Source organism: Struthio camelus, chromosome 4 (genome assembly GCF_040807025.1).
Source record: "Struthio camelus isolate bStrCam1 chromosome 4, bStrCam1.hap1, whole genome shotgun sequence".
Taxonomy (NCBI): Eukaryota; Metazoa; Chordata; class Aves; order Struthioniformes; family Struthionidae; genus Struthio; species Struthio camelus.
The window spans coordinates 50,723,551-50,784,498 of NC_090945.1; the positions used below are offsets into that span (position 1 = coordinate 50,723,551).

The 60,948-nt window shown below is 37.9% G+C and overlaps 2 protein-coding genes and 1 long non-coding RNA gene across 4 annotated transcripts in view; 1 reads left to right on the forward strand and 2 right to left on the reverse strand.

The window, feature by feature from the left end:
- LOC104145220 (uncharacterized) overlaps positions 1-5,608 on the reverse strand; it is a 25,633-nt gene extending 20,025 nt beyond the window's left edge. Inside the window, exons 1-2 of the long non-coding RNA XR_011141031.1 lie at positions 4,256-5,608; positions 3,610-3,732 (exon numbers count right to left, since the gene is read on the reverse strand). This is a non-coding gene — a long non-coding RNA (uncharacterized lncRNA). The remainder of the gene's footprint in view (positions 1-3,609; positions 3,733-4,255) is intronic.
- Positions 5,609-26,369: 20,761 nt separating this feature from the next.
- RWDD4 (RWD domain containing 4) lies at positions 26,370-33,810 on the reverse strand. The gene is made up of 8 exons (XM_068942584.1): positions 33,668-33,810; positions 33,317-33,397; positions 30,647-30,756; positions 30,389-30,533; positions 29,905-30,019; positions 28,714-28,763; positions 28,552-28,554; positions 26,370-27,392 (listed from the first exon to the last, which is right to left on the reverse strand). Exons 1-8 carry the CDS (start codon positions 33,689-33,691, stop codon positions 27,360-27,362), a joined length of 561 nt encoding a protein of 186 aa, XP_068798685.1. The 5' UTR covers positions 33,692-33,810; the 3' UTR covers positions 26,370-27,359.
- Positions 33,811-34,156: 346 nt separating this feature from the next.
- On the forward strand, positions 34,157-60,500 carry TRAPPC11 (trafficking protein particle complex subunit 11). 2 transcript variants are annotated; one of them, XM_068942585.1, is made up of 29 exons: positions 34,157-34,491; positions 35,446-35,615; positions 35,966-36,036; positions 37,187-37,301; positions 39,420-39,519; positions 40,251-40,324; positions 40,588-40,684; positions 41,480-41,613; positions 41,968-42,115; positions 42,907-43,000; positions 44,351-44,430; positions 44,522-44,600; positions 44,706-44,760; positions 46,221-46,366; positions 47,460-47,521; positions 47,617-47,749; positions 48,473-48,603; positions 49,108-49,263; positions 49,769-49,956; positions 50,643-50,791; positions 52,370-52,491; positions 53,210-53,329; positions 54,627-54,692; positions 54,793-54,949; positions 55,536-55,644; positions 56,341-56,432; positions 57,307-57,440; positions 57,901-58,068; positions 59,523-60,500. In XM_068942585.1, exons 1-29 carry the CDS (start codon positions 34,288-34,290, stop codon positions 59,565-59,567), a joined length of 3,399 nt encoding a protein of 1,132 aa, XP_068798686.1. In that variant the 5' UTR covers positions 34,157-34,287; the 3' UTR covers positions 59,568-60,500. The 2 variants fall into 2 exon arrangements, 1 of the variants encoding a protein (XP_068798686.1); XR_011141032.1 differs by having other exon boundaries at positions 34,197-34,491; positions 55,547-55,644; positions 59,523-60,375.
- Positions 60,501-60,948: the final 448 nt, after the last annotated feature.

The following is a 60,948-nucleotide window of genomic DNA, read 5'->3' on the forward strand; positions in this document are numbered from 1 at the left end:
ATTAGTGGCGTTGTAGATGGCAAAGGATGCCACAGCACTGCAAATTACAAAGGGCTCCAGGAAATAGCAAGTGGCTATTTGAGGTGGTAAGGAACAGTTTTGTATATCATTTCTCAGCTGTAATTAACTGTGTGAGTTTTCCTACCTTTTTTAGTACAAACAAGTCAACTCTACCTAGTGCTAAGGACAGTTTGCATACATGTGGTCAGCTACAACTCAGAAATGGTAAAAGAAGCTGTTCCTTACTATCTCTCAGCTATGAATCTCCACCTCTAAAAGCATATTTATTTATCTGTGGATGACTATTACTCCAAGTGCAGAAGGAAACATATGGAGGGAAGCTCATTTGTCCAGAAGGACCAGATGTCCTCTCATCCTCTAAGTCAAAGGAACATTTTTTTCTAAAAGTTGCTGAAATATAAGCCATTTTTATGATTTAATGAACACAAAGAAAGCTAAGAACAAGAACAATAAACCTCCTCTCACCTTGCAATTTGCTACCATCAAAAAAAAAAAAAGAACACGGAGTTTCCCTTTCATTACAGATGTCAGTACTGGCACATCCAAGTAACGATCACCTATATAGATCACTCTCCCCAATGAAAGATCCCAGATTTTAAAAGAACTCTGCTCAGTCACTGCCACCAGTCTATTCTTATGCACAACAACACAGTTAATGTTCTTCCCAACTCCATGGAGTGTGAAGGTTGCTTTGCCAACACTTAAATCTCAGAATTTCAAAGTATCATCCTGAGATGTGGTCGTAACTATGAAATGCTTATGGGTTTCTGCAACTGCTGTGATTTTTTCCATGTGACCTAGGAGTTAATGTATTTTAAAAAACAATGTGGTTGCATTAATAGTCTATAATTAGACACACACAACACCTTTTTATTTTTAAACAATAGGCTTACTGTCTATTTCCCATTCAGTTGGTCTAGATTATACTATTGTTGCTGTCTGATTGTTCTCTCTCAGTTAGGAAGCAAACCCAGAGGTTAACCAAAGTGCAGTTACATTTAGGTACAGAACTAGAATTAATTCATCATTAAAACTGAGAAATCAATTGCTCAGAATTGTGAGGATTCAGAGTTCAAGCCAAAAAGATTTTCCATTTGGTATCACTTCCAAAATATTGTATTTTCTACATACTAATTAGTATTATGTATTTGTCAATTAGTGTACTACGTAAGATAGCATCAGATTGGTAAACTGAACAAATGATTAATCCTGCCACACATTCTGCACACTACAGGCCTAACTTAACACCACCAAATTCTGCCATGCCTCAGGTTGTAGCTTAATCATAAAATCACAGCAGAATTCCATTACTCCAACTTGAACTTATCATTCATGTGGAAGAAGGGAATCCTTGGCTACAATTCCTGGTTCAAGGCTGTATTTCATCCAAAGGCTCTACTGTGCATTAAATGGACGTGGCCCTTGCAGCAGAACTGGAACCCATGTTCTTTTGTTCCTAACCTAACATGAGAAGCCTAATGGCTAGTGTCTCTGTCATAGTGAATCTGTAATTATGCCATGAAAACTGTAATGATTCAAAAGCAGAGCCAGAGCCCCTCCACCAGCAACACCGCCTTTCACCAGGGCAGAGGTGAAGGTCATAATTTTAGACATCTGAAGTCACCTAAGTTCTGTTCTAGTTGTAACAGAATATATCTTTGGTTAGCAGGCAGATTTGCACCAGTGCAACTGATAAAAGTACAATTACTTACTAATCCTGACCAATTATTGTTCTGACATAAAGGAAAATCCAGTAGCTCTAGTTTATACAGTTATTTCTGGCTATAACTTGTGCGTTTTAGAGGTTTCCATTTTCAACTTTCATTTTATTTCTTCACCTCTCATACTAGAGAAAGTATATGAATCAATTCAATATATGGTGTCTTAGTGGAGTTAATAATGTGTTTGCAAACTTACAGGAAACTACTAGATATAAAAAGGCATTAGCTCAGCAACCGTGATAATAGGAGATATATATATGAATCCTTCATGTTTTAACTGATAAATGTATTAGCTGTATCAACATTCACAAGAAAATCAGAACAAAAACGCTTATTCTGGGACTAGTCAGGCTCCTAACCTGTTCACCATAGCACTGAGAATTAGTTTTAAATCATTTTTAGAGGCCTGAGGTTTTTACATATAATAATGAAAATATAGCTTGATATTATTAAAAAGTGGCTTGAACTTTAATAAGCTTCTATTGATATGCTTAAGAAACTATTGCAGTTGAGCTGGATTAAAAAAAATAGTTGAGTGAAAAAATGCAGAATTTCTATGCTGGAACCAATCTTATTATACCACTAGTTTTTTATCATGATTTGGGATGATATGTCAAAATACTGGCATTTTTTAGGAAAAAATGAAGATATGTAACTTTGGAAATACTTAAACATTTTGTTTCAACATTCTCAGTCAAAACAAACTCTTTAGACTCTTCTATATTTTTACGTGTTGAATTAAATCAAAACCCATAATTTGCATGAATTACATTTTTTGTCCTTTCTCAGTCGATTCATTTATTGATAAACAAAATATCACTTTAATATAGAGCAGAAATATCCTCCAGCCTGTTTGTAGTCTGGAATTTTGAGAGATTTCCTTTCAGAGACAGGGATAAGCTATTCACCCTTGCTTCTACCTGTCTTCATTTTCTCAGGGGACACTTAGTTTATTCTCAGAGTTTTTTTCTCTTTTATATAATTATGTTATCCTCATTTACATTATAAAGAAGTGAATCCATAAAAAAACAAACAGTCATGACATGTAAATCACAAGCTTTGTTTGCTTTACACTGAAGTAACAGTTCCCACAAGAGAGGTCATAACTCCTCGGTTTTAACAGCCTCAATAGTGACATAAGGAGCTGCAAATCCAGGGGAAACAGCCATGCAATTATTTGTGACGGTCTTTGGAGTTTTACAGCATGCTACATCCCACTTTTGAGTCCTGGAGGGGTCGAGATATAATATCCATGATCCACCTCATTTTTATGACTGAGGAAAATGAGCAGGCTATGTTTTTTTTGTTTTCTTTTGAGTCTCTCAAAGTTTTTTCCTCAAGAGACAATCCTTGATGAGTGTGCTGCAGTAAAGATCAGCAGGCAGACAGTAGAAATGAACTACTAGCAGTGCTTTTCAGTATTCTTTTAAAATCAATACTTAACTGTTGAAGATGACAGCATTAAATTGCAACTAGGGACTAGAGAACTGATGTCTAATTTTTATATTTTCTTTTCCCAAGCAATAAATAAACACAAATTTATGGAAGTCAGTGCTGCAAAACTACAGAAGTTTTGGCTCAAATTCTCACAGCGGAAGAGAATCTCTTTCATACACTGGAGGAAGAAAAACACAGGGGGCGAGGGAAATGTCTTGGCTGGAGCCTTTATGCTGTACTGTTGTAACTGAACGCTGTGGGGAAACACAAGGCATTCGACTTTCAATAGAGTGTTTCTCAGACTCAGACTGCTGCTAAGGATTGTCATCCTCCAGGTTTTACTCAAGCAAAACTCAACTCAAGTGTTATCCAGTCAGGCTACTGAGAAAGAAACAAGGAATGAGAGTTGTTTTATATGTTTTCCTCCTACCTGAAAGGAAGCCCGCCCACAAGGCACATGAAGGCAGGATGCTGAAGGCAGAAGAAGAGGGATGGCAGATTCCCAGCACAGGGACAGAAGAACTGGCAGGCTGGGCTACTTTCTTAGGGCCACCTAATTACAAAAAACAGATATGTTTTTATATTATAATTTAAACTATTTATTATGACAAGCAACGAAAATATCAGCATCTTGTGTTGCTGAGAATGAATCTTCTATTATATTAATTTCTATATAGTATTTATTATAATATTTTCTTAATAGTTTTCATTTCCTTATTTTTAATAGCTAGGCAAAGCTAGTAGCTCACTGATTCTTCTACAATTAGCTGTAATTATCTTTCCTAGTGCTCCAATATGCGAATGTACACAAATGTATTTAGCAACACAAGAACTGAATCTTGGCTGTTCAGAAAAAATATTAGAGTCTCAGAGTTACTACAGAAACATTCATATCAGGCCACAGATGACATGTTTTATATTTCTAAGATTTAAGAATAATCTTTCCAAATAGACAATTTAAAATCTAACAAAGAAAAAAGAAAATATGCCAAATTCAGATACGATTAACCTAAGAATTAAACCCCAATTATTTAAATAGCAAGACTCATAGTACATAGTGCCATGGGCTTACTTACGCCTACAATTTGATGCAGACAGCTTATAAGCTGAGAAGCCAACTGACAAAGGTCCTTCAGTAAAACTTTCTTGGATAATCTGAGGGCTTCACTTAACAGACTCAAGTCAGCTACTGCCCTGTGGAATGCAAAAAACCAATTATAAAAAAAAAAGTATTACAAACAAGCTACTTCATTAAACATAGTACTGCTTTTTATAGAAAAAAAAAAACCCTCAGCGAGAGATTCAAGCATGTCTCTTGTATCAATAAAAATTAAGCTTTTTAAAATATGAACCATGTTATATCATGGACATTTGGCATCCCCCTTTTGGGCCTCAGAGTAGCCATCAGAAGCCCTGCAGTTCTTGTAAGACATGAGGCCACCTCTATTATAACTGAAGAGAAGAAGAATAATTATTTTCACTATTGAACTAAGCATTCAAAATGATAGCAAGACTATTTACCAAACAATAGATATGTACAAATAGCTTTATAAAAGCCATAACCAAGCTTCGTAAGTAAATCTGAGGACGTTTACCTTAGGAGAACGTCCTAACAAAATCTAGTATTAGAAATCATAATGCCCAGTAATTAAGAGACAGGTCAGACAGTGACATCTACCAGAATCACGAGAATCACTGCTCTTGGAGTTGAGTACCTTTTGAGATGAGCACAGATATCAAAACATAGTTTTTAAACCAGAATACTTACTTCAGGAGGGCTACTTACAATGAAGTACTACGCTGGTTAGGGTACCAGAGTATGGTCTCTACTATGTCTTAATAAATACAAAGGACACTTATAATATTTTCTGTAGCGATGAGAACAAAAAGGCTACCTGAGGTAGTCAAAAACATTTTCCTGTGGTAAACTTCACCTTTCTGATACAAAAAAGAAATACAACACAAAAGGGAACAAAACATAAGACTTTAGCATGAAAATCGAAACTGTTGTCCCTGAAATGCCACTGCGGTTCCTCACAACGGCTGTGGGTTTTGGAGGCGTCACGGTCCGTTTTTCTCAAAGAGCAGAAGCCATTGCTTATGGTGCATCTTGGGGTGCACGTGCATGGAGTGACAGAGATCTTGATCCGAGAAGGCTAGCAGGTGAATCAGCATCAGAACTACCACAAGGAGAAGTGACAAAATAACAGATATCAGTAATCAATGATCAACTTAGTGGTATACGAATAGCTGTCTGACCATTCCTGCAAATGACAGAGCTGGTCTATGGGCTAATAAATTTTTACCAAAATATCCCTTTTTCCATTGTTATGAGGGACCCTCCTGACTGGTTCTGCTTAGATGACCAGGCGGCAACATCAACTGTTTGTGAAGTTTTGGGATGAAAGATAATAAATATAAAAGCACATTAAAATCAAACACTTCACAAGTAAGATTTAAAAAAAACAAGCCTTTGAAATATTTTCTGCTTCCAGATTTTCACACTGTGAAGTTGTTAGTCAGAGAATGCTGACTGCAGCGTGCTACCACAGTGAAAAGAATGGACCGTGCTAACGCGCTGCACTCACCGATGCACAAACTACACGGGGTGCTGCAAAGATGTGAGAGAAGGACAGCGAGGGCTCAGGACTCAACCATCTCCTAGGCCAATCACTACCGCTTTGAATGGGTAATTTATGGAACTTGCCCTCCAGCTCTGGCAGCTGCTTTTAAATCCTCCTCTAGGGTTATAACTGACAATGCGCAGGATTTACGCAACAGAAATTCAGTTAAACAGTCATTCTGTTATTAATGTGGGGATATTCTTAGATTGGATCAGATGATATGAAGTTCCAAGAAGCTAACTCAGACTGAATTCATGACTTTCTTCAAAAATCAGGCCAGGGGCTGAAAAATGGTCAGTTTATGACATCCTCAAAGATTAGGAGAAGCTATTCCCCAGACAGTAATCTGCAAATACAGCATGCACAGACAACTGTGTGTCAGGTACTTTGAGGTATCTTTCCAGACAGATATGCTTCAGAGATGAATGAAACCAGGTGAAACGTTAAGTGTTGTCAGGCCTTTTCCTATTAGATGCTCTCCAAAATCTTTTTGGAGTCTCAACCACAGCACTTTGGGGAAGGCTGAAAATGAAACTTTCTGACATTTTGTCATCTCTTGCATTACTGCCTCATCCAGACACAAAAGATTCAGTAATTATTCCACTGCTATGTCATTTCTTGATGGAGTGATATAAGCTGCCACTGTTCAGATGACTTGTTCCCCATGGTTTTTCTCTATTCTGGTCAGAAGCAACGAGTACATTGCAGAAATATTGGGAGAAGAATATACCTCTGATTCTGGACTACAGGATGCCGTAAGAGTGACTTTCTATGGGCACAAAAAACAGTGGTAGCAGGCAGGCAACAGTCTTTTTTAGGAGCTGCTGCTGGTAACTACAGGGTTTTCAATGGTCCCTTTCCAACCAGCAAGCAATAATTTCATTTATTTCTGTAGATGCTATGTGGGAAATTTGGAGAGTATGCTGTTTATCTGTCATTTCCTGCAGAAAAATAAATAATTCTAAATGTGTGAATTAAAACAAAGCAGGATGTGTGAAAGGCTTCAAGAGTTACAGCCTCTCCAAAGGTTAATCCCAAATGATGCAACTCCCCTTCCTTGCTCCCAATTCATTGTTTGTTAAACACTGTGCTTAAGGTAAAACTTTGTCCAGTTAAAGATTTAGTTTATGTGCTTCAAGCCTCAAGCCTTATTATGAATAATAACTTGGAACGAAGAGAAACCTAAAGAATCCTGTACCGATCTCTTTATATTTTCCATACAAATACCCCATAATGCCTGATTCTATGATGATTCTTCACTTGGCTACTGAGATCAGGGCTGAGGTATCCAGGGCTTTTGCTCCTGCTACAGCTCTGAGAAAACTAATGTCTGTTGTTCCAAACTTCTCTGGGTCTGCCTGAAGAGATCTCTTCTCAAACAAATCTCCACTGACTCCAGGGACCTCTGAGCAGACAGCACTGATCCACAGGTATAATCACAATGTCAGGGCCTAGGTCACAGAACGGAAGACCCTTGCTTAAACTGCTACCACATTGGACCTTTTTAGATAAAGGATCTGGTCCTGAAAAGTATCACTCAAAGGCATAGTTCCTTTGAAGACAATGGATCTACACTATGAATAATGATATGAACAAGTCAGGAGACTTTACTTTCAAACATCATATTACTTTAATCAGAGATTTTTTTTTTTTGTAGTAAGGGAATCAAATATTCCCTTTTACATTTTTTAGGGCTCAGTACAGCTTATCATGAACAAAAATTTGAAATGATTCATCCTGTCTGATGGCAATCAGCTTTATATACTAACTGACATGCAAAGTATTTTACTTCTACCGTTTTAAAGGATGCACATCCTGTAGATGTAGAAACAATAACATTCAGATTCTCATGGGGTTCAGAAGGTAGCCAAGAAAGGTCAGCTCCACACTCTTCTGAAAGCTCCTGTCAAAGCCTTCCAGACTGATCAGCATTGTCTTATCCTTTGTAACTAATTCCAGCAATGAGGAAAACTCTTGAACTAGTGCTCTACAATCCTTAGTTAAAGATGAAAGAAAATAGTTCACACTGGCTTTAGTATCTTGTATTTAGTTATAGTTTACCCCATTGCATTATAATTTTTATTTTATGTTATGGCAAAGAGTTAGAAGGGTTTTAGGTAAATAATTTAAGCAGAATCAATAAGAACTAGTGGATATTCCTATAGAGGATGTAACTTGCACTACAAAGTACATAAAAGAATGAATCTTGTGCCAAGGACTGGAGTTCAGTTCAGTTCAACCACAAGCTGCAATGCAATTTTACTGCAAACTCAAATGCACTAAAAGTAGAGTTCAGATATTTGTTGAGCATGTGGAGCTATTCAGGGAGGGCAAACGGAAAGATGTTTGTTGCACTCAGCAAAACTTCTACTACCGTTATTTCCCATGACAGAAGGCACTGATATTATAGTCACCTTATTTGCTGCAGCACAGTTCATCTTCTTTGGTTAAAGAATAGTCACAGGCCTCATTGTTATATCTAGATATAAAGCATCTACGGATTAAATACAGCTCCGGTCTACAGAGGCGAGCAGAGGAGATACACTGACCACTGTTTGCTTTGCATCTGATCACTTGATAGCCAGCACAGATCACTAGCAGCAGCCGGAACCACTGCTTAGGTGAGTCTCTAAGAAGGAATCAAGTATTTCCCTAGTTTTCTATTGTTCCAACATTTAAGGGCACCCTGTAACATGGTTGTATCAAAGAATAAACTGAACACTGACTCTCTACCGAGTCTGCATCTGCTCCCAAGCTAACTTAAAGAAAAAGAGCCTATTCCCAAGCCCCATGAAGTGAAGGAGAGAACTTTCACTAGGGAACCCTTTGAGAATTAGGTCAAAATAAATTCTGACAGTTCTCGCTTCAGCTCCCTCTGGTGGGTAACGTGCACTGCAGAGAATAGCAGGTTCTGGTAAAAGTAAAAAACAAAACAAAACTATATTCAGGATGTTATATATTTTTAAAAAATATACAGAAAATATGCCAACAGAGTAACTGTTCTAACCGAGATCAAAGCTTAAGGCTATAACTTGACACGTTTGTGTTTAAAAGAGGAGGTGCAAGGCTCCTGTCAGAACTGAACTCCTCTCAAATTCAGAGAAAGAAAGAAAAAAAGAGATGGGCGTTTTGGTCCAGGTAGAAATCTATTTTCAGCACCTAATGTGGATTAAAATAAAATAAAGAACTGGTTAAACTCTATTTCTTTGATAAATATATGCTTTCAGATTCTTGACTGATACTTAGAAGACTAAAGTTTGATGTCCTTTCTCAAACACATTTGGTTTGCAGCATTCAGAAAATTCTCATTTAGCAGATTTCATATCACAAAGATTCTTTATTTGATGCCAAGAGTTTCGCTCTAGTGGAAAAGCAAAAGATGATGCTAAATCTATGATATCTTACTTACAAACTGCAAATGTCTACAGGTTTACCAGTTGAAACATCTGAAAATTAAAGCATGCTTTATAATTTGTATTTTTGAGTACAAACCTAAGTCCTTCCACAAGAACGAGGCACACACCCTATTGCAGTGTCCTGAACACATGGATTACGATAATGGTAATTCATCATAATTATAACACTAAAATAACCACCAGTGACCCCTGAACTACAAAACAGAAGTGAAAATTTGGTTACCTTTGATAAATGCAGGGAGATATTGCAAACTTCAACAATCTGGTAGCAGAGGCTTAACTGAACTTAACATTGCTCTCACTGGCGGCACCAGTAAATTGAATTACAAGTCTTACGTCCCTATGTTAAAAGAAATATAATTTTTTTTCTTTCAGAAGCTTACTTGTTGATCTGAAATACATACTGACAGTTGCTTTTTTGGCAGAATAACAATGTTCCCATCAGAACAGAATAATAAAGCACAACAGTTTGGGGTGAGAATGGCCACGAGTTCATGAAGAGCGAAATACCGATGTTCTTAAGTGGACCAAATCCATGTTGTTCAGATACAAGTACACAATCTATTCATTCACTAAACTACTTATGCAATTATGTCATATTTAAAGCAGAGACAAACCCATTTAAAGAAGACTAAACTGAAGACATTTTAAATCAGAACTTTCATTCTGAAAAAAAACTGCAGAATTTATAAAAGGTATGTCTTTCCAATTAAAATTTTACTTTTTAAAAAGTAAACCATCTAACCTTCAGGTACAACTAAAGAGCCTGCTCTCAGAAGCTCTTGACTACATATGTAATTTTAATTGGAATTCAATGCAATGGATAAAATACCCTAGAAACCTCTCCTAGAATTATTTTCATTACTTCCCTCTACCCTAATGCTGCTTCACATGCTTGCATCTTACATTAATTACCATAAGTTTTTTGGAGTGAGAGGCTTACATGCGTAAGTTCTTTGTAGTACAGACTGGCTTGTTTGTGTAGAAGTGTAGGTCTGGATCCTAACAGTGGTCTCCTCTGTTAATCTGTGAATCTTCTACTCTGGCTAATTAATCTGTTTGTGTATCATGGACTGTGGACAGAATGGATTTCTTATCAACCTTCTTGTCACACTCATAGTTCCACTAAGACAATACACATAAGAACATCTCATGCTTCTGGCATGCATCTGCAGAGGTTGAGTGTTTTGTCTTTCCTTGAAACACTGAAATAAGCTGGAATAAGACAGGGTGAATGTTATACTGAGGTGGCATAAAAAGTCCCAAGCTCTCGACCATGTGTATGGTCAGATTTGATGACAGGAGATCATTCTTCCGCATCAGACTGGCTACAACTTTGGAAGACTTCTCTACTCCTGAAGCACTGAACACAGTCTCTCTTCTTAGAATCACAGGCAAATTCAGGTTGGGAAGGATGTCAGGAGGGCTGCAGTACAATGTCCTGCTCAAAGCAGGGCCAGCTATCAGATCAGGTCAGGTTGCTCAGGGCTTTTTCCAGTCAGGTCTTGAAAACCTCCAAGGATGGAAACAGCACAGCCTCTCTGGGCAACCTGCTCCACTGCCTGACTGTCCCAATAGTGAAAAGTTTTTCCTTATATCCAGTCTGAACCTCTATTGCTTCAACTTATGCTCGTTGTCTCTCATCCTCCCACCATGCACCGTTGCAGAGTCTTCTTGATAACCTTCCCACAGGTTCAGGCAGGCTGCTGTTGGGTTGCCCTGAAGCCATCTCTCCTCCAGGCTGAACAAGCCCCAGGTTCCTCAGGGGCAAGTGCTCCAGTCTCACCATCCTGGTGGCCCTCTCCTGAATTTGCTCCAGTGTATTGATGTTTTCCTTGTAGTGGGGGGCCCAAAACTGGACGCAGTATTCCAGGTGTGGCCTGAAGAGGGCTGAGTGGAGGGGAATAATCCCTTCCCTCAATCTACTGGCCATGGTCCTGGCTGCTAATACAGCCCAGGAGGTTTTGGGCTTTGCTGCCAGGACGCGTTGCTGGCTTGTGTTCAGCTCGCTGCCCACCATGACCCCCAGGGCCTTTTCTGCAGACCCGTTCCCCAGTCGGTCAGGCCCAACTGGTATTCTGCTACTGTATCTGCTACTGATGACACTGGATATCTCTTGTTACCAGTTTGCAGCATGCAGCTTAGTCTCTCAAGGATGGAAATGCTCTTATCTTACTAAATTTAATACAGGGTTATCATGTGAATGTAATGTCCAATGATAAACAGGAGGTCATACAGTTATCTAAAGGTCCTTGGTAACTTTAAAATCCATGTAAAACCCCCACCATACTAATAATTAAATGTTAAAATTGCATATCTGATTGGGAAAATAATAAATTGGAAGACACAAAAATTTATGCTGCAGCAATGTGAAAATTTCCTTTCCTTTAAATACTTCTCTGTTTCAATTAATCTATATTAAACTTACCCAGGAATCCAATCATAAGTTGCAGAAGCTGTCTTTGCCATGATAGTACTTTTTCCACTTCCTGCCTCTCCACACACTACAATTAAACTTTTATTGAAGAAAAAAATCTAATTTTTCAGGTTATTCAAAAAAGTTTCTCCTCCAATGACACATTTAATCCTATATGAGAAGTGGAAGAAGCACAAAAGAGAGAAATCTGACGTGGCCAGCTCAGAGTATCACAAGACTCTAGGGGAAGTCCTTTACTGCTTTAAGAAACAAGGTTGTCATACTTAAGATGCAAAGAAATCCAAACAGTTTATTTTCCCATAGTGAAAAATACCCTTCGTCAGAAAAAAAGATTAGTCTGTCATCCCACAGAGGTACATTTTCTCTATCTGACACAACAAAGGCCAAAGTAATATAGAGAGAAATCAGAGAAAGAACTTCACATGTACTGAAGCTTCCTCAAATGCTCCTTTATATCCTTTCTTGCTTGCAATTTTATTTTGACTGTATTAAGGGTTTTATCCATCTTTTTCCCATTAAAGACTCTATACTGAGTAGAATATCACTTATGGACCCAGAACCTGTCTTAACTTAAGGCCTCAGAAGTCAGCTAAGGCCACAAGAGCTTGTCCTAATCCTGGTTGTTTTCCGATAAGCACTGCACTGGTATAACTCTACCTGATCCAGAAAAACACAAGAGGGATGACAGTAGGGGCAGGGATATGGAGTTTGTACTTGATCTAAAATGTTTCAGTAAACTATTATTGAAGAAACAAAAAAAACCCTGCTGGGGTATTATTAAGACCAATCACATACTAGTTTGAAAAAAAAAGGCAAACAAAAAACTCCCAAAGGAAAAAAAAAATCAGCAGTTTTTACAGACAGGTGAGATGCTCCAAATCCTCTCCACCACACCATGTTTTATTTAGCTTTGTGTTGATGGGCATTAAAATAAGTGGCAGCTTGCTGCTGATCTCACACAACCTGACACTGCTGAACACGTGCCAGAATTTCCTCATCCCAGCTAGTTCTAAACGCTTGTTTTTTCCTCCTGACATCCAAGGTTTCAGGGAAAACCACAGACTTGATCATTCTCAGTAAAGAGAAGGAGAGAAAGCCTTTGTTAAACATATTTTCCTTTTCCTCCATTCATGAAAAATGCCTTACAAGTCTTACAAGTAAATGAATAACTTTCTGACCTGTGAACAGCAAACCCAAACATCATTATTTCATAATGACACTGAAAGTACACCTGAAAGTTATCTAATATGCAGACTGCGTCCTTTAACACAACTACCCTAGCTACATATTTTTAATACAATTGCAGAGACGGGCCTTCATAAGTACGCACAAAATACGCGATTATCTTCAACTGCATTAGTTAGCTGTAAACACTTCCAAAGATTGAGGTTGAAGTCTCTAATGTTATGTTTAGTGTAGGCCCCAAAAGATTTGCACAACTGCAAATCAAAAAACTATTTTTGTATAAGTGTCACAGGTAGACAAAGGAATACCAGAATTATTACAGAGGCAAAATTAAATTCAGGTTTTACTTTCCCTAGAACCTTCTCTGCTACCAAGCTGATTTTCCAATTCTTTTTCAATTCTTTTAATTAATAAATTAAAAATATGATGTAAACACAATCCTTTCACGGTAAGCAGTGTGCTGTCTGTGGACAAAGCAATCTGTTAACTGACTAGAAACACCTTACCTGATACCAAACAAATTGCTCATATTTTTGTTAGTCTCAAGATCATTTTCAGGCTCACTTAAATACAAAGGGATTCCTTACTGTAACTTTTCAGAGTAGCAGTTAGGTCTTTATTATAAAGAGCTGATTTGTGGATTTGGGTGATGACAATTTTCTGAAAGCTACTGCATAATCTTTCAAGGTAGGAAGAAGAGGATCTGAGGATCTGCTGTTGACGGGGTAATTACATCTTTGTCCCAGCTTACATTTTTTGTATAGGTATTGGTATGACAAAGGTACAAAGCAACAAAATCTATCAAGCATGGAAATTAATTGAATCAACAAATACTGGAAAGCAGTGATAACTGTTGCAATAAGGAAGTAATGTATGCATTATATATATAGTACATAGATTAATCTGACTTTCTGTACAAGGTGCAATAAACTTGTTAAAACTCATTTTATGGTTAAGAGGAAAACAGTTATTCTAGGCAATACCTAACACTCTTTGGCTGCTTCAGATCTGCAAGGCACAGCTGACTTTGTTACTAAGACAAAATAATAGTAGCAATACAGGAGCAGATATAAATTTTAATTAAACATAAACTACTAAGTGCTAATAAGATTTTGATTCTTGATTCACACTGCCTTAATTCCATGACCATCACACTGTTTATTATGGGACTGCTGATGGAGTAGGGTACTCAGGATGAATTCAGAATGGCATAATGTCAGCCTTCTCCATCCCTCTAACTCAGCATGCCTCTTTAAGGATTTAAAAAAAAGACATGGACTTTTCCCCATATAGCTCTTCCTGAATACTGAGCATTGAGTTAATGGGCAAAACAAACTGGAGACTGCTCTTGAAGAAATCTTACAAGACTGTAGTCCATTAAGGCACAGGTATAAAGAACACCAGAATAAACATCTAAGCGGGAAAAGAAAGCTGAAAGAAGGGAATTCTGAGAAGGGATTTAAAGAAAGAGTGAAGGCATCTGGCTTGGGAGTATAAGATTACAGCAGGTTTAAGACACACTGTGAGAAAACACAGAGATGCAGTCCAGACAAGACAGAAAATGCTGTGATCTTCAATTTTTCCACGTTAAAGGTCTAGAACACGATGAAAAGAAATCCTCAACATCCTGGGCAGACATAAATGAAGGAAAGTGATGGTACGCATACCATTGTACGGCTGCATTCTAGGAAGTTCTGATGTGCTTCAGATTTCCTTTTATCCATCTCTGTTTTCACAAGGTGGATATCAATACATTTTGACGCCTGCTTGCTTGAGAGGTTGTATTCCAAGTCAGAGATCTTTCTCTTGAGGCAGCAAGAGTGATCTTCTGGAGAGCCCTGGACCTGAATCCTTGAACAATCTTTTGCTGCAAGACTTGAGAGCGGAAAAATGTTCTGATTCTTAATTGCATTGCCAAAATAATTAAAAAAATATGCTGGAAGAGAACATAGCATGTATGAGGATGGCTGTAAAGACCTTGATGTTTTGGCAGCAACACAGACCCTTCCAGAACCCTGGGAAAACTCTTAACAAACTCAGATAAAACAAAGTATTGATTGGATTTTAATTATTTTGTCTAGGTCAGGTAACATAACAGAAAGTAGATAAGTGATGGAAAAAAATTCACAAGACAGTAGTGCTGTGAAAGAGCAGAACATAAAGTGTGTGGAAATGCCTTCTTTGCAACACGATTACGAGTACAAGAAAAGTCCTGTGTCATTCTGGGTGATAAACTCAAAGATCTGTTCTTCGTATGGAACAGGGCATTAATAATCTGTGACCAAGTGTGGTTCTGGTATGAGAATCTGAATTTAATTCCAAAACTTTAGAGAAAGCTGTCTACAAGGTAGAGGTCAGGAAGATCAACAAACAACTCTAACGGAGACACTACCACACGACCACTGATTAAAAACTAAATTGATACAACTTGTGCTAACTAACCAGTAACTAACTGCAGTAACATTAAAAAAAAGCAGGGATGCCCCTGAAGGAATAACTTTCCTTACTGTATTGCAGGCTAGCAGCCTTATACTCTCTTTAAATAATTTAACTGCTCATATGAGTGTTATACTGCGCAAAGGGTGGGTACTAGATCACGTTCTTGGCTGCAATGTACAATCACTTTGAGCCTCAGGGTAACCATTTGATTTATTTTTTTGTTTTTCACATGAAAACCTGAAACGGATTTCTGTATTTGTAAAGAACATCACAAAATGTGTGGTTTTGCTGTTAAAGTATTCCTGTATCATTATGCTTATTCTGCACTTTGTTTTCTACACTTAGTGTTAAACAGAATTTCACAGCACGCTTTTTTTTTTTTGTTTGGCCAAACTCCAGGCTCTTTGTTCCTCTGGCAAAGCCAAAATAATAGCCTGCAGACTGCAGGAGGAGTTACGTATGCTAAATGGACCAGAACAGGAAAAGGCTTTTAGGGTTATTAAGAAGTAATGTCCTTGAAGTTCCGTCTTTTTTACATATTTATTATAGCAGTTAACATACTCACTAGGTATTGCTAATCCTACAAAAAGATTCTGAAGAGTGCCAAGAACAGTGATGTCTCTAGCTCCTTTAACTTATTTTGGCACTGAAACTAACCTTTCTCCTTGCTTTAAGAAAAAATGTATTGCTGATCATTCCAGCTGTCTCCATTCTGGGTCTCCAGTCTCACCTATCTTAAGAAGCTCAGTGAATGCTTCCTCACTGATAGCAAGTGGGGCATATTCTTGAAATATATTATATAGTTTCTGGAAACAGTTCAGACATTTGCTCTTTCTTTGCTGCCTGCATGGAGGATCATCGCTGAAAATACCCCTGTAAAATGTATTATGAAGATAAATAAGAGAGACAAGCTGTGAGAACATACTGGAAAATTAAGATGCTGCTCTAATCATAAAACATGATGAAAGAACACAGACAATTACTTCGGGTACGTGCAGCTATGGCCTACCAAATTGCTGCACAGGTTGGCAGATGGACAGAAACAGTTTTGAGTCTTATTTCCTCTGCCTTAATAAGTATATATCTCAACTGGGTTTCAGTCAAATAGCATTTGTAAGTTGGGGGATAAAATCTCATATGCCTATTTGATGACAGTGTTATTAGCATAATTTAAAAAGATTGTGAAATTTTCCTTCAAATGGTATCTGCTTATGCTGCACTTCATAATATGAAGGACAAAGTATTACTTCTAATTTAAATAAAGATACTATCCATTTGCAGGCAGTAAGGTTGAGAGAAACTGTCCGGGTTAAGTTCATCCTTTCCTAAAACTTTTTAGGTTTAGTATTTCTTTTATGTAACAGGGTAGCAATAAACCTTTCACTGATTAAAGAAGGGAACCAATCTCAGTCTAACAAAGAATAAATTAATCTCCTTAATGGATTGGAAGGAAAAATACATTTGTGCCTTTACCAAAAAACCTCAGAACAAAAGGAACTGAACACTAACCTGTTAAGTTGCAGTTTAGAAACACTTGGAAAACAATTTAATCCAGTCAGTAACGCTGATTAAGAAGCTGCAGTCCTCTGTTATACTCAGCTGCAGGTTTATGTTGGAGGAATGGGGACGCATTAGACAAATCCTGCCCATCTGAAATATTTGAGTCTCATTCTTTACTGGAGTGAATTTCAGTTATATTTTCTTATGATGATTTGCCAGTTGCAAACAAGTTTTCAGTAGCACCAGCCTGACCATTATCCATCTGCATCACTTTTTAAGTCCGAAAGAACTGCCTAACTTTCAGAGTGAGGCTTTCTTCTGTGTCTTGGCAGAATTATGGGCAATAATAATAACAATTAGCATACAGCCCAGAAAGTATGTCTCCATAGGAACTGGGACTGATTTTATGACAACATACCTTGATATCCTGCACAACCACAGACCTTAAAAGCTTTTTTTCTGGATGAGCATGGCACATTGATGCGTCCTTTAATTATTGCTCTGTACATATCTTTGTCTGGAGTTTTGTGTTATTTTCTCCAAAAACAGTAAGCATACCTCAGCTCCAGGGCACTGCAAGGGCCATTTTACTTTTTTTTTTTCCCAGATTTGCTTGCAACCTGATGGAGCACCTAACAGAAGTAAGGCTCACGTTTGTGAAACAAAGACTTTGTGATAATTCCAAAGAGATTCTGCCCCATCTTTAACAATCAGAAGCTGCACTAGAGGCCTCAAGTATGTGAATTTATAACAGGAGAAAACAAATAAGGAGGGAGACATATTGCAGCTTGCATGTTATGTTATACATATAATAGGACATAAATTACCTTAATTAGTTCCAGGTGTGAGTAATCAGTACCATTCAGAAGTATATATAAACCTTTTTCTTCCTCTCCCAACCAACACTTTTCCTTTCCTTGTAAAAATCTATGAGGCAAGCATGCAGTAATGCTGAGTACCATTTGCTGCCCCAGGCTAGGAAGAAAATCAGTGGAGGGATGATGTCCCCAGGTATGTATTGCAAAGATTTTTGCAGAACTCTCCTTCCTAACTGAGATTAGGAAAGTCAAAGTAACAGCTCAGGACCTAATTTTGAGCTCTTGTGAATTATTCACCCACCTGATAAATTGAAATTTTATCTTCATTTAAAACACCAGTTGCAGACAATTTAGGTATGGTTCTACTAAATTTGGGCTGTAAGTTGATGCTTCGCAGTTGGTTTCTTACCCTTACTTTACTCTCAGCACTGACTGATTGTTACTTCCCACAGCTTTTCACGGTCCAACTGGCTGATTTGATCTTTGAGCAAGGCAATGTTGCATTTCATGCTAGAAAAAGACACAGCAGATAAATGTACAAATATTGTTTATCAGAAGTTCCCTGCAATTGTGTAAAAAAGATAGTTATCAAATACCTTTAAATGCATCTTCACATATGCATCTGTTTCTCCACTTATTTTTGGCTAGCATACATGCCAATGACAACCAGATGATCTAGAGATGACAATAACCAACAAAAGCAAGAAGCTTTCTCACTTACACTACTCAAAGAGCTGCTGGTCCTGTTAACTGCAAGTGGTATACTAATAATTTAAACACACAAAAATACTAGCTGAATTAAATTCTCCCTAATCTGAACAGTTTTACTACAAAGATAACTTCTAAAGATACACGAATTTGTTTTTGGTCTTGTGCTTCTAGAGGGAAACCATCTTTGTTAGCATGTTGGTATACTAGTTTATCAGTCTTTCAGCATCAAAGCAGCCACAAGTTTTCAGTTGAACAGAAGATACAAAACCAGATAACTAAAATACAATATCCAGAACGGAATTTATCTAAATTTTAATCACATCTTTAGAATTCTGCTCAGTAAGAAGTCATCTCTGGATTCTATTCAGCAAAGAACTTATTGCCCTGAATGAACTTTGTATTTATAAATGTTAATCTCCATTTTGAAATAGGATTTTTCCTCAAAGCAGGGAAGTAATTGGTTTAATGGGTCTTGACACATTTGCTCTGGTCTGAGGAGAAAAACAGTGACAGTAGGTATTTTCAAAATACTTTCCTCAGTCTTACAGAGAATACTGTAAATGAAAAATTGGCTTGGCTCCTGCTCTGGGAGTTTCCCGCAGCGTTGCTCTTTGCTTCTCAGTAGTAGCCCCAGACAGTATAACAAGGAGCGATGGCCACAAATTATGGTTTAGGATGCTCAGGTTGGACATTAATAAAAAAATGTTCACGGGAAGGGTAGTGCAGCACCGAAACAAGTTGCCCTGAGTGGTTGTGAAAGTTCTGTTCTTGGATAATTTCAAGATAAGGCTAGAAAAAGCTACTGGTGGTCTGATCTAGTGTTAACAACAGCCCTGCTTCAGAAGGTAGGTTGGACTAGACGACTTTCAGAGGCTTCTTCTAGCCAGCATTTACGTGATTCTATGTGCATTTACTGGTCTATTCATTTTAAAAGAATCTCTTAACTCTTATTTGAAATTTTACTCTAATTTGCTGGTTAACTTAACAGTTAACCATTTTTTCCTGTATTTTGGAGATATTTTGTTTTTAACCCCACTTTTACTTCAGATTGGAGAGACACTACTTGTAGGACCGGGACTAAATCTATCTACATGGGATGGGACAATCCTTCTGGTCACCGATTGCTTTGCTCACATCAGGTAGCTTTGAATCTCCCAGCATAGTCAGATTAAAGGAGTTCAACTTAATACTTTTGGTTACTACAAGAAACCAAAGACTACAGGTGTACATGAGGGTTACTTATTCTCCAACAACCATGGTTTGTCAAAAAGAGGCTATCCATACAGATTATACACACTTTTGGTACCCCACCCAGGACAGATTGGATTATTTTGGACAATGGTATATATTGTAGCTGTGTTGTCTGTGTTCTGTATGCTCTGATTTTTAACCTCATCAAATAGCATAAAGGGCTGACCATCCTCGCGTTTCCCTCTAAGTACGTCTATATAACACACCAGAGTTGTACAGGGTACTGTTATTCAACGTGTGGCTTGCTAATCACTACTGGTCTATAAATAAATAAATACACCCCAAAGTAATCTATGAAATGATCGTTAAAGAATATGTCCATCCTATTTACCCAGTTCCCAGGTAGCTGCACGTATGTCAGGGCTCAAGAAGTTGGGTACTAACTGCTGTACAAGTATTTATACCCAGAGCTAAAGATCTAGCTACACAGCACTGCTCTGTGCTATACACGCAGTCTTTAGAGGTCCTTTGCCAATAGGAATGGGTGGTATAAAGATAAGCAACTACCAGTTCTTCTTGGAATGACTGGCCACACAGATTCCACTATTAGGGACTGATAGTTCACTCCAACAATGACAGTCATTGCCAAAAGAGGCATCCAATCCGAAAGCCTCCACTAAAGCTCCTTGGAACTGTTCTATAAATGTCCACAAACACACAGCAGAAGTAGCCTGATGAAGGTGGGTTAAACCTGACCTATCTCTACTACTGTCGACACATTTAAATAACATCTGCGAGGTTACAGGTTATCATATGTCTATCATAAAGGCTACCATAGTTTAATTATGTTCCAGGACTGCTTTTTCTACAGGTGTCTGAAGAAGGCAGTACCCCGACTAAATTAGTCTACAGCCTGTTTTCCAGGCTGAGTAAATCCTTACTAATAAAAGGAGGTGGAAGAACTGATTCATGAAGAAACATTGAGAATCTGATTGACAATCTGAGACAAGGCCCAACAGCAAGCGTGTTATTATGAGTTACTAGTTGAGTATTTGAATCTCTTCTACCTTGCTAATACTATACTGCACCCCAAGTGGGAAGAGGCTTCTGAATTAAGAGAGGAAGGACTATATATGAATCTCTTCAAGAATCTTCCTACTGTAGGATAGGAAAGTGTAGGTTAGCTGGTCCAGGAAAGGAAGAAAATGTCTCTCAAACTGTCTCTTGAAATCATTTGACTGAACAATTACCACACACACACACTAGCTAACAATCTAATACATCTACTTGCACCCAGAGCACTTTAAGCATTGCAATAAGCAAGTTATCAAAGACAGGAATATACAAAAACAGTGGATCCATGATCGTATGTGATACTACAGTCATCTTGTAGAACTTCAACTTTTTAACTCTTTCTGACTGATGGTAATGTGTGTTAACCAAGTCCAAGGAACCTTCACGGGGAGCATACATGCAGATTTCTTTCTAGACAGGGAAGTCAGCTGTATATTTTCTGTCCTTAATCAAATGAAAAGTAGAGGATGTAACTAGAGGCCAATAATAGCACATTAGGATCTGTACTGATATCTAACACAAATTTATTGAAAGAAATGCTTAATAACCCGCATTGAAGAGATACACAGTGAAATTATCCACAAGCACGTTATAAACGTCATCGATTCACTTTTTCACTCTGAACCAGACACTAAAGCCACTCAGATCCAGCCAGCTTTACTGAACCAAATACAGAGGCAAGGGAATTTGGTTACTCCCTTTGAAATGTCCACTTTGTTTCAGGGACAGTTTTGTTACTTTTGTTACCTTTATGAAGTATAAATTTTTTCCCCCCTCTCCTTTTTCAGATTGAGGTGCACAAAACAAACTCGGGTCTTTGTACTGTATTCCTATTAACTGGAACACAAGGAAGCAAAGCACTAAGTTATCTGCTTGAGTACAATCAGGAGGAAAAAAAAAAGTTATGTGGTCACATAACGAAAATTCTTCTACATGTTCTTGTTCATACAAACATCATATAGGCAGCTTTAATTTTGGCATGTAAAAATTTAATGTACAATTTCCTGTATTTTTATCATCTAAAGCCATATGGTCTCAGCAGAAAAAAAGTCATAATCGTGCTGTACAGCAGTTAACTGAAAAGTGGCAATATTCTAGTGCTGATCTTTATCACAGAAAAGTGTAAAACTGGTAACACTGTGAAAACTTATTGACCATCTATAGAGACTTTGTACTTCACACCAGACTCTTTATCAATGAGCTGCTACATTTTTGCTGTACTATTAAAAAGTCTCTCCCTTCCAGGTCAACTGAACCTCAGTCTTTGTATAAGCAGAGCTCAAACGGTTCCCTATGGTGGGGATAGCAGCTTGCTAGACAGCATTACTTTCCTCACACTTGTTTTTCCTGCAGGAAATCATAAAATACATTTCTGGCAAAGACACTTATTTGATTTAAGGTAAGATCCTGCTCTGAAGAGTGGCTCTGTACAAGATAATTTTTACATTTATTGCCTCTCGGTGACACCATATCAGATACTTGTTTTAGAAGAAAAAGATTATCTCTTCTTGAATGATACCTTCCAAAGTTACCCTAGACTCTGACTTTTCCCTTTCATTCATTGTTACCAGTAATAAAGATACTGCAGATGAAATTATGCCCTCAGAGACACCCATACAACCCCATTACTCTCCCCTAAAGCTGTGCAGTTACAGGTTGGCTAACACTCTCTCTCATTGCTGCGACCTTATCAGATCCCACAAGTTAAGCAACTTGCAGCCTGCAACCCAAATAAGACTTTTACAATTTCTGCTGTTTTGTAAGCATGAATACCCGAGATGTGTTTTTGTAGGAACTACAAGTATGAACGCTCAGACACAATGGCAAAGGATAGCTGTGTGAAAATTTGAACTAGATGAGGAAACTTTCAGCCTGACATAGGATATCGGTCCCTGGATTTAGATTCTCATATGTCTTGTGTAATTCAGCCATTTGGAGTCACTCCTCACTTGGCTCTGAATGGGTGACAGAAAGTTACTTCTTTCACTTCTGTCAAATGTTCTGTAGAGTCTTCCCAATGCCTAGTCAGTATGTTTCGTCTCATTGCTAAAAGTGGAACAGATTTTCAGAGATTACTTTGATGGGTTCAGAAAGAGGACTATAGGAAAATAACAGCCAGACAAATTGAATCATTCTTCTCAGGATCATTTAAGAGCCTCATTCTGAGGAGGCCAAAGCTATGTTGGCAAAAGAATAAATGACAACGCCAGAAGCAAGATTTACCCTCTAGTCTTTTGCCGTCTCCCAACCTCATTCCAGAATGTATAGCTCTGTAATTGGACTCTTAGCTTTTGTCTTGTTTTATTGTCTTGAAGCAACAAAGATTTATCTCCTGTGCTCTTCCTTCCCAGAATGTCCTGTTGTTTCTTTTTTTAACTCCCTCCACTTTCTCCTCTAATCTATCAAGTATTCCCACAGTTCTACTACTTTATCTAGTGAATGAACATTTCTTCCTCTGTCATTCTGCTACTCTCACTCATACTCTCATTTCTGTTTTAATTCACTTCTGGTTTTCTTTCTCCCCTTAAGATACTATCTATGAGACAGCAGTTTCTTCGGCTTTGCTAGTGATGCAATATCATAAACCACATCATGAAATGATATAAACAATTACAAAGGGGAACTGTTGTAAATTCAGACCAGTTCAATGATTTTCATAACACAAAGTTCACAGAGTACAGCCTCAAACCACTTGCACTGCCCAAACTGAGAAGACTGACTCCCTAAGGCTGCATTTCTGCCAAAGGTTCATAATCAAGAAATAGCTTCCTCTTCTACTTTGCTTTTTCTCAGCAAAATCTATCACTCATCACTTGGGTATGCTTTATCTACCCACCTGATGTACCACCAGCTGCAGTGATAGTGCAGACAATAGCAGCATTGATTGCAGTAGCAGCTGTGTAAGTCTGAGTAATGAGGTGAGCAGGACGTGCCAGGTCCATGCTGTCGATTATTCACAGCTATCGGCACTCCATCTAACCCACTTAAAAGCATGCAAATTATTCCCTGGGATTTAATATATTATATTGCAGTGGAGCTCCTTTGGTCTTGGCAATAACACCACCGAATGAACTTGTATTTAACATCATGCAAATATGACTAAAGACTGCTTTAAAGTTTCACCCAACATAAAATACTAATGTGACAGTAGTGACAGTCCTTGTGCCCTGCCATACATTTTATGAAATTTTCAAAGGCTTTACAAACACAGGTCAAAATAACACCATATCATCAACAGAAACAGCTGGACAGATTTTGGAGAAGAGGTCACTGTTTTCTAGAGATACCAAATCAGTTTAAAGCCAAAACCGCACACTTTCTATGTTAGCAGCTCCCGTAACCTGAAGCTGGAAAGTGCTTTGCTTAGTGACATGCTCCAGGGCACCACCAGGACTGACAAGAAAAGACAACCTTCCTCCCTCTTAATAGCAAGCAGACAAATGACAAAATGCGGGCCTGCTGAAAGGGGGAAAAAAGATTCCTAAAGGAGAAACATAGGTAGTTTAAAACATAATTGTATTGATTTGTATAGCTGAACAACTCAGTAAATTTGTTTTCAAAACTTATAGAAAAAAAATACTGGACACATCTAAAGCAATAAATTTTTTAAAAAGTAATCTTCGTCCCAAAGTGAGTGAATCTATCACAAAACAATAAGTCTCTGAGGCATTAGGAACATTAACTGATTCAAATATTTACCAAAAGGCTGAGGAGACTATATGAAATGTTAAGTTAAATTTCAGTTTAAAAAATTAGGTTAAACTTCACATTTAAATGTTGGGTCTAATACGGAACAACTGTGGCATTACCATCTCATTTCCTACACGAAGTTTGTCCTGAGGAAAGACTCTCAAAGATAAGGGGTTTTTTTTGGTTTTTTTTTTACTTTTTCAAAAAGCAAGCTATACATAATCAGATGAGATTTGCCAAGTGGTTAGTGCTTCAGTAAGGCAATTAGTATCTATGCATTATGGAAAACTTTCTAATAACTGACAACTCCTTTTTAATCATCCTGTATCTTGGACACTGCTACTTTTCTCTATTTTTGCTAGTATGGATGTTTGTTAGAGTGAAAAGACCAAAGCCCTACGGCAAAATCCATTAATTTAAAAAGACAGTATAGCCCTACAAACAAGTGACTCTTGCCCTACTGAAATAAATCATAAACCACTGTTTCCACTGCCAATGATTCTATTAGTTCACTTAAAAAAAAAAGATATTTTTCAAACAGTGCTTAAAACTCATGCAATAGTCATGATCTCTATCTATAGTATGTATTATTTGATAAGAATCATTGCATTTCTCCTCCTCTGTTTCCACTGCTCAGGCCTTTCCACAATATCCAGGACTAGATTTTGAAAGGACTATGCTCCAGCTACTGTGTCATAGCAGCAAATGGGTTAAGAGAACAAATTACCTTTCAAAATTCCCACAGAAAGGAAAAGCTCAGGCAAAATATTTTCCTTGAAAATAGACCTCTAAACAAATACATGTTCTCAATCACTGCTAACAGAACCAAAAGAAATTGCTAGGATATCTTCACAACAGCGTGTGATTTCTGGGCAGACTGAAGCTGAAAAATCAGGCATTTCACGAGGCTTACGCACTTGCCATTGCACACTGAAACGTTTGGAAGGGAAGAGAAGTGGTTCTTGTGTGTCCTTCTCCCACTCTCCCCAACTAACGTGTTCAGATAAATTGTCATGGAAACTTGATTTATACACCAAGGATACACTAGCACAGACAAGTTAATTGCCTTGGTGAGAGTCTGAATAGAAAAAGTTCACCTAGTTCTGCTGCTGGCAGAGACTGAAGCTGCAGCGTGCCCTTCCCTGCCAGAGGAGCACAGAAAACTACCAGAGTGATTTCTTCCTGAAGTGCTACTCCCTTGCACACGTGCGGACCGGAGTCACGAGCATCTAGTTTATGCCAAACCAAAGACTGCATCATTTGGAAAAAGTCTCACTTTGTGTGAGACTTTACTAGCTTTTTGCTAAAAGCAATTTGAGTTAAAAAGAAATTAGACTTTGTGAAATCAAAAACTCTGCAAATATTAATAGTCTTCCTTATTAAGGAACCACATACATTCACCCATTGTAACTCTACTGTTTCAATAAAAACGAAGCTTCTTATTGGATGGAAGTAGGGACCATATTTCTTTCAGACCTCTTCAGTCTTCTCAGTCTCTTAATTTTTTTCCTTCACCTGCAGTCACAACATTTCATACAACTTTTTAAATATATAAGACAAGCTGTAATTTTGCAATATATTTAGCCTATCCTCCTTTGGTAACATACAAATACTTTAAGAGAATTAACAACTATATTCATATAAATTGTACATAAGCTCTCCTGATATCATCAGTAACGTCTACACCTTCCAGTCATCACATACATGCAGCAACTGCAGTCCTAATGAGCGCAGTGTAAACTATCCTGTTCTCAGCTGCACAGGCTCTTATCTCAGTACCACTGCTCAAGACATCCAGTCTGTGCCTGTAACATCCTTTTCACTACTTGCTGTACACAACATGTGCAGCGGAGGATACTCCACTGAGGAGAGTCACTGGACTGACCCTGTGTGCTGGACGTGATGGATATTCGCCTATGAATTCCAGCGGGATGACTACTAACAAAATAATCATAGCTACCCCAAAGAACACATAAGCATAAGAAAAATGATAATTTTCTGGCAATTTTTAAGAATACTTTCTTTGTGAGAGAAAATTATTTGCAAATTCAAGCTTGCCTGCTACGGCAGGCAATACACAATTAAAAAAAATAACACACACCACAGCAGATAAATAGTAATTTATTAAAGTTCACCTCAAAACAAAAAAAAAAAGTAAAGGACATTAAGGCATCTTGTATTCAGTTACCGTTCATATAGTAAAGATGACTTTTCTTTCTAATACAAGAGAGCAGACCAGTAAAAGAAAAAAAAAGAGAAAAGAAAAGTTTTCCCAACACATTTGGCAGAGTGCTGACTTCTTCCCACTGTTCCACCATTCAGCCAACAAATCCCTCCCAGAAACCCCCATTTCTTCAGTAAAGAGTTACCAAACCCCAACACTCACTGAGGCACACACGAGGCAACACATCCCCCCGCCTCGAACCTCAGGCCTCTCTAAAGATACACATGGGAGAAAGACTAACAGATGTACACTGCACAAAATAAAGAGACACAATCCTGCTATAACCACTCTTTTTGAAGAGACAAGAATATTTGGCCTTGCATTTGCTAGAATTTACCATTTTAGCCAATAACTAGTGAAAATAAGACCACAAACTCTAGTCTTTACTGTCATACAACAATTTTTATGTTCTCCTTCTATATTTGTATTAGATAAACAAATGACAAAGGTTTTGTTTCCATGGAATAATTTATTTTGATGAATTACGCTGTCAAGTGACAAATCACTGTTATAGTGCTTTTTTCTTCTATTGGAAAAGGAACATCAGGAAATGTTTACAGTATCACTGGGTTCACTATAACAGGATTTTACTACAGAGTAAAATATAAATTAATTAACACTGCATATATCACTACTCATTTCACCACATTGGCTCTCTATATCCTTTGTCACATTTTAACCTTCATTTAAGGCAAGTTTTGTTGTCAAAGATCACAAAGTCTCTAGATAAACTTTTGTGACTAGGTTTATGAGTTAGGAAATTGAGCTTTATAAAACGTTTACTTCAACAAGTAAGAAAGTTATTAAGAGAAAGATGGTGACCCAAAATTGCACTGTATTAAAAGGTGGAGTTTCCTTGTACCAAAGTCCTTTATTCATCATCTTTAGAACCAGTTTTGCTTAACTATAAAAGAGACACAAAAAGAAAGTGTTCAAAGTTTAGACTGCTATTCCATTTATTAGGAAACAAGAACAACGTTATTTCCATCTTACACAGAATACAGGTATAGTATAGCATATATTTAGTTAATAATACAGACTGTGCTACTGTACCAAGAGATGCAAATGACTCAAAAATATTTCTTAAGCGTATAAACTTATTAAACTAAACAAACTTATTTCCTCAACCTGAAACTGTATCTTCCCACATTTTATAAACCACTTTCAAAAACATAAATTGAAAGGGTACGGTTTCTATTTAAACTGAAGAGTTTGTCCCCAGCTCTCCAAAATAAAACTTTTTTCAGTTATTGCATCTGTTATCTCCACACATCTCTGAAACAGTTCCCACATACAGATGTGCATGAAATGTAAAAACAGACATTAAATTATTATTCCTCTTTTTTTAAAGCAAAGTTCATAATTATTAGAAGTAGTGCATCTATCAGAAAATTTCTCTGGAATCCGAGGTATCCACTCCAAATAGTCACCTTTCATTCAAAAGTTCTCTGCTTAAAATCACCGTTTGCTCACTGGTATTTAACAACTAGAAATGGTGTTAAGTCTTACACTGAGAACTAATTAATGCTGCATAAAATAGAAGTTTGCTATAAAAAACGTTGGGCAGCTATACTCATTTCCGCTTAACAGCAAAGACAAGGGGGTGAAAGAAATCAGTGCTGAGGGAACAAGGAGAAGAGAATTCTTCACCGGAGGAGTTATAGCAGAGAACGCTCAGGGTTGTAGGAGATAGTAAGGTGCCCCTACTTGGAAAAGCTACTGATCACTTCTACTTTCCTATCCATTGCTCTCCAGAACTTGGCGGCACTACTAACTTTTCTTTATATCTTGCTGTCATACAAAGGCAGAGTATTTGCAGTGCATTTGGATATCAAAGGTCTCTTGTTAAAAAACTACAATTTAATTGCTCAGTAGATGAAAAAAAACACTAAAGTTTCAAAGAGGAATGAAAGTGCTTCAGATGCTATTTAATATTCAGAAGAATTAAATATTTTTAAAGCATTTGAGAAATACGTAAATTAGGACTGAAAATGAGTAACAATTCTTACTATTTCTTGCAAATCTTTTCAGTATTAAAAAAAAGATAACTTTAGAATACTTACATGCTGGACGTATATAGAAATGAATCAGACATCACAGTCAAATCCAAACAAAGTTAGGAAGAAAAGCAAAAAGACATCAGATTAAACATAATTTGCAGTTACATCTGAAGGAAACCAAAGTACATATGCAGTATATTTTTGTAAGTCTAACAATCATGTTACCTTAATTACATCCACCCAGTTCCATCCTCGAGGAAGTTCCCCTTTGTGATCTGCGGAACAAGCAGTTTTTATTTTCAACACACGAGGTAAAGAGAACCTTTATCTTTTTTTAAGTCAACAAACAAAATGCTAAAGACTAAAAAACCCTGAATTTCTCCATTACAAAGCTATGGGGACAAAAGGAAACATGAATGTCTGTTGTATTTAAAATATCTCTCTTAAAATTTATTTTAACAATTGTTCTTAAACAACTGTATTATTCTGAAACTATTCTTAAATATCTGAATATTCTTTTACGACAGACTTTTAAAGAACATTTATTTGTCGTTACAAGTTTAAGTCAATGAAAAGACATAAGTAAGGCAAATCTCAGAAAAAACACATTTTATTCTTCAAAGTAATTCTGTTTAAACAAAAATACCTAAGACAGTCCATCTAACATTGATTTAGAAGGCAACTCTAAAACGACGCTGGGTTGGGCAGCAATGACGCATTTTATCAAAGAACAAAATTTTACACATAATTCCATTTGGAAGACCAGTATTTAGGATGCCAGTTATGCATTTAGAATAGGTAAATGATAAGCAGAAATTCCTATCACAGAGTATAAATTATTGCTGCAGTAGGATAGTATCATCCAGATCATTAAAAAAATTAAGTGGGAACACATACAAATCCTCTGCAGAATCAGTTAAAAAGCTGAACATTTTTCAATTAACACATCATTTCATTAAAAGCAGAGAGCGTCTGCAGAAGCAGCTCTATTTTGAGAATATAAACTAAGTTAAATGTTTTAGCATTGTGATCTGAAAAATAACGTTACCATTTAGAAATTACGTTCTTAATAACGTGATTTACTTATCAGGGCCCGTTAACAAAACGCACACCTTTTAGATGTCCCAAATGCTCTCCCCAAATAATATTTTCGAAAATTGCACTTTTGTTACAAATTAAAAAGAAATAATAATAATAACAAAAGATATCTTAAAATTTGTACTCTGTAGGAAGCTGTTTTGATCAGAACTAACATTTCACATAATTCATGTAAAATAAGTAAAACAGAGATCATAGATTTAAAGTAATCAATTTTATAAGCAAAGAGACTACTGATCCTGATTCCAGCAAGACGTCACTGCTATAAAAGTTAGACTCCCATACTGCTCAAACAAAACAGCGTTACAGCGAACAAACCTGTTTTGTCAGCTAGCTTTCGTTTCTGAGTTTTGGATAACTGCTCCTTTTTATCTTTCTTCTTACTTGCTGGCACATCAGGAGTTCCAATTGCAATACTATTGCTTGCTGAAGTCTGAGAAGGATAAAAATTGCTATTAATATTTTGCATTCACCTATCATACTTAAGAAGCCAGTATAAATACAGAATGAAGATATCTGAATATGATTACTGAACCAGACCTACTGAAATATCTTGACTGTCATATATATATATATATAAAAATATATATAGAAAAATTATGACCACAGAACATTGTGGCACCATATTCCATGTGCCACTGTTTACTTACTAACATGTTTATATGCAGTATACTGATTAACATGTTAAAGACGGAATGATAAAGTATTTAGAGTTCTAATAACCATTTTTTGCTATTTACATATAAAATATTTGAGAAGTGATTTAAAAGCAATAGATTAGGATCTCAGTTTATCTACTTACCACAGTGTTAACAGGCTGATTTTCCATGAACAATTCTTTATTATCTTTGGCATATTCAAAAAGCGTATACGTCATAGCAGTTCCAAGATTAGCTTCAACTTCTACCATTAATTTATCCAATATGCTTTGTTTAACTGTTGAAGATCTAAAAGAAATCATAAAATTCAGTTACAATCTTGACAGAAGAAGAAAAGTTTGTCAACCAACAAATCTCCCCAATATATAAAAATAGGGAGTGAAGCTGTCCTAAATATTTACATTGTGTTGTTGAAGAAAGCATCCATCGATATGACTGGTGCTGTTTGTGGATATGTTTCTGGCCAAGAAACTTCTATTAGAAAGGCTTTGGGATCTCCATTTTCACCTATCTGGAGGGAGAAGAAAAACCTCATAAATTAACAGTTTTCAGTTGCTCATTAAAGATTACAATGCCAGTATGTGCATCTTTCACTTAAGACTATTGAAATTTCTTCTGAAGATAACAACTATTTTCATGCTATTACCTGTCAGAAAATAAAGCTCTTATCTAGAAAAGAAGTATTACATATGAACATTAACCTCTACTCTGCAGTTTTCATCCTATGAAAATGGAGCAGAAGCATTCTAAGTTATTTTTATGGAGATGTTGCTTGGTTTTAAATGCTTCTTTGTAGTGTCTACAAGGCAAATACTACACAATCATATATGAGAAAAGAAAATATGAAACCTTCTTTTTTCTCCATTATGAAAATAAACCATAACACAGTGGTGAAATACAGAACAAAATAAATTAATGACCTAAGACAGCACAAGTAATAGGTAAAAATTTTAGTATTTTTGTCTTACCCTACAGATATTTTAGCTTACAATAAGAAAGAATGACTCAAAAGAACAGTCAAGAAGCCAGTAGAATGAAACTAGGCGGAAAAGAAAAAAAAAAACATAACGTTATGTTAAAAAAGGCTCACTTTAACCGAAATAACATCTAAGTCAAACACTCTCTCAAACACTTAGCTTTAGTGATTCATTTAAATTGTATTTATGATCCTTACGATTATGTTAACTTCTGTGAAATAAAAACTAAAACAATTTTTTACAGAAAATTAGTATAGGCTAACAAAAATGTACCACAGAAAAAGAAATAAACATTTCATACATGGATTTGTTACACTACTGTAATTAAGTTGGTTTAGTTAGTATTTTAAAACCACAAGAAGAATTTCCTTAATTTTAGAAGCGTCAAAATCTGGCTTCATCGACCTATGCGGAATGAAGTGCAGTCAAAAAAAATTCCTAATCGAGACAAGGCTACTGCACTTTAAAATGGTTCAAAATTCAAATGATCCCATTTCAATATTTTGAAATCAGTGTTTTTCATTTTGTTTACGGTCTCTGTGTCAGCAGAGTAGACTAAGTGATATTCAGTGGCATCTGTTTTAGGGTTAAAGGCATTAAATCAGGACTCTGCTACATTTATCAAGACATCATCCACGGTGAAGCAGTCCACTTCCCAGAGCCACCATGAAGAGAACTGGTGGTATGCTTTACAGAGTTTTCCTCATGTCAGGAAAACACTGCCTGCACATTACAGAGTAAAACCATAGAGAAAGATGCATGGTTACCACTCCTCCTGTCAGTGCAGCCTGCAAATTGGGCAGCCTTACTCTGAATGATGCTGCTACATTTTCCTCAGGATTTGAAAAGTCTTTCTTTAATCTCAATTTTTTTAGCACAGTGATTACAAAATACCTATGTGGTAGGCAAATGAGGTTCAGAAAAAGAGCATATTAATTCTTTCAACTTTATCATGCAGTTAATCGTACTATACTATCTTATAATGCACATTTTCTTTCACAAGAAATATGTGCTATGGTCTCTATCTGACACTAAGTATATAATATTTAAATTGGGTTCTCCTAATTTTTCCATGATTATTCTCTGTCTATGAAAAATTAGCAAGGACAAAAGCTAGCCAAATGTAGAATGCAACATTGTATGTAGGCAGGTAGGCAGGCTACATTTACTCTGCTGAGAACAAAAAATTTGCAAAGAAGCAGTCCTATCAATAAAGGAAGACTGCACTTGCATGGGTGGGATTCAAGTGCTATTTCCTAATCAACCTTTCTCATTACAATTAAAGGTGCTATTCTGAAGTCTTAAGAAATCATCAAAATGTTTTAGACGCCTACACCCCACTTGAGGGACACAGCAAGTTCAGAGTTTTTGTCCCATGTGCACCTAAGTTTTCATCAGTGAAGTTCTCTGACAGTCCAAAGGTTTGCCTCAGCCCACGCCCAGGAGAACTTCCAATTCATCATATTTGAGAAAGACGGCAAGAAATTCATGCCAAAGTGAATTGCAAACCTCAAACTAGAACCTCCTGCACTTTTCCCCAAAGCCAATTACACCAGTATACATACCGAAAGCATTTTGTGCATTTTCCTCCTTAGCAGCTAGAAAAGGCACATAAACTACCCCCAGAGAGAAAATGAGAACCTTGCAACTGAGCAATAAGGAAGGCGCAGACTTTACACATACGCTTTTCTGTAACTGTCATTTCCTACTGGCTATTGCAAGTATTACTCGGCATGCTCTGGCCAGTTTGACAGTTCTGTGCGTTACATACGCTATGCGTTAGACAGATGTGCAAGCAGATTACCTAGTTAAGGGATAATAAACGCACACTGGAGGCAGGTGCCTAAATATTAAGCGGTGTGATATCAAGCATCACCGTACCAAAGATTCTGGAACAGCAGCCGACAGATCTAGCCTTTGGTGCCTTTACAGCCTGTGGAGCACCCCTTTGCGTTACAAAAACTGCGCTGTACCTACAAAACGCACAGAGTAACGTCACGCCGAAGAGGATGTTGCACCGTCCGACAGGAAAACATCTGCGTCGCGCGGGCAGCAACGCCTTGCCCCGACCTACAGAACTTCACGCTGCCTTACCCTGTACTGGAAGGAAACCGGGCTCAGCTCCCTGAAACACGCGTCTCCTTCGTATATAGACCGCAACGCTTCCAGTTCCATCTGGAGGAAACACGAGAGAGCGATTAGCCATTTCAGCCGGGGGGGGGGGGGCGAAGCTCAAGACGCGGCCCCGGGGCAAGGCACGACGCTAGCTCCCCGGCCGAGGCCGGCAGCGCCCGGCACGGCCCGGCGCCAGGGGGCCTACCTTCCTGACGCCTGCCCGCGCCGCCCCTGCCGCGCAGGCCGCTTCCGGCCGCCGCCTGCCCTGGGCGCCCCCTGCCCGCACGCCAGGCCCCTCCCGAGGCGGGAAAGGCCGCCGGCGGACCTCACCTCCTGGTCCTCGTTGGCCGCCATGTCGCGCGCGCGGCGGGGGGAGGCGGCGGCGGCGGCGGCCGGAGGCCGGAGGCAGCGGCGGCCCCCTCCGCCCCCGCCCCCGCGGCCGGTTCGCCCCGGCAGGACCCCGCTGTCGCACAGGCAGCGCGGCGCGCAGGCGCGGAACGGCTGAGCGGCCCCGCCCTCCCCCCCCGCGAGATGGCATCACCTCACCTCATTGGCTCTTTTCTTCTTCCCGGCCTCACCTCCCCCGCCCCTCTCTTCCCGTTGGCTGGCGCCGCCAGCCTCGCCTCGCTTCCTTCTCCCGCTGACTGGCTGCTTCTCCAGTGTCGTCAGCACCCGTGTCCCCTCTGAGTGGCTGGAGGTGGGGGAGCAGGGGCACCTATTGGTTGCTCGTGCTGCCCGTCCGATTCCCGGCACTTGCTTCGGCCCGCCCTCGCCCAGCCGCTCCTAGGCGGCGGCGGTGGCGGTGGCGGTGGCGGTGGCGGGCTGTGTGGGGTTGAGCTCGCCGCGGTGAGCGGGGCCGGGCCGGGAGCGGGGCGCCGAGCCGAGCCGAGCGGCGGCGGCCGCCTGAGGTGCCGGTGCCGCCCTGCCGGCCGCGCGCGCCGAGGCCGAGGATGACGCCGGCGCAGTGGGACTTCCCGGTGGAGCTGTGCTGCCGGCCCATGGCCTTCGTCACCCTCACCGGCCTGGACGTGGTGTACAACGCCGTGCACCGCGCCGTCTGGGACGCCTTCTGCGCCAACCGCCGCGCCGACCGCGTGCCCATCTCCTTCAAGGTGCTGCCCGGCGACCACGAGTACCCCAAGTGCCGCACGAAGGTAGCCGCCGGCCGGCCTCGGGCCCTGTGCGCGGGGGCGGGCGCGCAGGCCGGCGGCGTGGCCCGGGGAGGACACGGGGGGGGGGGGGTCCGCCCCGGTGCGCCGTGTCCACCGCTCGCTGAGCTGCTAACGGCCCGGGTGCCGCTCCCTCAGCTGGTGTGAGGGGAAACGGGGGAGCCTGGGGGCCTGGGAAGGCTGTTGGCGCCTTTCGGCCGCCGTGGGGAGGGGGAGCCGCGGTTGCCGTGGTACGGATGTGTGGGGAACCAGGTGGCCTTACTTCAGGAGCGGCGAGCAGAGCACGTTAACGGGACTTGCCGTAAAAGCGCTTGCCCGTCAGTTGTTCTGTTTTTAAGGTACTTGCAAAGTTTGAGCTGTAATGAAACCTTAAGTTGAACGCTAGAAAACCAAGTATTTGAAATTAGCGTGTCCTGGAAAAAGTGAAGTCTTTACCTGAGTGGGACACAGCAGAAGGAGTTGTTGTGCTCTATTTTCTGCTTTGCAGGGGCAGTTAAGAAGCAATATCGGTGGGTTTGATCCTTGGAAAGCCACGTAATTCAGTGATGCTGGCAAGAAACTAAACCTCAAACCGGTTTCTCTTTTCTTGTTTTGGATCCTTTTGACAGCTTCTTGAGCAAATGGGAAACCCTTTGCAAAATGGGCCTAGTACTTCACAGAAGCGCGTGAAACACTTCTGAACCTAACCCTTTTGTAAAGTCTACCTGGAATCTCTCGTTCTTGGTTACTCGTGTCTCTGCCATCTGGCTCTGATGCCTGGGAGCGAGGTGTATGTCCTGCTTGTTAGGAGACAAAGGCTTGAAGGGAAGAATGTCAAAGGAAAGATGACAAACGTATCCCCAAGTAGCAAGGATGTACAGGCAATACCCCTTCTCCTACTGTACTGAAAGGACCATAAACTGACCTGATGGCTTGCTTTAATGTGTTAAATATTTTCAGAGAACGTCCTATGAGTGGTATATTCCGAAAGGTATCCTGAAGACCGGTTGGATGAACAAACACCTGAATTTGGTTCCAGCACTTGTTGTGGTGTTCTATGAACTAGACTGGGAGGAGCCACAATGGAAAGAAAAACAGTCTGAATGTGCTACTCGAGTTGAAATTGTCAGGTAGAGCTATTTTGTCTAGTTCGTGATGTACTACAAGCTAACGGCGATGTGTAAATTGCAGAATCCTTGTGGCATTATAAAGCATAAATATTTTTTTTCTTAGGCACAAATTCAGGGCAACTCAAACTCCTTAACTATTGTTTTCTAAACTCAGCACAACTGTTCTCTCCCATGTGAGCAAAGAAGAGAGCACTGCATTCTGTGGATGATGCAGTGTATTGTTGCATTCGCTTTTATTTCTCGTATACAGTCTTTTAATGCTTCCATCTAAATTGAAATCTCATTTTCTTCTGATTATTTACAAACATAGGATGAGACCTTGACATTATGTTATGTTATTTTTATTTTAGGCAAAGTTTGCAGGGACGAAATACGAAAGTTGCTGTGGTTTTGATTCAGAAAAAAACACCGTTACCTCCAGGTACTAGAAAGCTAATTAAACTGCTCTGTATACAGTTGTGATGATCTCATTTTTCCAGAAGGCCTGAACTGACCATCGTTTGTCACATTATCTACGGTTCTTAATATATTATCATTTATGTGTGTAAAATGCATTTGTGGCTGCACTGAGCTGTACGAATGGAGTGAACGCTCAAGGCAGCTGACCCTAAAAATCTGATGCTTCTGTTTTTGACTATTTCCTCCGAAGTCCAAGTGAAGCTTTTGATACTGTGTATCAAAAATGATATGTTAGTGTAATATGCATAATGTGTCTCCTTGTAAGTAGTCTGTATTTTAAAGCTTTCTGGAGATAAAGGAAAAAAAACATAAAAGTAATGAGAGCTTAGAGGAAGGGCATCTGGTAACTACGGAACCCTTTAGTTTAAGACTATTCAAACACTGCTAGTGTTTATCAATAAAATTTTGGAGCATAAGGTAGGACTGCTTGTTAAGTTCATTCATGCCTTCTCAGCTAGCTTCTCTCTGGATCAGCCAACTTTTAGGCCATACCTGTTTGATAGACATCTGGCAGGGAAGTCATGGAATTTCTCGGAAGGCTCCTTCTCTGCTCTGGATTTAAAGGAGAGCAAATTCCCCTTAATGGAGGGGCGAAGGAGTCTTTAAAAGACAAGATCCAAAGTAGGGAATGTGGACAAAAAACACATGACTTAAGTGGAATTGTGGAATTTGGTGGGTTTTAATTTTAAATTTCACTCAAGCTGCTACCTCAGCTCTAGCTGCACGCTCTCTAGCGTTTGGTTAAGGTAGGGTGTTTTGGTGAGGGGTGTGTTTATGTGGGTTTTTTTTTTTGTTTGTTTGTTTTCTCTCCATCTGCTTCTGGATGCCATTTTAGTCTTCAAGATACAGGATGTTTATCTGTGTGGGAGATTAAAAATTTAAAGAAATATTTGTGACATGCTTCTACCTTATTACAGAAGCTTTCTGGAGTGGCTTAGCTAGCAATCTCTTCCACTGGATGAAGCATGTAGTGTTCTGAATGAAGTCAAGAAGGAACACGTACTCAATGTTAGGTGTATTAAATTTTCCATACGTTGTATTGGTCAAGCTTTTAGAGCTAGTTTGACCTTGCACTACACAGTGCTTACTTGTGCTTTCCTTGGCTTCACTAGGGGAAGATGTTATTGCGTCGGAGAGGGCAGCAGCTTTGTGTAATGCTTGTGACCTTTCTGGAAAATCCCTCTTTGTACTTCCACATACCGATCATCTTGTTGGTTATATTATAAGGTAAGTAGTTTTTTAAAACACTGTTTTCCTCTGTTTGCTAACAGTGATGGTGAGCGAGTTAGCTGTCATCCCAGCCTACCATGTGGTACGCCTGTTGTAGACAAACAGTGGATGTTTTATCCATTCACTGAAGTTCTTCAGGTTATTCTGCTACCAGATGCACTCCCCTGCCCTTTCTGCGTAAGGTTGTGTTATGACTGTCAGAGATGTTGCTAGGTGGGCTTTCTGAGAAACACTGTTAGATATCCCAAGGTGTTTCCCTCCTCAAGCAGGGTAAAGGCAAAGTGAATTTCTCTATCGCTACAGTGTTTCTTGGACCTACTGGTTCTAAATATTTTCCCCCACAAACATTTTGTTAGGTGTAACTTTGTATTAGCAAATCTTTGCTTCCCCCTCCACAACTGCTTAATTCTACTAAATGTCTCTCTTTCCATCCATGCAAAGCGGTATTTATCTGGTTGCAGATGCTGTGTCCTTGTCATTTGTGATATTCTTCATAGTTTTCTATTTTAATGTCTGTGGGGAAATGGCTTCAAATAAATGGATTTTTTCATATACAGAAAAGAGAAAGGTAAACCGTTCTGTATAGACAAAGGAAAAAGGGGTCAAACTCAGGCAAATCATGGTTTATTTAAAAATAACTTTTGTTTTTGTTTTGGGGGTGTGTGTTTGTGGATGTGCTTAGGGCAAGAGGGTTGTGGTCTGACAAATTAATTCTTCCTTCTATCACCCTATTATTTATGCATAACACTCAGCATAAAGTTCTCAAAATAAATTAACGCCATTATCTGTTGCTAGAGAAGGAGTGTTTACCACGTGTGAACTAGCGTAAGCCTTCACAGACTGCATGTAGTTGCATTTTGATATAAAGATTTATAACTGTCTCTATGCAAAGGTAAGGCTGTACCGTTAGGGACTGATAGCTCTTCACACAATTCTTTTTTAAAAAAAAAAAAAGTTTCAAACATATAATCAAGTACAGAGTTCCTGATATTAGTCTTTCTTTTGAATTCTTAATTGAGATTTCATAGTAGTAAAAGAGAAATGTGTAGTGTGGGTTTTCTTGTTTGTTTTAACAAACAAGAATTATTTTTCCAGAGTGGCTTGTCTCTTCTTATATAGTAACAACATAGTGCTGCAATGCCAGGGACACTTAGTTTATTGTGTCTTCCTTTTGTGTCTGAAGGCATAGTTAACGATTGCTTTCTAGTGCTCTGTTCTTCTGTTTTCATCCCCATCCTCTCTGTTGTGTGGAGAGTAGAACGGCTAAAGTAATTCAGCTTGTGAAGTCTGCAATGATCCCTTCTTGGCCAAATCCCAGAACTAGTACTTCATTCTTTATTCTCTGTGTGAGTCAGTGCTGTTGAATGCATTCCTCTCCTAGATTCTGATCTTCTCTTGTTTTCCTTGATTTTGATTCAATATATGCTTCTTAGATTCTCCTCAGCCTCATAGTATGTACAGAGCTCTGGGTCTTTGTCTTTCTCTTCTCCCTCTGTGACTTGCCACTGGGTAAGTTATCTTGCAAATGCATCTTTGACTGTCACCTCTGTGGCCCAGGTAGCTGCTGATGTTTGGATGAGATGAGGAATCATAGTCTGTGCCTCACCGTTTCCTGCCTTATTTACTGCTGTTCATTCCTTCCTACTCCTCCCTCTGCTCCCCAGTCCAGTCCTGACAAATAAAACCTCAACCTGTTGAGACTTATCCCAGGAGCCTCTGCAAGGTTTGCTTGCTTTGACCAAGGCATCTCTCCGCTTACTCTTGGCTTTTCTATCATAATAGAGCAATTGCTGATCTTCACTTGCACAGTCCTAACAGCTTATCCCCAGGCTTTCTCATGTTATATACTAAAGATTTTTGTATGAGAAATCAAAACACAAGGCTCATGAGAGCCTACTTTTTCTACTTTCTGCTAACCCCATGGAAGGCTTTGCGTGAAGAGTCCTTTTCTGTAAACTGCTACCCAGTATGGTAATTTACAGAAGAGTTTTGTACTACTAAGTACTATACTTTTCTGATCTTAAAATACGAGTGGTGATTAAAAGTAACTTACTTTGAACTTCTTCAGTTTCTGTGTGTGTGGGAGAAGGGTAATGAAGAACCACTTTGTTACAGGTTGGAGAATGCTTTCTATGAGCATGCGCAGAACTACTATTATACAGAAATACGAAGAGTTAAATGTCATAAGGAGTTCTTGAACAAAACCACTCATCAGGTAATCTTACTCTATTTTTGAAACAATATGCAAGCTGTATTACATGTTACAATGTAAAAATAAGGATTGCTTGTTGTGTGAATGTTCTTATTTCTTTTTTTTCCTCCTTTATTTCCAATACGAAATTCCTTCTCTCTCTGTGTAGGAAATAAACTGGATTTTATTTTCTACAGGTTTAACTTGATTGTGATCTGGTTTTGTTCTTAAGTTTGCCTTCCTCACATCTTACAGGAAAAGCAACATCCTGTTCTCAGATAACGTTCCAGAATTGAAAATCATAATTTTTAAAAAAATTGTCTGTACAGTTTATTTTGTCAGAATGTAAAATCCTAACAAGTCGAAGTGCTTTCCTTGGAAACTTGGAACTTGAACTTGGGCTTGGACTCCAGTTTGGCTTATTCAAATACACAACCTTCTGATTCAACTGGCAAGCTCTGAACCAACACCCAAAGCTGTTGGTTTAGAGATTTTTTTTTTTCGATTGATACAAAGTTCTCACCTGCTCTGTGATTTAAAAAAAAAAAAAATCTTTGTAGTAGATTAAATCTGGAAAAAGAGCGTTGCGGAGTCATGGTAGCAGAGAGGACTACTATAAAACTTTTGTCAAAGCAGTCTTTCAAGTCAAGTACTAAATTTCGCAGATGTTCATAGAATAATCACCTGCATCTGTTTTATAGGTAGCAGGTGTATCCAGATATTTATGAATGACGTATACCGGTTGTGTTTTGCAGCTTTTATTTGTTAGACACCAGTTCAAAATAGCATTCTTCAGTGAGCTGAAACAGGATACACAGAACGCTCTAAAGTAAGGCTTGTGCACCTCCCTCCCCCCTTTTCCCTCTAAACCATAGATTGTGATACATGCTTTCTGGTGTATTATTACCTAAGGAGGGCATGAATGCAAACTTATTTAAATATATGTGTAATGGGTGAATTCTTTCCTGGGAGAGAGATTCTAATTGGAAGAATGTTTTATATTGTCAATAATTCTGTTCTTAAATTATTTATTATAATGTACATATTCATTATCATGTACAAATTCACTCTAATTTAAGTATTCATACTTAGAAATTACAGAACTGCTTATAATCTTGTGCACGAATTGAGGGCTCATGAAACAAACATCCTGGAAATCAAGACCATGGCAGGATTTATAAACTACAAGGTAACAAGCATACATCTAATCTTCGACTACCTGCATTTAAATAAAAATCTTAAAAATGCTTTTTTCATCTGTAAAGGTGTAAATACTCAGTTTCATGTTGCTTTCAAGGAGACAGATTAGAAATGGCTGTCATGGAGTGCCAGTTTCTTATGCTCAGGCTTGCAAAGGCAGCTCTGAATGACGCCAAAAAAACTGAAAGATTCTTATCTGACATTCTGCGGTTCAGGAGTATCTTGAAAGACTGGAGTTAATTTGAGATGCGGTCACCTGAAGGACTGAACACCTTTTAACTCTCTCTCTGCAGGGGGAATTAACAACTGGTGACAAAACTTAGGCCGGTGTAGGTTAGATACTGCTTGTTAAGAGGAGGAGATTAACCCTTTGTCATCTTTTGGGGCTTCTAAGCAAGACGGCACTATCCCACCATTTAAAATAGTCCTGGAGTTGAACTGTATCAAATGTCATAATCTTTTTTTGAGGCAATTGCAGGCTTCAAAGATAGTCTTCCTTTTGGCTCTGCAATTCTGTCCTGAATTTGGCTGAGTTATGCTCTCTGTTATTGATTATTTGGGGGAGAAGGGGAGGGAGAGTAATGTTAGATGAAGTGGAGGACTGTACAGTTTCAGGTGCAGTATACTAGGTTTTACATTTACTTTTCTCCCTCTGTTTTCTCGACGTTATTTATGCTTTTTAGAACTAACTAAAGTTAGTGTGGTGGTGGTGGTTGTTGTTGCTGTTGTTTTAACAAATTCTGAGTGTTTTGTTAGGTGGCTGCTTGTTTTTGCTTTCTTCCAGATCTGTCGCCTCTGTTTTCAGCATAATACTCCGCTGGATGCAATTGCTCAGTTCAGAAAACATATTGACTTGTGCAAGAAAAAAATAGGAAGTGCAGAACTGGCTTTTGAGCATGCTGCCTGGATGTCAAAACAGTATGTTTTTGCTTAGTAATGTTTCTGTTATAGTTCCTGTATAACCATGTGATGAAGCTCATTGTTTTATTTGTCTAGGTAAGACATGAATTCTGAGGGTTTTTATCGAAGAAAGAGAGACAGTAGATCATAAAAGCTATATGATGTCATTCTATTTTGCACTGATGATTGACAACTTGTCGCTGGGAATGAACAGGGTATGACATAGTTGCAGCCATAGAAATAAGACACTTAAGTTGAGAGAACTATCATTTGTCTTAAGGCTAACCAGAACTTTTAGCTGAAATGTACATTTCATTTCAGAATTGCTCTTTTGTACCTAATCTTAGGAGAAATGCCTCTGTTGGTTTTCAGGTTTCAGGCTTTTGGTGACCTGTTTGATGAAGCGATTAAGCTGGGGTTGACAGCCATTCAGACTCAGAATCCAGGTTTTTATTACCAGCAGGCAGCCTACTATGCACAGGAACGGAAGCAACTAGCAAATATGCTTTGTAACCACGATGTAAGTTTAAAAACAAACAAACTGCAAGTAACCAGCTGGTGAACTAGTGGAATAACCTGTAGTACATGTAAATAACATGTAAGGGAAGGATATGTGTTTTCCTGCGCTTTCTAACAAATACTTGGAAAGATTAATCCTGAATAATTGAGTTGTTTATTTGATTCCAAATATTGTTGACACATTTTAAGAATACTTGTAGAAGATTTTATATTATTTCTACATCTCTGGGTGCTTGAAAACTTACTGTTATATTTTTCCAGTGTTTCTCCATACATGTACTGTTCCTGTGGTGACCTACAGCAGCAGAGAAACAAGAACATTAGTATTAAAATAGCGTTCGGGTGAATTTTTTCTGTTTGTTTTCTGACACTTGCCTGGCAGAAAGGGCTGAATGGAAAAGTGGTCCCTACACCCTAAATGTATATGCTAATTATATGTAACTACTTTCCAGCTAATATGTCCTGATTATCCAAGAATGCGTTTATTCCTGCTAATGCCTTTTCTTTTTCATTCTTGGAACTAGTTTTAAAGTAATTAACCAGTTTTTCTGTAACGGTATTTGTAAGAAGGGGAAATGAATGAACTAGGATGTCAGATTGAATTAATGAGAAGTATTTAAATGCTTAAGTTTCCTGAAGTTGTTTTTATACAGGAGGCCGGAAAGATTAAATATTTTGAAGCAAATTCCTTCTTTCATGTATGTGTATATTGGTGCTTAAGATCACTTTTAATGCTTTAAAAAAAAACAAAACCATTTTTAATGACTGTCTCTGCTGAATTTGAATTCACAGTCCTCTGTAATGTACCCCAATCCGGATCCCCTGGAAACACAGACTGGAATGCTTGACTTCTATGGGCAAAGGCCTTGGCGGCAGGGAATACTAAGTATGTTTCTGTATTTTATATCTGTGAGTTCAGACAAACTTTTTAGTCTCTGATCCTGCTAGCTGGCTTAGTAGGCAAAAGCATATAACCTCTTTTCCACAGAGCTATATGTAGGGCTGAGACCTCCCTCCCTTGTGTTAGTTGGCGATATGAATCGAACAGGTGTCGATCAGAAGTGCAGGAAGTATTTGATCTCTGGAGAAAATAGAAAAAGAAACCTCAGAGGTTTCTTCAGAGTTGGATCGTCAGCAAAGTTGCATAGGCCATACTGAAGCCTCTGCTGCTGCTTTGTTGCTGCTGCTACCTGAACTATTTGGATTAGGTGCGCTGCAGTAATGTCCGACTGCAGTCAATATGCAGCTGGGAAGAGAAGTTGCTGAACTTGATACAGCAGCGTTAGTGACATCCCTGAGCATGGTGGTTATAAATTCATCCTGCCGTCCATACTATATCTTGTCAGTTGTAGGCAAAAACTGATGATGTTTTAGAAAAGCCTTTTGGATTTCAAAATGGATTGCAGAGGGTGCAATGGCCAGATGTTAAATTGAGAAAGGAAGATGTGTTTTTGCTATCAAGAGGATGTTTCTTCATCACTTCAGACTTTGAAGATATAGCTCTGAACTATGTATGAATACATAAATGGTTCTAAAATGCTCATTACTGACTGTGTTTTTGCTTTATTCGCTTTCTTGCTCTTCTTTTTGTCACCTCTCCTTTACTCTCTGTATGCTTTTTGGGCATTGCAGCTTTATCACTGCTTTCTTTTAAAAACTTTTTCGTTTATTGTATGTACATAACTATCTAACTTGTTTTATCTTCAAGTCATTACTGTTAAAATACGTTAGAATCTACTACCAAGATTAAACTACTGGTTAAGATGTGAGTTCGAGTTTATGTATTCCAGCAGGAGATTGTAGTCTCTTAAAGCTGCATACGGTTCCTTATATGTTGGTGTTCTCTACTGCTGGAGAGACGCAAGTCTCAAGCCTTACTTGAGATCAAATAGGAAAAAGGCTCCAAATTTGTGGTAATACATGTTGTAAATGTTAACAAATGCAGTCTAAAGACTTAGTCATCTTACAATAGTTTGCTATTTCTGAGTGATTGCTTCTTTTTTCTTTTTTTTTTCTTAAACAAAAAAGCAAGGTATTTGTTCCAGAAATTCACTTTTAGAACACAGAAGACAGATGAGTTCTTAAAGCAATATATCTATCTCCTAGGAAAAAGAATGTTTAAGAATCTGAGTGCACCTGAGTTGGTGCTTGCATTACGTATTCCTCACCACATAAATCATTCGTCTTGGGCCCTGACAGAATTCCAGTGTAATGGATTTTTCACTGTCTTATGCAGGCTTTGATCTTTCTGATCCTGAAAAAGAAAAGTTGGGGATTTTAGCCCTGCAGCTGAAAGAGAAAAACGTTCTTCACTCAGTAAGTTTTATTCTACAGATGAGTCTGTTTAGTAACGCTATCCTAGTGTTACATATATAGTGATATCAGTACTCCTGATTTTATCTGTTAGGAGCTAATAATCACTTTGTTGAGTAATGCTGTCGCGCAATTCAAGAAATACAAATGTCCAAGAATGAAGAGTCATTTGAGTGAGTATAGATTATCAGATGCAGATGCATCTTTTAATTAACTTTGCAAAAATTTTTGCAATTGATCTGACACGTTTGTTTTTTTGTTGTTGTCTTTTTTATCAGTGGTTCAGATGGGTGAAGAATATTACTATGCCAAGGATTACACCAAAGCTTTGAAGTGAGTTCTGCCCCAGTTGTTTCTTTAGTATGCTAAACTATCCTGTTTAAGACCACATGTCTCAGAAATATGGAATGATGTTGGAAACTCACTTAAGATGCTCCTAGTATCTGGATTTGATTGAAAAGCAAGCTTTTGAGTCTATGAACTCCACTTTTATTAAAGCTCAGTGGATGCAATGGGTCACTCTTTAGATCAGGAAAAATTCCTGCTCTGTGAGGATTTGCCTTATTGAGCAAATAAACTTCTGTGGGGATTTGCCTTACTAGGCAATTTTTAAAATTTTATTTTATTTCTAGCTCACTGAGTACTGTCTGTCTCAGGAGAGACTTTTGAAACTTGCTTGCTACCTGTCATGAGTTTATAATTACGTTTAATTAAAAACTTTGAAGTTGCATTTCTTTATCTTCTGAATTTTGTAACTGAGTTTAATTCCTGTTTATATATCAGGGAATTAGCAAATGGAATTTCATTAGTGCATTTTTCTGCTATAAATAGTAATGGCTACAAAGCTAGGAAAGTTTGAGCTTAGTTCTGGTGTGCAACCACTGTCTTGTCTGAACTTGGTATCTTATCTTTAATTGTTTAACTTTGTATTTTTTGAGAGGAAATGCAGTCAAGGTCATGTTTTCTAGGATTCCCACAATGTTTAATTAATAAGGTTTTGAATATTGCACTTTGCTTCAGTGTACTCCCTTTACAATAACTTTATTGTTGTTACTAGCTGACCAGAAGCTGCCTATAGGAGAAAATAGGCTAGGATAAGTAGGTCAAACTGCATCAAGCCTAATTTTTATATGAACAGTCTTTATTGTTTAAAAAGGGACTTTATATTTAGGTATGTTTTTCCTAAGCAGGTAGAAACTGCTGCCTTGAACAGCTGGGCAGAGTTTATTTAATAATAATAATAAAACGCTTCTCTGTATTGCTAGTACTAGTGAAAATCGAGCAGCGTTAGAACCGTAGTAGGATGTACAGTTTTGCCTGATACAGGTTGATGCACGTGATGGTTGTAGATCCTTGAAACCCTTGAAGGGAGCAGAGAGTGGGACACAGAAGGGAAAATAAGTCCTTCAGCTTAAGGGGCATTAAGATGCTTCTGTTTGGACAGGTAGAGTTACTTTATTGTGAAATTTTCAGATTATTTTCTCTTAGTTTGCAGCATGCTTGACATGAAAGCAGATTTTTAGTGCAAAGCTGGCCTAAGACTCTTGGTCTCTGTCCAGCTGCTGTTTTGTCAGCCCTTAATGTTAAGACAGGCAGCTGAAGGAGTTTCTTCACAATACCTTTGTGTTGATTTCAGTAAATCATTGTCATGTAGAAATAGCTGACTTGACTTTAATCTAGTGTTTGTGTTAGTTAAGAGATCTTCTCTGTTAATGATACTGAACAAGCAGTATGAGTTTCTTAAAATACTAGGGTGTTTAACTTGTTTTTCTCTCAATTTTAATACTTTGCAGGTTGTTGGATTATGTTATGTGTGAATATCGCAGTGAAGGATGGTGGACTCTTCTAACTTCCATATTGACAACAGCTCTCAAATGTTCATATCTAATGGCCCAGCTAAAAGATTATATAACATATTCTTTAGAGCTACTGGGCAGAGGTATTCTTTTAAGAAATATACTCAGTTAACCTATTTAAAAACAAACAAACATACATGTATTTGAATTGTTGTCAGTCACATGGCTTGCAGTACTTCAAATGACTGGACTACGGGAAATTATATACCTGTACTGAATTTTGACTGTCTTCTCTCAAGTGGAATTTTCCTGCTCTTGTATTATAGAATTCATTGCATTCAAATAATCTGTATCGGTTGATCTGAGGCATAGAGCTTCATTTGAGACAAGAAGCTGTATAGTTCAAGCAATGTAACGGAAATGTCATGAGCTTTGGAGGCAGGGGGGGAAATGTAATATAGCTAAAGGGAAAAACATGTTTTTTAGTAATTAACACAATCTAGGACCATTTTCCTAGACTTTAAATCCCAAATGTTTCTCAAACTTTTTATTAGAAGTCTGCTGATGAAATTTGCATGCGGTATGTTTTAAGCAAAAAAAAAAAAAAAAAGCTTATTGTAGCTGCACAGTAAATACACAAGCACTTTGCTTTGTATAATGTCTGTTAAGGATGGTGCAGGAATAATCTTTGTGCCTTGAGTTGCAAACTATCATTTTTAGCATAGGTGTGGTAAAAATGGGTTTGCATCTTCTGCCAGCCTGACCATCTTGCTTTATATTGAAGATTAATTAATGAGATAAAACTACCTTTACTTGTCTTCAAGAGGAGAGTGTTTGTTTTTAGGGTTTTTTCCCTCCTCTTGTCATCTTCTTGAGCTGCTGTTTTTATTCTTATCTGAGCTTGCCTCTTCCAGTCCCAAACTGTTCTGTTTTCTACTGTCCCTTCTGTTTTTAAACAGATGTAACAAGAAGCCGTAGGCATTATTCCCTTGGGATTTTTCTCTGGTAACTTATGAAATACTTGTCTAACCAAGGATTAGCTTGCTTGTTTCCAGTGAAAATAAGAGAGAACACTTAAAATGAAGTAATTGAGTTATCAGAAGTCCCCTCATTATTTGCTGCTAAATGTTTTGTGCTTTTTTTTTTTTTTGATGCAAACTAAGGGAAGGGTTTATTTTTAAATGTAAAAAAGTAGTAAGAGGATTTTGTAATCTTCTTGTTTGTTCTATTTGCTAGCATCTACCCTTAAAGACGACCAGAAGTCTCGAATAGAAAAAAATCTGATAAAAGTCCTAATGGCAAGTGGCAAAACACTTATTTCTCTTTTAGATATTCTTAAGAGGGAGTTGGTGTTTGTCAACTTCTTAACTTATATTTTCCTATCTGGATACAGAATGAGAGCCCTGATCCTGAACCTGATTGTGACGCTACTGCTGTGAAAGCTTCCCAGAAATTGTGGGCTGACCGTGTTTCCTTGGCAGGCAGTAATGTTTTTACAATAGAAGTCCAAGATTTTATACCATTTGGTAAGCAATAAAGCTTCAAGCAAATTCACACCAAACTATAAATTTGGGCATAATTATATTTTGGAAACAAATAATTAGAAAAAATTAGGCAGTGTGAATCAAAGCCAGTAACAGTGAAACTCCTGTGCCAGCACTGCTCTGTTCTAAATCACTAAGATAAAGAATCATGAGAAGCCAGTGATCTTCTATCTTGACTCACAATGTCAAGAGGAATCATTTGAGCGTCGTGTTTGAGGAAAAACCTCTCAACTTCCAAATGAGGCTACCTGTGCTTTTGAATACAGTAGAAATAATAAGCATTTGCTCTCTGAGACTTCTGCAACTCTAGTGTGCTTTGAAGCAGAATTCTGAGGAGCAAGGACAGAATGTGTGCGAGGTAATCTCTCTCATGGAAAAGGGGGCATGAGTGAGCATTACCTACAGGAAAAAAAAATAATATATCTTAAGTTTTTTTTGTTGTTTTTGGTTTGTCTTTTTTACTGCTGGACATGTCTTTCCTCCTCCCACCCCCAGAGCCTCTCCCTGCCACCATTTTCAGCAAAATTCTGAAAAGTAGTTGTGTGTGGCAGGAGCCAAAAAGTCCCACTTACTCCTAAAGGTTTGGTTTGTGTATAGATACAAAACAATTCTTACCATAATGATAGTGAAAGAGAAGAAAGTGCTTCTGGAGGTTAGGGTTGTAGTTCATATGTAACAAGCACTTTTTTTTTTTTTTAATTCTAGTGCAGTGCAAAGCAAAATTTTTTGCTCCAAGTTTTCATGTTGATGTTCCTGTGCAATTTGATATATACTTGAAAGCTGATTGTCCTCATCCTATCAGGTTTTCTAAGCTCTGCGTGAGTTTCAATAACCAGGTAACTATGTTCTAACTCAATAAATATTATAAGAATGCAATAATATTTTTTTACATTTTTTGGAAAAACTTCAAAATTTTTGTTTTAAGATGACTACTTCAGCTAATACTTCAGTGGAAAAGCGGGGTGGTTTTTTGCATTATCTTTATCCCTTTTGACAGCTGTACTGATATTGTGATAAAATTCTCAAATCCAGTTTAATTAGTATATATGTAATATCTTTGTTCTTCTATGAAGCTCTCTACAATGGTCCTCTGAAAATTTAATGTCCTCTTTCTCCTGATGGTTTTTATATGAAGTTAGATTAGTTAATATAATGGGTATTTAATATCAAAAAATTTCACTCTCTAATTACCTAAGTCTTAATTTCAGAGTGAAAGGTAGCAAGAACTAATATAGTTTGATCTGGTAACAGAGCCTTAACATTCAGTGTACTACCATTTATCTACAAAAATGCATTAAATCTGTAACTATCAACTCTTTTTCCCCATTCTTCTATATTAGGATTATAATCAGTACTGTGTGGTAGAAGAAGCCTATCAAAAAAGCGATATTCTAGAACAGTCATCACAAGGAACAATGTGCTTGGTCCCTGGCAAAACAAGGAAGTTCACTTTCAAATTTGTTGCAAAAACTGAAGATGTAGGAAAGAAGATTGAGGTTTGTCAATTTGTTTTGCACCTGTCTTGCTGATATTTACAAAGAATGACAAAGCTATCTCTAATTTGGCACCAGTTACTAATGTCACTGGGGTTTCTAAATGTTTGAAATTTATTACTCTTGAAATTAAATGCCAAAACTGAGAGTAAAACTTTCTTGAGCAATACCAAAGCAAAAGGAGATCACAAACTTAAGTACTGTTTCAAGTTGTTTTAAATATGTATAATGCATAGAAAAGCGCTGTGGAACTGAGGGGGGGGTGTAGGTAACTACAAAAAAACTGTGTTGCACGCATATGGGCATGTATGCTTTTTCCACCACAGTTTCCTTAAATGAGATTCTATCTGGTGTGGAGACTTCAGTCTCCAAAGCTGCAAGAAGCTTTTTGATGATATGCATCTTTATTGGGGCTCTGTATGTTGGTAAATCAAATTCTTACAGTGGATGATCTGAGGACAAAAGGCAGGGGAAGTTATCGGTATGTGTTTGATTTCATATATATCAGATCACCTCTGTGGATTTGATCCTGGGAAAAGACTCAGGTAGATGTGTGATTCTGAATTGGCGGGGAGGAGGTGGAGATGCTGCTTCATCTCAAGAAGCATTGCAAGCGGCACGTTCCTTCAGGCGAAGACCTAAGCTTCCAGATAATGAAGTTCACTGGGACAGTTTAACTATTCAGGCAAGCACTATGTAAGTAAAAACTTGAAAATATTTGTGATGTGTCATTATGTGTTTCCTGCAAACTTCTAATCACTGAATAAAAGAAGAAACAACACTTGTTTGGACTTCCTTAAAAAGAGCTTTCTAATATGTCCTTGCCTAACTGCCTGTGGATAAGTAGATACCTATCTTAATTCTTTAGGACTTTAGAGCTCCCAGATAGCAAGAGGTATAGAAGAAGCTTGCCCTCATCTCAGAGCACGTCAAATCCACTTTTTCTCCTTCATCTAACTGTTAGGCAGACTTTTCCCTGTGTTTTGTGCAAATTAGAAAGAATTATTCATGGCTTTTACAGAAGAATACACACACACCTGTATGCGCGCACACACGCAATCCCCAATAAACTATATTGGGAAATAATCATTAATAAATAGGCTAATAGTAGGTGTTTTCAGAAAAATTAAATCTGTTTGCTGTTAGTGGTGGTGGGGTTGGCTTTCCTGGCAGAAAATCTCAACTTCTGACATACAGATGTTCCAATTAATTTTTGTAGAGTATCTCCCAACATATTGCTTTTCCGGAATCTCACATCATCTAGTTGAATGTGCCACAGTACATTCTCTCTTTGAACAATAAGCTGTTTTAATCTCCTTTAAATTCTTAAACTCATTATTTCAGAAACATGCAGTAACTGAGTCTTTTTTTTTTTCTTGAAGGATTATTTCTAGAGTGCCAAACATTTCTGTTCAGCTCCATCATGAACCTCCGGCCCTGACTAACGAAATGTACTGTTTGATTGTGACAGTCCAATCACATGAGGAGACTGTTGCCAAAGATGTTAAACTTACCGCAGGTTTAAAGCCAGGTATTTGGTGGTGTGTGGGATGTGGGCATTTCTTGTTTGTTTACACCAGCAGTATCCTAATTAAGTCCCTTTTCTTGATGCTATGCAGAGAACTGTAGTAAATGGCTCTCCTGTCATACTTCAGTGTCAAACCAAGATGAAGGTTGGGAATGGTGAGATAATAGTGATAAGAACAAGAGTTAACAGACTCATGCAGTTGTAGTTATCTTAATCACCACTTGTCAGTAGTGTTTTTGTGGGCCTTATGAAAAGATAAATCTTCACATGTGTTTGAAAAAGAATGCAGAAATTTTTACATTCCTCCCCAAATTTTAATTCACTTGTAAATAAACTTTCTCTTCCCAAGAAAATGTGACAGTTTTTTCTTGCTGAGGTGAAAGCATCAGATGGAGCAAGATAAATATTTTCTTTTAATATATAATCTTTGTGTTTTGTTTTCTCTCTTGGAAAATGTTTCTTCTTTTTAAAACATTTGAAATTGGGCAAGGGGTGGAGATTTGCGACTGTATTCCTTTGAATGCAAGGGAACAAATGAAAATATTGTGTTAACTATATACAGCTAACTAGAATTTATTCTTGACAATTTTCAAAATGTGACATCCAAATGTTACTCAGTATGACTGCTTGTATCCTATATGCTAGTGACTTTAAAATATTTTGGCCTTTTGGATAACTGCTACAAGGTGTACTGTGTAATCTAAAATAGAACCACATTCCCTGTACACTTGTACAGTTCATGTCAGTAGGGTATTCTTTAAACTTGCTTAATTGGATGTTCGTGCTGAGCTGCTAATGCAGTGTTTATAGTCTATCTTGATTTTTCCCTTTGATCTTGAATCTTAAAACTTGATATGTGGGGTCGTTCTGGGCTTACTGATTACATTAAAAGAACAATTGAAATCTGACACTTCATTTACAGGAAAGATGATATATTTTCCACAGTTGCAACTTTTTGGCAAGATGTGACTTGTTTTTCTTTGAAAATGATCTGATGTGATCTTGGTAGCTCCATTATTCTAGTCAACTCATAAATGAATAATAATGTCATTTAACATCTATACAATTCCCTTACATATTTTTGATGTAGTTTGAAAGAACGGTTTTTAAAAGGTTTAAAAGCATTAAGCTGTGCACTTGAAAATGTAAGAATCTTAAAAATGTGAAACTTGCGTTTTACTTTGCCTTTCCTTGCTTGTTGGTATAGGTTGCCAAAGAAAACTTGGATCACATAACCATATTGTGCTTTGTCTATGGTAGGGAACATCCATATATGGCTTCTGATCTTGAGATTTTCTCGCCTAAGTAGGCAAAACAAAATCTTTGCAGGAGAAAAGTCTACTGGATGTAAATTCTCCAATTTAGAAAACTTGAGGGACTGTCAGATATATCTACTTGTAGATCTTCCTGCTGGCGCTTTTGAAAGCGTCTCTTGACCAAATGAACAATGTTAATTTGTAGTATGTTGCTTTTTGAGATAAGCAGTATCTAAAAATATTAAGGTGTTTATTTGCTTCAGTGATTTGATCTCCACAAACTATTAAAGCCTCTGTGGATATGAAGACTTTTTTTTAATTCTAGGGCAAGATGCTAATCTGACTCAGAAAACTCAGGTAACTCTTCATGGAACAGAAGCATGTGATGACTCCTTTCCTTCATTGCTTCCTGATATCCCTGTAGGAGACTTGCAGCCAGGGGAAAAGGTAAATACTTCAAACTTTTTCCTCTAACATAGTTAAGAAAATGAGTATTGATGAATTAAGGGGTTTCACGCACAAGGGTTTATATTTAGTTTCGGATATTTGAACTGATAAATGAAATACTTATGGCATGTTTTGCGTAATGCTTGCTTGTAGTTTAGTATTTCTTTAGCTAGGTTCCCTTTTGCACTGAATTTGGAAATAGCATGTGTTCTAGGATAGATGATGCAGGTGAAGGATAAAACAAAATAAGGAGGCTCATCTCAACTATTAATTAAATGCATTTCGTAGAAATGTTTCTAATATATAGAAACACTGCAAAATCAGCAGTATATTAATTAAATGCATTGGCTAATGGACAGTGGATAATAGCTGCAAGGATGATTCTGCCTGGGTGGAGGCTTAAATCTGCAGATGCTACACTGAACTGAAATTCTGACTAGCAAATGAGAAGTTGGGTATATCACATAATACCTAATTTGCATTGTTAAATAGCAGATGAAAATCAGCAGGGAAGCAATCAGAGCTGTACTGTTACTGTGTATTAAAATCATACAGTGCATGGTTAAGATCATACAGTATAACAGATTTTTTTATAGTAAAAAAAGTCATTCTAGTATTGCACTCTGAAGATGATTGTTTAGTAAATTTAGGACAGCTCTAGGCATATGGAGTGCATTTTAAGTATTGCTTAGCCCATTTTGTCTCCTTTATTTTACAGCTGGAAAAAGCAATATACGTTCGTTGTGGAACAGTTGGTGCAAGAATGTTTCTAGTTTATGTTTCCTACTTAATCACTACTACTGTTGAAGAGAAGGAAATCCTCTGCAAGTGCCACCGGGTATGACATAAAAATGCATCAGTTGCTGGAGATACAAAACCTTTAGATTAAGAATCTATTTCTTGCAGTTCCTTAATGTAATTCCAGATTTCTTAGAAGCGTTTCCAATATATAGGAACACTGCAAAATCAGCAGTATATTTAGTAGCCCACTAAATAGATGGATGGCAAAACAGTTTATATGTAGGTGAATGTCCAGAGCATTCAAAACAGTGGAAGTGCAATGCACAGAACTGAGATTTGTGTAATAGGAGAAGTAACACAATTTCTATGCTGAAGTGCTTTATTTATAGTATCGTGATGGCTTCATGAGAAGAGAGAAATTAACTGTGTCCTTTTACAGGTAATTCTCAACACCAAATCTAATAGGACCAGTACATTTTGAGGGGATAGTTTTAGTTGATGGATTCTATTGAAAAGGTTGTTTTGTTTTGTTTTTTTTAAATTAGAAGACTGGGGAGAAAAGTTGATGCAAGTGCTCAGTACTTTGAGGTGATTCACCTTCTGGTGAGTGTGGTAGAAGAATATGAAACTGAGTGATATACTTAATATTAAAGCAGTGAGGGGATTTCATGTGAGTTAGTGGCCTCTGTATTCCAGTCTCACACATGTGATTCTACCAGTTTCTACTGTCAGATGAAAATCTAGTTTCTCATGTTTCATCTAGATTAATAGTTTAATGCTTTCTGATTTCACTACCAGTTATTGTTTACATCAGTGTTGATTTGTGAAATGCACAAAATAAACAGGCTTACAATTTAAGTGTTCATGCTGAAAATATATGTTGATCTATTCTACCAAGCATGAGCAGAAAAGTGCTAGAAGAGAACTACAGTATGTTGGATTCACTTAAAACATGATTTTTTTTTAAGAAACTTTATTCATAACCAACAAACATTTGTTCATCTTTTTTCTTTTTTCTCTTGTATATATCTGACTTTAAATTACTCATACTATAATAATTCATAACACTCTATAGTGGTAAAATGACTCTTAATGGGATAGGGAGGAAGAAGAGAACTGTCACACTTTTTTCAAAATTAGAGTGAGCAGCTTTAAAAAAACAAAAAACAAAAAACAAAAAAAACCATGTACACTTTGCTCTCAAAAAATGATCACTGATGCATTCTGCCCTGGTGAGAACTTAGTGGTGTTAAAAATAATCTTAATCTTAATTTGATGTCAGTGGTCAGGTTTAAAAATGAATATAACTTTTTTTTTCTTCCTCCTCCTCTTCCCATCTCCTCCTCTTCCCTCCCTCCCTGGTGTTCCTCCCACCTCTTTCATTGCCTATACAGGATGAAACTGTAACTATAGAAACAGTATTTCCATTTGATGTTGCTGTCAAATTTGTCTCCACAAAGGTACGTGTTCAAAAAATCATTGATTCTTTGGAATCACACCACTTCAATTGTCATATCCTGTTTAGTTAAAAATAGATGCTTCTTGTGTCTGTCTTGGCAGTTGGAACACTTGGACAGAGTCTTTGCAGATATACCGTTCCTACTGATGACAGACATTCTGAGTGCCTCTCCTTGGCCTCTCACTATTATGACCAGCCAACTACAGCTTTCAGCTGCCATGACCCCCGTAGATCAGCTGGAGTCTTACGTGGAAAATGGTACGTTTTCTTAGGCTGTGCGTGCTTTGTGAAGATATTTTTTCCGTGAGCTAAGAATGAGAGAGGGATATCTTTAAAACAGTATTTGCTTGTGAATGGCAAACTGCAGGAAAAAGTTGTTCAATGCCTCAGTTCGATAGAACACAATATAGACAGCAGGAAGTTTAAAAATTGTGGTTCTCCTTCATTAGATCTGGTAAATGGAATTGATCATAGACGGTAACCAAAATTCTAAATATAACTGATGCAAGGGAAAGCACTTGAATATTCCTGAGCTGCAACTTTTTAGATGTTCATATGAAAAGATACTCAATGTTTCCAGCATTAATGGACTACATGTACCTTCCAGAATGCAAACATTTTACCATTTTCATGTGTCAGGATACTTCTAGATTTATTTATTCTATATATATACACACACACACACATATATGTACATATATATATATTATAGATATAGTTTGTGAAGCACTCTTAGGCCCTTCACACTGAACAGTTTTGTGTCTATGTGTAACTTGGATTTTAAGACTCGGTGGCTTCTATAGTAACAATTGCTCTTTGATTTTAAACAAAATCTTGCTGATAGTTGTTTTACAGACAGGTGAGAGTGCCAGTGAATGCTTTTGCCTTCGATGTCCTCCAGTTACTAATGCTGGTGGAGTGGCAACTGGATGTTATATCATTTCCTGGAAGAGGTGGGTATCTCTTGGCGGGGGGGGCGGGGGGTGCTGGGGGAGGAGTGGGGCAGGGAAATGGGTTTGGTTTTGAGGTGATGGTGGTTTTACTTTTTTGTTTTTTTCTGTAACAAGCACTGTCTAGATGTTTTATCTCAATAACTACTGATTCTGAGTCACTTGTTAGACTTCTGAGCAAATATATATTTCACTTACAAAGTAAATGTTATTTGGTCATGATTTTAACATTCCCTGAAGTTTTCTTCTTTAGAAGATCTTAGGTCGATGGCAAAGCTTTTTTTTGTCACCACCTTCCACTCCGTTTTCTCCAACCATGAAGTATTTTACTTGAGAAGCCAAGCTAGGAATAGTTCTATGATGTTAAAAGCAACCCAACTAAATGATGGGTTTATATACTCATTTCATTTTTGAAAACAAATGCTTAGATATGTCTTCCAGTTTTTTCTTTTGTTTTGTTTAGACAGAGAGCTGTTTACTATTCCTACTTGCCTATTGCTGTTTTCTCTTCATGTGTTTTTTGTCACTTCCAACAATCCAATATAAAGGTCTCTTTTTTTCTTTTTTTCTTTAAACCATTGGAATTACTATAATTTTAGTTTATTGGATAAAACATAAGCAATGTTCTCTTGGCTTACTGACTCAATGTTTAATGTTGTATAACTTTCAACGTGGTCTCTGTTTGACTTTTTCCTGCAGAAGTTCACCTGTGGAAAGCGTACCTGTTGTTAGTACAGTGATCACTCTTCCACATGTGATTGTAGAGAGCATTCCCCTCCATATTAATGCAGGTAATATTAGTTAGCAGCCTGTGTGACCCAATTAGAATGTCTAGATTTTTCTTAAATGAACAGCTGTAGAGTCTTACAGCATCCAGAAGTTGCAGTCACTGTAGCACAAGATAGGAAACTACTGCTGGATATTATGGAGCCAGTGGAAGAAAATGCATCATCACTTAGACTGCCCCAAGCCTTGCTCTTCTTCCCACTCCTCGCTTCCAGGAAAGTAAAGCGAACGTGTTCTCTTAAAAGCTACAGATGGAACAACTTGTGTTACCTGGCAGCACAGAGACCGCAGTTGCCTCTTCTGAAGCTACCTTTCCCATAGCTTTTTCTAGAGTCTTATGGCAAGAATTGTTCCATCCACCCATGCCCTGGCAGCGTCCCAGGAAAGAAAAGAGCATTAGAACTGCTTGTGGGCAAGTGAACTATTTGTCTTCTAGCACTTCACCTGCACAAGAGCAGAATAGGAGTGGAGAGCTCACTGAAAACATGACATTCCTATGCTTTATTCTCGTTTGTACTGAGATTCTCCCATCATCCTTTCCCATTATATTTTTAAGTAGCGTGCTGACAATATCTGATAAGGTTTTGGTAAACAAAATGGCCAATGGCAGCTGCCATAGTGATTCCTAGTTTGCATTCCTGTGTAGTGTAAACAGTTGGGGTTTTTGTAACTTAAGTGTTGTGGAAATGTTACTGAAAAATGGTAATGAAGTTGTGATCTGTTCCTTAGTCTTTTTTTCTGAAAAATCTTATCAGAAATATTTTAGATGCCTAGTTCTTGTAGCTTTTTTCCAAACTTTTCATTGCTCTTTGAGCTGGACTTATTTATTAAACTTTAAAACTTATTTTATATATGAGATTATTTACTTTCTTTCCAAAGATCTTCCGTCATTTGGTCGAGTCCGAGAATCCCTCCCTGTCAGATATCACCTGCAAAATAAAACCAATTTAGTCCAGGATGTGGAGGTGTCAGTGGAACCCAGTGATGCCTTCATGTTCTCTGGCCTTAAGCAGGTACAAAAATGTCACATCTACAGATCCTGTTGCCTTAACTGATAGTGAAGAATACATGGATTAGATTTACATTGATATGCAGAGATAACAATCACAGAACTATTTTGTAAATTTTCAAAGTATGGTAAACAGAAGAATGATAAATGTGGTAAATTCTGTCTGGAGGAAAGCATGCATACAGGCCCCTTCTAAAGAAGGGCTAAATGGAGGCATAACTAGGAACTGTTTGCCATGTTGTTTGTATGTAATGTTGTGTTTCAGAGTGAAAGTAACAGTTTTAACTAGAAGAGGAAAGTAATTGCATTATTTCCAAAGTCGGAGATTGTAAACAATGAATAAATAGAAAACTGCTTTCTGTCACAGAATTGGGGGGGGAGGGAGGTGTGTGTATGTGTGTATATATATATGTGTGTGTGTATATATATATATATATATATTTTTTTTTTTTTGGCTTGTTTAGATCAGATTGCGAATTCTTCCTGGCACACAGCAAGAAATGTTATACAACTTCTATCCTCTGATGGCTGGATATCAGCAGTTACCATCTCTTCATATTAATTTGATGCGATTTCCAAACTTCACTGATCAGTTGCTCAGACGATTCATACCTACACACATTTTTGTAAAGGTAAGACTGAGAAGTTTCTTGTGTTTGAAGGGCTCCCTGTAGGGCTGCTTTATTTTTGAGGACTACCAGCTCTGTTCAAAGCTGAATGCTTCTCAGCAAACTAAAAATGGACAGTTAGTAACTGAGTTATTTGCTCTGGAAAGTCTTGGGTTGTGAATATGTGATAACCTGTGTATTGCTGTTGTCAAACAAAATCCTTAGGAAATTTGTTTATGTATAAGTAGGACTTATACATGCAACAGGCACTTGGTTAAAATTAGATCGAATAGCTGAATGCATGTAGCCTGTTAGCTGGCTTACTCTATAAAATTGCTATTCAAGTTCTCCATTCTTTGAGAACAGTGGAAGAAGCTAAATATAATAAAGTATTTTAATACAATAATTTGTAGCACTCCTGAAAATAAGAAATACTTGAGCACTCCATGTGACTTCTAAGTTCAGAAACACGGTAGGATCCCACACCTCCCTAAATAACTTCTAAAGACACGTCCTTTCAGTGAATCACTCTCTAGATACTTTTTTTTCTCCTCTTTAACTGGTGCAGCTCTGAAGTCAGTTCAATCACATCATGATAAATGCATCTCATGCTGGTGTCTTTTTTCCTCGCTTTTTCAGAGTAGGTTAAATCCAGTAACCTAAAACACTGCATTCTTCTGCTGCTTCTGTCTCCAGAATATTGTATTGACTTTTTAGTCAGGTTCTTAACAAGTGAGGAGCCTTGAGAGTTTGTTCATGTTACTTGAGATGGGCTTGTTCTGACATCTCTAATCCTGTTTCCTGGAAACAGGCCTGGCCTTCTTTCAGTTTAGGCAAAGCTTAATTTTTATATATGCTGTCAGTCTTCTAGACTGGTTATCAACATGTTCCCTTAAGTCAATACAAAAGGCTCTTTTCCTCAGAAGTCAGGTGTTCTCCACATCCCTATTTACAAGAGAACCTCCTGGGATTTTGAGTTCTTTGCTTTCTCATTGGAGTTGTCAGAACCTCAAAGAACCTTGTTGTAATGATGCTTTTTTCTTTTTTTTAAAACTTCCTCCTTACTGTCTCCCATCTCTTGTGATTCTGCTTAAGATTCTTCTACAAAACTTTTAGTGCTACTCCCATTTCATGCATTTATCACTATCAATTTTTTATACTGTAGTAATACTTGGAGAACTCTAATCAGGCAGGCCTTGTGCTAAGTTATTTAAACATGTATGGAGATTCCCTTGGCATTTAACAGGGTGGTTTTAAGGAGCTGAGGCCTGCTACCAAGTACTGGCTGGGCCAAAGTGAAATTCCAGTGGAATGTGCTCTGTATTTGTCCTACTACTAGAAACCCTTAGAAACAAGGATAGACTTAATGACATAATTGTGTATCTCACCTACAGTGATCAGCACAATATATTACTAAGTGAGTTTCACAACAACTCTAGTCTGTCATGTTTTTAAACTCTGTTTTTATTTCCTCAAAGCCTCAGGGTCGACAAGCAGATGATAACTCAATTGCAGCTGCATAACTTGGAGACTTGTACCTCTGCACTTAAAGAAAATGGGATGTTGCACAGAATGTATAAAACTGGTTTTGGAAATGTGGCTTTGATAAAACCATAAGAATTAAATTTTATTTTTAAATTACAACTCTCAGCAGAGCTAATGTTTTAAAACATCTGGTCTTTGATACTTTTCTTTAATGAATAAACATATGGGGAAAGTTGGTGCTTTATTTAACATGAACATTCTTTCTTTTGAAATTAACTTTGTGAACGTCAAACTCTTAAAAGTATTATTTTATAGGCATATTACATGTCTGGAGTATTTAAGCAAAAAATGCAAATTCTTTTGACCAAAACCAAAAGACATTTTCATAATTAATGGTAGGTTGAAGTGCAAAGTTTGTACTTACTAATACTAGGATTTACAGCACTGAAAATGATCATCCCTTACAGAAGTGTGTTCTGTGCCACCTGTGTTGAGGGCAGAACAGTGTGTGCAGCAACAGAACTACAAATGATTAACCGGTACTTTTGGCATTGAGCAGCTTACTCATTAAAACAATAAAATCTAAAAGGCGCTATTTCTCCTGGGTAAGCCATACATCAGAAATTGAATTCAGCAACAGCTAGTCTAATGATTGAATAGATTCATTCGTAACAGCTGGACCATCCAAGCTCAACTTGATATAGTTTGGGTTATTTTTACACACAGTTTCTAGATTAAAGATGGCTTGATAGTCTGCTGTGTGAAATTAGAAAATAGATGTCCTGCTGTTGTACAGCTCCAGAGGAACTGGTGTTTAAAATACAGTAAATCATGTGTATATATATTAAAAAAAAAAAAAAAAAGCATTGTGAAAACTTCAGTTGTTTAACTTTCTAAATAATTACGTTTTGATTGCTTGGAAAATACCTTATTTATTGTCAAAGTGAAGTTCTAATAAACAGCTTGTAACAGAGTACTTCTGAAACAGTGTCCTTAATTGTATTGGCTTCATAGCTATTGTTTCACAGCTATGTGATGCTGTTGTAGGCAGGTATATTTGCTTAGAGCACTGAGGTCTAGAACAGCTCTAACACTCAGGCAAAAGTGTTGGACAAGTGTGTAAACGTTCCTTACTGCCAAAAGGGCTGTAGGCTAATTGGCTGTGTTGAAAAACATATGTGTGTATACAGTCTTTCCATGGAGTACAGATGAAGATATTTTAACTAAGAGGTTGTTGTTAGGTATTGGTACAGAAGAGAAAAAGAAGACTGAAAAACATTGCTGGGAAGAGCAAATGAAAATCTTCAGATCTCTTTGTTCTTTGCTGAAGTGATAGGAATTAAGTGGCAGCCATGGAATGGGTGTTTTATTTCTGGGCTCCATTTAAAAGACAAGAGTGGAAAATATATTTTGCTGCTT

Bases quoted from the DNA above. Each gene is read 5' to 3' on its own strand.
- RWDD4 (XM_068942584.1), bottom strand. From the start codon at position 33,691: ATGGCGGCCAACGAGGACCAGGAG. The intron at 30,020-30,388 runs GTAAGTAGATAA...TATCCTTCTCAG, and splicing joins ATCAGCCTGTTAACACTGTG to ACTTCAGCAAGCAATAGTAT. The intron at 28,764-29,904 runs GTTTGTTCGCTG...CTTGTTCCGCAG, and splicing joins AAAGCTAGCTGACAAAACAG to ATCACAAAGGGGAACTTCCT.
- TRAPPC11 (XM_068942585.1), top strand. From the start codon at position 34,288: ATGACGCCGGCGCAGTGGGACTTCCCGGTGGAGCTGTGCTGCCGGCCC. The intron at 49,957-50,642 runs GTAAGTAAAAAC...TTTTTCTTGAAG, and splicing joins ACTATTCAGGCAAGCACTAT to GATTATTTCTAGAGTGCCAA. The intron at 54,693-54,792 runs GTACGTGTTCAA...CTGTCTTGGCAG, and splicing joins TCAAATTTGTCTCCACAAAG to TTGGAACACTTGGACAGAGT.